This window comes from Marmota monax, unplaced genomic scaffold (assembly GCF_021218885.2).
Source record: "Marmota monax isolate L192 unplaced genomic scaffold, Marmota_monax_Labrador192_F-V1.1 WCK01_AAM20220418_F8-fsc00612, whole genome shotgun sequence".
Taxonomy (NCBI): domain Eukaryota; kingdom Metazoa; phylum Chordata; class Mammalia; order Rodentia; family Sciuridae; genus Marmota; species Marmota monax.
This window is the reverse complement of record NW_026693501.1, coordinates 1-72,089: the sequence shown is the minus strand read 5'-3', so window position 1 is coordinate 72,089 and position 72,089 is coordinate 1. Positions and strand designations below refer to the sequence as shown.

Here is a 72,089-nt window from a genome sequence, read left to right as displayed (position 1 = left end):
GGCATGAATTACACTCATGTGGTTGTGCAACCATCACTACCATCCATCTCCAGAAATTTCTCATCTTCACAAACTGAAAATGTACCCATTTTAAAATCTCCCCTTCCTGTTTCCCACCAATTGTAGCAACTACTATTCTATTATGAAATGTGATAATTAGTCATTAAACTATAAAAATTTATATATCCAAGGAGGTAGAATCTACAGATCTAGATATTTGGCTTTGTTGCCTTTTCTAAATAAGATTCCAAATGGATGTCAGAGGTCCTGAGATTAGACTGATCTGCTGCGAATCCTCCTCAGTGAGCTTTTAATGTCCCTGTTCCTCAGGCTGTAGATGAAGGGATTCAGCTTAGGGCTGACCACAGTGTACATCATTGAGGCCACTGTGTTGTTTTGGGGGGACTGTGACACAGCTGATCCAAGGTACACTACAATGCCTGTCCCATAAAATAAGCTGCTGAGAGCCACAGAAGATCAGAATGGCCCCTGGCATTTTGCCAATAGTATTGGTTGAGAGGCGAGCCATTAAGATGATGACTTTTGAGTTCTTGCGGAATTCCCGTTGAGTTCCAGTTGAGCACTCTCAGGGATTCCTGGAGAGTTCGCATTGGTTGGGGAAGTGCTGGAGGAGGGATTTCCGGTTGGTGGTTCCTGGAGGAGCCACGTGGATGGCGTTCGGGAGAGTTTCCGGGAGCATGTGTGGAGTGTGCTGGTGGAGTTCAGAAATAAATTTTGTTCCTGCTTCAGTGGCTCTTGATTTGTGCCCAGCCAGACTGCGGCATTTGGCAACCCATACGGGGAATGCTTAAAGCTCGGAGGTAAGTGAAATTGCTCGCCCCTAAGGGAAGGCGAGAGAATGGGTGACCATTTCAAAAAAAAATGTGTTCTTGTTTTGATTTGTTTTGTTTTTGTTTCAAGCTGCCTATCCCTAGAACTTTCTCAGGCAAACTGGGAAAAATGGTTGGATCAAGGTTTGAAGTTGTTCGCCCCTGAGGAAGAGATAGAAATAGACCACAAATGCACATGTCAAGAAAATAGGAAAATTGATACAATGATTTTTTGTTCCGTTTTTGTTTCATTCTGTTTCAGTTTTGTTTTGTGTTATCTTGTTGGGTTGCATTATTTTATAGTAGATTAGTAAAAAACAAACTGAAAGAGTGTTAAGTAAATTGTTAGAGGTTCAGACCATGGAGAAAGACACTTTAGATCAAGCAAAAAAGAAGATCTCTCGAGCTAGTCAGATGGAGGAAGAAAATTTAAAGAAAAAGGGGCTATTAGGGAAAAAGCTACAACAGGAGGCTGCTACTAACACTGTTCTATCACCAGAAGGCGTAATTCAACCAACAGCTCCACCTATGGAGACAGCTGAGTGGCCCTCAAACCCATAGTTGATAGATGGGATCCTGAGGCATGACCTCAAAGATTAGCATGCCCTGTACTTGAGCAGGCTGGAGGGCAGTGAATTCACCATGCTTTAGATTTCAAAACAGTGAAGCAGTTAAAGAAGGCTGTAACAACATATGGTCCCCAAGCACCCTTCACTATAAGCATGGTCGAATCCATTACCAATTTGGACTTGACGCCAGCAGACTGGGATAGCATGTGTAGATCTGTGCTAAATGGAGGACAATATTTGTTATGGAAGGTTGCCAATGAGGAATTTTGCATGGACATGGCTAGGCAAAATGCAGCATCTGGTTACCCTCAAAGAAATCTAGATATGTTGTTAGGAAAAGGACCTTATGAGGGTCAATGGCAACAACTGAATATGATCCCGCTATATATTCACAAATTGCTGCAGATGCAGTTAGGGCACGGAAAAATTTACAAGGACATGGAGATTTACAAGGCCAATTATATAAGATAATACCTGGAGCTAATGAACCTTGTGCTGAATTTGTAGATAGGCTTATTTGCCGCAGTCTGGCTGGGCACACAATCACGAGCCACCACACAGCTTGTAGATTCAAACAGCAACTCTTTATTCCCGAACTCACACCAGCCGTCTACAAACACGTTCTGGGGAAATCCACGTTCTCTGCCCAAATCCACATCCACTGGGCTTCTGTCTCCCAAAAAATACTGTCTGAATCCCGTGAGAACTCAAGGGGGACTCAGGCAGCAGGATACGCCCTATTCCCAGCAGGAATAATCTTAAACCTGGAACGCCCTAAACCTGATTATCCTAAACCAGGAACACCCTAATCCCGGATCCGCAATGGTCCTTGAGCAAGGTCACCTAACTGCAATGTCACTGCAAAATGTCCTATTTCCACGAGTCCTTCCACTAAGCAACATGGGGTACACTGGCAAGGAAATTGTCATACCTACTTGGCTAATGGCTCCCAGCACTTATTCAAACAGCTTCCAGAGTTTTTGGGGATACAGAACAAGCAATGCCATTAATAAAACACCTGGCTTATTAACAAGCAAAACGTTGGTGCAGAGAGATCATTAGACCATGGAAACATGGAGATTTAAACACATATATTAAATTATGTAGAGACATTAATGAACAAGGGCAAGTCTTGGCAGCTGCAGTAAAACAGGCTTTACATGCAAGGCCAAAAACATGTTACAATTGTGAACAAACAGGACATTTTAAAAGGAATTGCCCCATAGGAAGAGGGTTTAACAAAACTAGGTATCAAAGGGGTAGAATACCAGGTATTTGCCCACAATGCCATAGACGGAGACATTGGGCTAATGAATGCCATTCTCAAACCACCATAGAAGTTACTACATTATCAAAAAACAGACAAGGACCAGGTGTTTACCCTCAATATCATGGAGAAAGGCATCGGGCTCCATTGCCAAAAACATGGACAGGGGGGCCCAATGCTCCAGGGCCCAAAACCACAAATATACGGGGCACTGGAGGAACCCAGCAACACCATCATGGTGGTGCCCAGGACACATTATCCATCAGATCTCTCATCAGACGAACCAGAGGGAGTGCAGGGTTGGACATCTGTGCCTCCACCAGAGCAGTACTAACTTCAGAGATTGGACGTTCAAATAATTTCCACATGAGTAAAAGGACCTATTCCCCAAGGAACACTAGGCTTATTGTTAGGACACAGTTCTTCTACGCTAAAAGGACTTATGATAAGTCCTGGGGTAATTGATCCCGATTATGAAGGTGAAATAAAAATTATAGTTAGTTCTCCAAAGGGTATATCAGTAATTTCACCAGGAGATAGAATAGCACAATTATTAATAATAGCCAGCCTACATGATTAATTTTCCAGTAGTACTATAGAATGAGGTTCCAGGGGATTAGGCTCCCCAGGTGTAGGTTGGGCTATGCTGTCTTTAAATTTAGATTCTCACCCAATGCTAAAACTAAATATTCAAGGACATGAATTTAATGGGCTACTGGATACAGGTGCAGACCTTAGCATCATCTCTCGTCAAGAATGGCCAAAACATTGGCCATTACAACAAGCCACTCAAATGCTTCGAGGCCTAGGAGTGGCGACTAATCCCCATAGAAGTGCAATGGTATTAGATTGGAAGGATCCTGAAGGATGTGAAGGAACTATACAGCCATATGTATTGGATCATCTTCCCGTAAATTTATGGGGACGAGATGTCCTAGATCAATTAGGTTTGACATTAACAAATAACAACAATCCAAATGTGCCAACTATTAGGGCTAGACAAGGTTTTAGGAATGAAAAAAGATTAGGAGAACAAGAACAAGATATAGCAGCACCAATTCAAATAGATCAAGGAATAAATAGACATGGATTGGGTTTTCAGAAGGGGTCAGTGAGACAATAAAAATTACTTAGAAATCAGAAAGAACAGTATGGTTTCCTCAGTGGCCCCTGACTAAAGAAAAGATAAAAAGCAGCCCATGACCTGGTCAAACAACAATTAGCTAAGGGACATTTTCAACCTTCTGTATCTCCCCATAATACTCCCATTTTTGTCATTAAAAAGAAATCTGGAAAATGGAGATTATTGCAAGATTTAAGAGCCATTAATAATGAGATGGTTATTATGGGACCTGCTCAATCAGGGATTCCCCAATTGTCTGACCTGGTATGTTTTAGCTATAAATATTAAAGATTGTTTTTTTTTTTCAATTCCAATTCATCCTGAGGATAGTCCATGTTTTGCACTTACTATCCCTGAACTGAATCATGAAGGTCCTGATCTGAGATATGAATGGAAAATACTCCCTCAAGGGATGGCTAACAGCCCAACTATGTGTCAAATTTATGTTAACAAAGCAATCCAGCCACTTATAAATCAAAATCCTGAACTACAAATATTTCACTATATGGATGATGTATTGTTAGCACACAAAGATAAAAATACATTGCTAGAATGTTATGCCACACAAATTTATTAAAAAATTATAATCTAGAGATAGCAATAGATAAAGTACAATTAAATATTCCAATTAATTATTTAGGAGTTCTATTATCCTCAACCATGGTCCATCCACCAAAAATTCAAATACGAGTAGATCAACTCAAATCACTTAATGACTTTCAAAAGTTATTAGGAGACATAAATTGGATAAGGCCTTATCTAGGCATACCAACAGGAGAGTTGGGACCTTTATTTGATATCCTAAAAGGTCCATCAGATCCAAATTCACCCCGCATGTTAACACCTGAAGCAAGAAAGGCATTAAAAATTATTGAAACATATATGGAAAATATGCATTTGGATATAATTGATATAAGTTTGCCTTTATTATTTATCGTAATACCAACAAAAAATATTCCTACAGGAGTATTTTGGCAAGAAGGTCCATTATTGGGGTACATTTATCTTATTCTCCTAACACTATTCTCACTAGGTATCCTGAGGCTGTAGGACAATTGATACTCAAAGGAATAAAAGCAGCAAAGGGAGTTTTTGGAATTTCTCCGAATAAAATTATTACTCCATATACTATGGATCAAATTGATGAGTTAGCTAATGAGTTAAATACTTGGGCAATAGTCATGTGTAAATCTAATGTTTCATTTGATAATCACTTACCATCTAATCCTTTGTTGTCTTTTTGGTTTTCGCATCCTGTAGTTTTTTTTTCCAAAAATGACAAGAAAAACACCTATCATGAATGCTCCAAATATATTCACTGATGGGTCAAATAATGGTACAGCAGCAGTAGTTACCCCTGATCAAACTTTTACATTTTTAATACCAAAACAATCAGCTCAAAATGTAGAGCTTAATGCAGTATTATAAGCTTTTGTGATGTTTAAAGATTCTGTATTTAATTTATTTTCTGATAGTCAGTATATAGTTAATGCTATAGTATCCCTTGAAGATGCTGGTAGGATTTCTCCTTCATCTACTGTTTTCTCTTTGCTTTACACTATACAAAGTCTAATCTTGGACATAAAAGATCCATTCTTTATAGGAAATATTAGGGCACATACAGGATTGCCTAGAGCCCTTAGTTTGGGCAATGATTTAGCAGAAAAAACTACACATGACATACATATTTTCTCTACACTAGAAGAAGCTACAAATTTTCGTAAAAGCTTCCATGTCAATGCTAATACTTTACAGAAGCATTTTAAAATATCTAAGGAACAAGCTAGACAAATAATAAAACAATGTCAAAATTGTGTGACCTTTTTACCAAAAGTTAATCTTGGAGTCAATCCTAGAGGACTGTTACCTAAGCATATTTGGCAGATGGACATCACACACTTGCCAGAATTTGGAAAATTAATATATTTGCATGTTACAGTTGATATTTCTTCTGGATTTTTGATGGGCTCCCTTCATGCCGGAGAAAAAACTAAAGATATTATAGCTCATTGCTTACAAAATTTTGCCACTGTGGGCGTTCCGAAACAGTTAAAAACAGATAATGTCCCTGGCTATACCTCTACCTCTTTTAAACAATTTTGCTCATAATTTGGCATTACTCACATAACAGGAATTCCATACAATCCACAGGGACAAGGCATAGTTGAAAGAGCTCATCAAACTATTAAAATGTACTTATTAAAGCAAAAGGAGGGAATTGGGAAGGGGTATATATCCCCCAAAGATAAACTTAAAATAACCCTTTTTACTCTAAACTTTTTAAATTTGGATTCATCAGGGCTTAGTGCTGCGGAAAGACATATGTATCCAAAAAATGTACATAAGCCTAAGGTAATTTGGAAGGATATTCTAACAGGACAATGGAAAGGTACTGACCCAGTGATTGTGTAGAGTCAGGGTTCTGTTTGTGTGTTTCCACAGGGAGAACAGCAGCCGATTTGGATTCCAGAGAGACTAACCAAAACGATTAGCTTGGTGACAGTGATTCTCCCACACCTTTAGGCTAATGAATAATGAACACCATTAAGGCCTATTTCAAATGCAAAAAACCTTGTGGCTTGCTTGTGGGAATACCTTCAGACTCATTATGAAAGTTACAGGAAAAAGGATGGGATATCCAAATACGAGTCAAACCCAGGTGGTAACCAGGATGCTTTTTTCAATATCTATTTTATTATTGCCTTTTCCCACATCATGAAGTTTTATTTTATTTTTTGAGCTCATACAGACCTAGGTTAATGTTTTTCTGATCAGTTCTATTTTTTGACTGTGGAGTTTTTAAACATTGCAATGGAGATTTCACCTGTGTAAAGCTACAAGGCCTTTACTTTTGTCTTATATGTTGTATGTTATGTGTGCACACTTCTGTTTTGTGTTGTATGTCTGTATGTCCATATGTCCATATATATGAGTAGCGCTCATAATAAAATGGATCCAAATATTTTTTTTATTCACGTGATTTTAATGGTTTAATTTAAATTGGGTAAACAGCTCTTGAGGATTGTTTTAATATGTGAACAAAAAAGGAGGTTAACAGATCTGTTTGTTTACTTTCACCTTTCCTTTTTATTATATTTAATAATTCTGTTCAGGATAATGTAAATTGTTCAGAAAATTATTTTCTTAGGACCTGTTGGAATGTTACATAATTTCTTTTTAGCCATCATTGCCAGAATTCCTATCTTCCTCTCAGTGCCAGTGAAGACAAAGATAAAACCAAACTACAGCTTCTTCAATAGCTATCACAGTAAACTGTATAAACTGTATAAACTGATGCATCAATGAATAATAACTCAACAAGTAATGCTCATTCAAGGAGTTGATTTACTTTAGGAGGAAATGGACATATTGATGGATTCCTCTGCTTTGAACTGCTTGCAGAACTTGCTTGGACTATGTATCACTTATATGCACTGTGAACTATCTGTTGGTGCAGTGAATTGTGGTAGTGCTGGAATATCTTTGCTGATGGTGTCATCGGTGGTACAGTTTTTCCAAAGGAGCCGTCATTTGGCTTGGTGTTGTGGCATTCTGCCTTCTCCTCCCTTCTGCTACTGATGGTCTAAAATTTGGGGGTCAACAGATGTGAGGCAAAGAACCTCACCCCCCCACTGGCACCAAGGCCAAATTTTGGGGGCCAACAGAGGTGAGACAAAGAACCTCACCCCCCCCCACTGGTGCATAGGCCTATCCACAAGTATGGCTGTATGCTAGACCGGTAGTCAGTGACGGGTAAGATCCAATTGCAGTGGTACCAACCTAAGACAGGAGGCTGACGCCTTGAGGTCAGCTCATCCGTTGGCAGGTAAGGACCATATGTAGTATTAGACAACCTAACAGGCACAGTCCCTAAGCCACATTGCTTGTTGTTTAATTAAACAGAAGGGGGGAGATGCTGAGAACCACAACAGAGTCAGAATGGCCCCTAGCATTTTGCCAATAGTATTGGTTGAGAGGCGAGCCATTAAGATGATGACTTTTGAGTTGGCACGGAGTTCCCATTGAGTTCTGGTTGAGCTCTCGCAGGGATTCCTGAAGAGTTCGCATTGGTTGGAGAAGTGCCGGAGGAGGGATTTCCGGTTGGTGGTTCCTGGAGGAGCTGCATGGGTGGCATTCGGGAGAGTTCCCAGGAGCATGTGAGGAGTGTGCTGGTGGAGTTCAGAAATAAAGTTTGTTCCTGCTTCAGTGGTTCATGATTTATGCCCAGCCAGACTGTGGCAATAAGCAAACAACTGACAGATGAGATCCACAGGTGAGAAGGCTCTGTGCTTCCCCCCTGTTGATGGGATTCTCATAATAGAAGAAATAATTTTACAGTAAGAGAAGAAAACTCCAGAGACAGAAAGAAAACCAGACATGGCACCAACAAAATGCATGACTATGTTATTGGTGAAAGTGCCAGAACAGGCCAGATTACGAACTTGAGAAGGATCACAGAAGAAATTGGAAATTTCTACATCCTTGAAGTGGGTAGATCGCAAGGCAATCAAATTATGAAGTTGGGAGTCTAAAAGGCTAAATAAAAAAGTCACCAAATCTAAGAGGGCACAGAAGTGAGGGTTCATAATGACTGAATAGTGCAGGGGGTGATAGATGGCCACAAACCGATCATAGGCCATCACAGTCAGCAGCATACCTTCCATACATCCAAAATGATCAAAAAAGACATCTGAGTCAGGCAGCCCACATAGGAGATGACTCTGCTGTGAGTTAGGATGTTCATAATCATCTTTGGGAACATGGTGGAGACGAAACCAATGTCAGTCAAGAACAGGTTAGAGAGGAAGAAGTACATGGGGTTGTGGAGGTGGGAGTCAGAGCTGACAGCCAGGATAATGAGCAGGTTCCCAAGTACTGTGACCAAGTACATGGATAGGAACAGTCAAGGAGAATGGGCTGCAGTCCAAGATAATCCAAGAGGCCCATGAGATGAAATTTTGAGACACGTGTTGGATTTTGTAGTTCTATGTTGTTTGGACAGCTTTTTAAAATGAAAAGTTAGAGAAAATGAAATAAGTATGTCATCTAGTATTGTGTCTGTATTTTGGACAAAGCAATATACAATATACAGACCTTATACCTCTTATACAGACCTCACATTTGACCATACACATTTGACCATAAATCCCATATCCTGTTTTTTTTTTTTTTTTTTTTTTTTTGTGTGTGTGTGTGTGTGTGTGTGTGTGAGAGAGAGAGAGAGAGAGAGAGAGAGAGAGACCAGGGAATGAGCCCAGACGAGTTTAACCACTGAGTCACATCCCCAGCTGTTTTGGGGTTATTTTTATTTTTATTACAGACAGGGTCTCACTGAGTTGCTTAGGGCCTCACTAAGTTGCTGAGGCTGGGTTTGAACTCACAATTCTCCTGCTTCAGACTCCGAGTCACTGGGATTACAGGAGTATGCCACTCCACAAACACTTCATTTTTACATAAAATACAACCAACACTTTTTAGATTAAAAAAAAAAAAACAATGTTTACAGCAGCACAGTTCACAATAGCTAAGATATGGAGCCAATCTAGGTACCTTTCAACAGATGAATGGATAAAGAAATTACTCAGCCACAAGGAGAAGGACTTTATAACATTTGCCAGTAAATGGATAGATCTGGGAACTATCATGTAAGTGAAATAAGCCAATCCTAAAAACAACAAAGGTCGAATGATTTTGCTGATGTGTGGAAGCCAAACCACAATAAAGTCAGGGAGGAGAAGAGAAGTTTAATAGATTAGACAAAGGGGAATGAAAGTAAAGGAGGAGGGATAGGAATAGGAAATACAGTGCAATAAATCTAACATAATTTTCCTATGTATACATATGAAAATACCTAAATGAATCCCACCATCATGTATACCCACAAGGATGGGGTCCTAATTAGAATAAGCTATATTCCATCCATCTTTAAATAATTATATCATAATGGATTATACTGTCATAACTAAAAAGAACCAATAAAAATAAATAAATAAATAATAAAATGGAAAACAAAAATACCCTTCCTTCATTGAGAAAAAAAAATCATTCTAATTAAAGATAATTGAAAAACAGTCAAACATAGATTATTTTATTCTAAGACAATGATATGAATTTCCTGGATGCAGAATATTTATAAAAACTCTGTGAGAGCTAAGACCATGTTATTGGAATTCAAAAAATGTTGAAAGTTCATAATCACACTTTCATTTGCCAGTTATATTCATGGATTTCCATAATTCTTTCAGGTTAACATTTCATTCTTTCACAGAAAGAGGGTTTCATTCAAAAACGTAGATTATCTTTTTTAAATCATTTTATAACCCTAACCTTGGCTTTAGTGGACTTCAAATTTTGATGAATATGCACATAATCATGAAGCATCACTGATCACACACTAGAGTACAGTGCATCTGTCAATAATTCAACAATAACAAATTTAAAAAACACTTCTTAAATGTTTTGTTATCTGTATCAACACCATACAAATATAAGGAAACATCTTATACATAAGAACACTTTTGCTATTTTCTATTTTGGCAGGGTTTTTTGTTTTTAGGTTTTGCTCTTTATTTTTTGTTGTTGTTGTTGTTATTTGGTTTTGCTTTGTTTATTTGTATTCAATATTGTCCTGGTAATATCAGCTCTTTTTATCATAAATCCTATTATTTACAAATAAAGAATTTAACACCTCAAGATATGTCTCCATCAGGTTTGAAACTCAGCCTTCTTAACCTAGTTAAAAGAATTTCGTGCTAATACTTCCCATGAAGGCAAGATTCATTGACTAGTACCATGAGGGAGAGGCCTACAGGAGCTAGAATTAGTGTAGGAGAAAAACAGAACTTTGAGAATTCCTGGACCCCATCCCAGAACCAAAACATAAACTTAGTCCTCTAAGCTGAAACTTTGCATATTGGTATCATTCCAACTGACATGTTGCCCCAGTGATGAGGAAACAATGATCCTAACAGTTCCTCCTTTTTTTACCATCTCCCACAGAACTTATTGGGCAGTACTGCATTTCTGCTGGGGCATTACCAAAGAGTATGGATCCAGTGTTCCTCTCCTGCTTAGTGTGTGATGAAACCTCAGGCTCTGTACTCAGGACTTGAAAAAGGCTCAAATTTATGAAGATGCCAATGAAGACAGTACACAATGCTGTGGAGCCACTACACTGGAACTGGCAAAATAAAGGGCTAGAAGCACAGGCTAATTAGTTCAGTTGTGCAACCTTGGAGGCTCAATGCACAAAGTGCCTAATTAGCTAATAGGTCCATGATAATTCAATCTCTGAGGACTTGTTAATATTAAAGGAAACAGAAAAAGAGAAAAGTAAAAGTACTTGGTCTGACTTTCAAGTTGTTGTATCTTTATGTAAAACTCAGACTACTTTTTCTTCACTATAACAATCAAATATGGGATTTGGTATCTGTCAACTCATTGTATTAATCTGAAAATATATGGAGAATTAGGTTTCTTGTTCCAAGAATCTCACACTATTTTCATTCCTATATGTCTCTAAGGAGAACTTCATATTTCAATTCATTTTTTGCTTTTCTTGGTTAGGTACTTTACATACTGAAGATATATGGGTTTTTTACTAGTCCAACTGAATCTTGGTTCTTTTTTCTCTAATGAAATTACACTGATACATTATAAAACCACTGATGTTTACATAAGTTTTTGATAACATACTGTATTTAAATACTCCAGGAGCAGGGCTTGGGCTGTAGTTCAGTGGCAGAGTGCTTGTCTAGCATGTATTTGATCATTAGAACCACATAAAACAAATAAAGATACCTGTCCATCTAGAACTACAAAAAAAATTTAATAAAATTAAATAAATAAACAAATACTCCAGGAGCAGCAGGAGAAAATTATATTTTAATATTAATTTCTCTTTCTAACCAATATTAATTATTGTACATAATTAAAATTCCATGTAATATTTGGACTCAGGTATACATTATGTAATGTCAAATCATAGTGAACATATCTCTTCACACATCTGTCATTTCTTTATGGTGAAAACATTTAAAATTCTTTCCTGTAGCTTTAAAAAATTACAGTATATATTTTATTTGCTACTCTCAAACTAGAAAACTCTGTAATTAATCCTTCCCCATCACTCCCTCCTAATCTTCAAGGCCTCTGATAACTATCATGCTACTATCAACTTCTGAGACCACCTTTCTGAATGATATCAGGTGGTGCTTGTCTTCAGAGTCTGGCTTATTTATTGTCTTCCCCTTCCATCCATTTTGTCTCAAATGGTAGAATGGCATCCTTTTATGGCTGAATAGTATTCATCGTGTGTATGTCCAACATTTTCTGTATCCATTCATCCATTGATGGACAGTTAGGTTATTTCCATTCCTTGGCTAGTATGAATTGTGCTTCAGTAACCATGGGAATTCAGATGTCTCTTCAACAGATGTATTTCATTTCCTTTGGGTACATACACAGCAAATGGATTGCAGAATAATATGGTGGTTCTATTTTTAATTTTTTTAGGAAAACGTCTTGTGTTTTCCACAGTAGAAAACCTGATGATTTCTTTCTATTCCCAGAAGTAACTTCCCATCAATTCTTCCATGTTCTCATTGCTGAAAGGGAGTCACTAGGTTCATGCCATACATCATGGAAGTCACACAAGGGCATAAAAACAAGGAGGTAAGGTCATTGGGAGTATCTTAGCCCCTGCCCACCTCATCTTCTATCAGAATATTGGGCTTGATACAAAGAAAAGTTTAATGCATACCTAATGGATATGGGACAAAGTATGCTGTTTAGCTGTACATTGATAAATTATAAAAGGAATAATTAAATTATTTTGAGGGGATCCCAAATGGCAGATATATAGAGATAGATATGATAGGAAGAAGCTGAGTATATTCAGGTATTTAGAACACCTGGTCTGTACAAAATGTATTACTAAACCAAAGTCATTTCATATTAGATGGAGGGATAAAATACTAGGGTTATAGCCAAGGATGAATTTACAGCACATGAAAAATGAAAACCAAAGACAGTTTTATTTGCATAGCAAAATGCTTATTTTCACTTCCCCCTCCCATGATCAGTATCCTTGAAAAAAAAAGAAACACTAAAACTTTTTTCATTATATATCGGATGTTCACTTGAGAGTTTTCTGACCATATACTTTTATACACTTGGAGACTTTTTTTCTAGAAAGGAAAGAGTTGATAAATGAACCCTTTATTCTATGAGTTAATATTGGACATACTATTGGTAGAGGAAAATAGATCCCATTATTCATGTTTTTTTTCAGAAGAACCATAAAAATTTTATTTTAACTCATGTTTACAAAAAAATAGTGATTCATACATGAACTGGGTTTCCACTGGGCTTAATACATTAAAATGACATATTCCAACCCTACTCATGCATTACTTTCAAAGATACAGCACAACTGGAAATAGAGTTTTCATCACAGTGGACATTTCTAAAAAGCAAATGCCTATGGGTGCTCCTGAGCCCTCAAAACAATAATAATAGTAGTAAAAACAAAAGTAACCAACACCACAGTTCTCTAAGAATGGTTGTGTTCTACACATTGTGGAAAGATAATAAAAATAGCCTTCTAGAGTTTCAATATGCTTCATAACATGGATTTCGTCTCCCTTAGTTTGCTTGCTGCCTTCTTAGATCACTTGACTAGAAGCCTGTTTTCATTGCTTCTGTACTAATTGCTGTTGGTCTTTGTAGGCTACATGTTTTAAGCTTTTGTAAAGAACATTACAAGTTATTTGATGTAATTTAATTTTGTACTGAATGTTCTTCAAAGAATTTTATAAACAATACAACATTTTGAATGAGTCTTCAAATTCTGTTGTTGTTAAACAATATTGTTGCTTTTTCCAACTTTATCTATAAATGATCTAATTCCAGGTAAATTTAAGAGGGATCCAAGAACTGGCATTCTTCTAATAAAGCCAACAACACAGAAAAGAAGCCCCTGAACAAGTTAAAGAATCCATAAATTTCAAAGATCCTGCCTCTCAAAGGCCAACCAATAAGAACTACAAATGCACCACCAAGGAAAAATCCTGTAGCTTTCATTTTATATTTTTTGGAAGAAGAATCTGAATGTTCTTTCTAAACTGATTATAAAAGCCTAGCCAGTCACAAACAAAACATTTCCAATAGCCAGTAGTACTTTGTCAAAAAAGGAGAATCATTCCAAACAACAGGAAAAACTGCTAATCCCATTTCAATTTTCTGGGTGTCTGTTAAGGAGATCATGGTTGTAGTGGTAAGGGCAGTGGAGGAAGCAACTTGAAATGCCCAGTGTGGAAAGTTGAGTAGGGAGAAAAGAAGGCAGGGAGCATCCCAGGAGAGCTGTCACATCTTCTGGAAACATCCACTGTTCATAATTTTAAACCATACATTTCTCTCAAAAGTTGAGAAATTAGAGAACAAGGCATGGAGACACACACCTAAAATCCCAGCAAAAATGGAGGCTAAGGCAGAATCACAAGTTTAAGGGTAGCCTCAGCAATTTAGTGAGGCCCTAGCAATTTAGCCAGAACCTGTCTCCAAATAAAAAGGGCTGGGGATGTCGCTCAGTGATTAAGCATCTCTGGGTTCAATCCCTGGTACCAGAAAAAAAAGAGTTGAGAAATTAATCTATGGAAGGTCTCATGGTCCTGGGAAGAAGTACCATATTGAATATGAATGTAAAAATATCTTAAGTTTCTCCTCCGAAACAGTGGATAATTTACTTGATGTTATATAAGGTAAAAGTGTGCCTATCTCTGCCCTACTGTATAAGACTTTGGATATATGGATAAATGACATTCAGTTTATGCTTTAAACTGCTTATGTTTAAAGAAGAATTCTCAATGACATTTCTTAAATTCCCTCTATGAACAGAGAATAAATTTCATAGGTCTCTGAGCAAAAATTTGCATTTTAGAGCCATTCAGTATAGCCATTCCAATGTCCTTGCTGATCCTCAATTTGAGAAAGCAATGCTCCCAATAGTATCTCCAGCATCTCTGTGTGCCTCCCAACACTCACTCACTGAACTAGGCTTCCTTCCTAATGAGGTGGTCTTGCTAATAGTGCTACTGAAATTCATTCCCTCTTCACATCTAATGAGCAGTGAGAACTGAGGATCTTTCCTCAAGAATGACAGGAGTCATTCCCCAGGAACAGGAAGGGGCCTCCTAATACAGATGACTCTGGAAAGAGACAGAGGTGTGATTTCCACTGAACCTGAACCAGCATTCTGAAAAGCTGAAAGAACAGGTTGATATTTACTGTTGTATGGTCTTAAGCATGCTGTGTGATCAAGAGTGCTCTTGATGTTGTTCTGTAGGCACCACAAGATTATGGATCTACCCCTCTTCTTTCCAGCAAGTTTCAAAACCCATCAAATCACCATGTTCGCATTCAAAATTTCCTGTCACATGTGAAGAAGTAGCTCTGTATTTGGTATTTCAGCAGATACCACCATGTAGCTCCTTTCCATGTAGTATGGAAAAAATGACCCTAGTTTCTCTCCTACTAGAAGGATTCCTCCAATGATGTCTCAATACACTGCAATCATTCTGTACTCAAATTCAACAAATGTCCTCATAGATTCTTATTTTTGCTTATCAAGTAATTGCTCGTTTCACTCCAGAAACTTTTTTCTTATGTCTTTTTATGGGTGTTACCAGCAAAAGAAGTCTTTTTTAAATTTTAAATAATTTATTTATTTCTTCTATTCTAGAATCCAATCGAAGTTCACATGTTGCCTTTAGTTATCATGACTTGTTGAACTTCAGTCTGGGACAGTTCTTCAGCCTTTATCTTTTACAACCCTGACATTTTTTATGATTCAGAGTTTATTTTAAAAGGATGTCCATCAATCTGATCTGTGAAAATGTTTTATAGTATAATCTTTGTAGGGTCTTACACCTTTCAGAATTAAACACACACACACACACACACACACACACACACACACGACACATTTGACAAGAAATTAAATGAACCCAGAAGCAGTACATTTCAAGAAGCACTTATTAGCAAAAACATCAGCAGACAAGGCCTGTTTAGCAGATATGGACTGTCTTCTTAAATAATAATTTTCTCCTGATTATAAAAGCAGAAAACAAGCATTAAAGGCCTCTCACCTGTTAATCACCTGCACTTTCTCCCATCCTAGGAAGAAGGCCACCACCAGAATAAAAGCCCCACTACATCACAAAGTGCTCATTTGCAGGTGCCATTTCATGAAATAAACTTTTAGCCACAGAAACATCAATGAGACAATGAAATATTAAGTGCCAAACCTTAATTCCTCCACAGAGACACTAAATTAACAACATATATGGACAAAGTTGCCTTCGTGAGAACTCCAAGAACTAGTTAAGAGATATTAGCACATCATGGAAACACAAATTCAGGAAGAGGTGAATAAAAATGGACAAGAAATGTTGTATTTGCCCATCAAGGACCTACCCCCTCCCAGAAGCAGCATGGCACAATCAGGAGAAAATTCCCAAGTTCTGCCTTGAAAGAAGAAGGAGAAGGTGGAATATTCATGTAAAGTTGTATCTTTCTAGTAGGCTTATGCCTTGCCTGACTTAGAGCACTAAAGAGAAAGATACACAGAAAAATGTTAAGGCTCATACATTACCAGAGAGACTGCAGTACCACAAAGAGATGACAGGTGGGACAAGAGATAATGGGCTCTGAGAACAAAGGCAAACCTCTTTCATGGTGAAAATTACACAAAATTACAATTTTCTCTGAGAGAAAATTCATTCTCTGAAAAAGTTTGAGAATTTCTAGGCTTTTTTATTGGCAGGGCAGGGGGATGGGGAGAGCCTTTGGGGATTAAAGCCAGGTCCTCCCATATGCTGGGCAAATGCTCTATCACTGAGCTACATCCCCAGCCCTAAAATTTCTAAAGTCTTCCACTACATGAAATCAATCCATAAAAACTGTGAGAAGTAGCTATTTTCTCAAAAGCCAAATACTCAACAAAGAGAACAAGGCATGCAAAAAAAAAATATGGAAACATGGAACAACCAGAGAAATAAATTAAATATTCATAAACTTACTGTGAAATATTCTTTAAAGAAATTAGATCTATGATTTATCTGACAAAAATACAAAACATCCATCTGAAGGATAGTCAGTAAGCTAAAAGAGAACACAGACAACAAAATCGGGGAAGCAATGCATGAACAAAATGAGAATATTAGCAAACACCTATAAATTATTAAAAAGCAACAAAAATTTTGGAGTTGGAGAATCAATAAGTAAATTGAAATATTTGATAGTGTCATAATAGACTCAATCAAGCAGAGAGACATAATCAATGAACTTAGGAACTCATCATTTGAAATTATTGAATCAGTGAAGCAAAATAAAAAGGAACAAATAAAAGTGAAGAGATTCTATTAAGCTGAATTTTTTTGCATTAGGGGAATTTCAGAAAGGAAATAGGGTGGAAGAGATAGAGATTCAACTTTTTAAAATAATGATTGAAAATTTAAATTTCTCAAATTTGAAGAATAGACATACATATCCAAACACTAAATAAACTCTGATAAATCCAAAGACACCCATAATGAGATATATTGCACTCAAACCATCAAAATTCACAAAGATTGAACCATGGTAGCATCAAGGAAAAGCAATTCACCATGTACAAGGAAGATCCTAAAGGATTATCAGCAGATTTCTTAGTAAAATCCTTGGGCATTTTAAAAAGTCTCAACCTCAAGGCACACGCCGGTTCAATAAATCAGAATGTCTGGTGGTGAGACTCAGGCATCAATGTTTTTAAAGATCCCTTAGTGCTTCCCATAAAGGCAATCTGGAGGACCAGTAATACACATCCTAATAGATAACCTGCACAAATAAATTTTTGATAAATGCAAATTTTATATGATAAAGACACAGAAGCTACTGAAAATATATTAATTAAAAGAAATTTTAAGTATATAAAAAGAGAGTTGCTCATCTTTCTGAGATTCTTGGATAATTAATAATAAAGTACAGAAGTTTGCATAAGTATAATAGAATTCAGAAATGCATGAGTAAGCTTTACAAAGAATACAGAAACTCCCACAGTTTTACTAAAGACAGTTTTTTTTTTTTTTTAAAAAAAGGCAATATTTAGATATGAAATAGGAGGAGAAATGAAAACCACAAGAGCTTAAAAATGACGTGATGAAGAAGATGAGTTTTGCAGGCCTAGATGTTTCCTTTTTTGCCTTTGCAAACCAGCACTGCAAATATATGACACAGGTCCTGAGACTAGACTATTTTTCTGAAGAGCCTCCACATAGCCCTCTTGATGTCCTTGTTTCTAAGGCAGTATATGAAAGGGTTAAGCACAGGGGTGACTACAGTGTATGCTACCAAGGCCACTGCACCCTTCCTGGGAAAAAGTGAGACAGCTGAACTGAGATACACCCCAAGGCCTGTCCCATAAAATAAGCAAACAACTGACAGGTGAGACCCACAGGTAGAGAAGGCTTTATATTTCCCACCTGATGATGGAACTCTCAGAATAGAGGAAACTATTTTATAGTAAGAGAAGAAGATCCCTGAGATAGGAAGAAAAACAGAGATGGCACCAACAAAAAACATGACTATGTTATTGGTAAATGTATCAGAACAGGCAAGGTTGAGGAGCTGAGAAGGGTCACAGAAGAAATGAGAAATCTCCACATTCTTGAAGTATGTAAGTTGTAACACCATTGAATTATGCAGCTAGGAGACCAAAAGGCTGATGAGAACTGACAACAAAACCAAGGAGCCAAAAGCAAGGGTGCATTAAGACCTGGTTGTGTAGTGGATGGAAAATGGCTAAAAACCTGTCATAGGCCATTACAGTTAGAAGCAGACTATCCAAACATCCAAAAAGCATAAAAAAGACATCTGTGTCAGGCAGCCTGCATAGGAGATGACTCTGCTATGTGTTTGGATGCCCACAATCATCTTTGGGACTGTGGTAGAGGTGAAATTGATGTCAGCCAAGGACAGGTTGGTGAGGAATAAGTACATGGGGGTGTTGAGGTGGGAGTCAGAGTTGACAGCCAGGATGATGAGCAGGTTCCCAAGCACTGTTACAAGGTACATGAACAGGAACAGTCCAAAGAGGAGGGGCTGAAGTTCTGGATCCTCTGAGATGCCCATGAGATGGAATTCTGAAACACATGTTATATTTTGTGATTCTATATTGCAGGGATACCTTTTGAGAAGGAAAAAAGGGTTAAAAAAAGTAAAAAAGCAAACCAGCACACAGCACTGTCTATTATTTTGGATTAAAGCAATTCACTGGTAAAGTCCTTTTGTTTGAGTGCCATATACCCTCAGCAATATTTCTTAGTTGTGACACACCCAAACATCTTAGAACTCTGTCATCGTTTATTTTTGTGGTATTCATCTTTTTCTATACACATCAATCTTAAAGACACTCAACTGAAGTATATTTTAAAAGCAAAAGCATTAGAGATAAATATGTAATTATGGTAAAATATTCTTTTAAGAAAGAAACAAAGATAATTATCCTTTCACCTTTAAGAAAAAGACCATTCTAATTAAAAGAAAGTAAAAACTATTTTATTCAAATACAGTGCAAGAAATTCTCTTGTTATATAATATTTATAAGCTTTATAAGTGCTAATACCAAAGTATCTGGATTCTAACTCAAAACCAAATATTCATAATCATAAAGCATTTTATGTGCCAGTTATTGTCATGGATTTTCATCCTTTTTTGCCCTTCTGACTTTGCTTCTTTATGGAATTAAGTGCTCACTCAAAACTGTAGAATGTATGTTTTTAATTCTTCTCTAATATAACATCTAACCTTGGCCTGATATACTTCAAATTTTGACAAACATGTTTTGGTTAAATATACTAAATCATACAGCATCACCAATCTCATAGATGTCATCAATGTATAATAATACCCAAATCATTAAATACATAATAATTAGCATTTAAGAAATATTTTCTAATAATTCTCATTTTATTCAGTATTAACTTATTAATCCTATGCAATCTCAAGGAAACATCTGGTATTTCATACTTCTTTGTGTTCTCTCACTCTCTCTCTTTTAATTTTGTGATGGCTTGGTTAAAATACTTAAAGGGATTCCTTTTATTTCATTGACAAAATATAGTCATGTGTTTGGGGGTTATAGAGTAATATTAACATATGGGTACAAAGTAATTGGATCAAGTTTAAATGAATTTCTAATCTTAAGCATTTGGAAATGTTGTGTCCTCATGAAATCCAACCTCCTTGCTGATTGTTGAGGAATTTAGGGCCATGGGTGACCCAAACCCAGGCCTGACACATAGGCTTCTTACGCCTAATTAACAGATGTTCACTTCAATCTTTCCTGATACAGAAATTTCAGTTCTCTTTCACCAGATCCCTGAGGGCAACTGTAGTCCTCATTTCTCTGAAGTAGGTAAGTTGTAACACCGTTGAATTATGCAGCTGGGAGATCAAAAGGCTGATGAGAACTGACAACAAAACCAATGAGCCACAAAGGCATATCACAGTATGATTTAATTTAAGAGAAAATATAAAAGGGAAAAAAGAACAGACAGGTGAATGTAACACCTGGAGAGTTTCCACACTGTAAAATGAAAATCATAGCTGAACTTACCTTACAGTGGTGTGTTTAAGAAATTGGGTGAAATGAAACAAAGTGCTTAGACCAGTGGTCCTCAATACTAATTGATCATTATACTTATCTATGGGTATTTAAAATATACTGATGTTCTGCCATAGCTTAGAATGAATTAAATAATTATCTCTGTATATAGGGTTCTTAGTGGTCCAGGACCAAGAATCAATGTCTCAGAATACTGCCGCACACTAGAAAATGTTCTATTAATACTATATATGTTATTATCATCATTAACACTTACTAACTATATTAAAAATATAAACAATTCAATATTTGCTTCAGAACTTCTATTTATAGAAATCTGAAATATTACCAATAAAATCTGAGTTTTCTTATATCTATGCATAATCCCATTCTTCTATACATCTGTCTCCCAAATGCAAACACTGTCAGGAATTTGGTAAGTATATTTTGTCCATGATTTTCTAACATTAGTATTGATTTGTTTATGTGTAATTCTCTTGAAAATCTAGGTAACCAATATACTACTCTATATTACATCTAACATTTTAATAAAATACTGAATTAAAGTCTTTCTGTGAAGTACATATATTTAGATATAACATTTCAATGCATTACATTGCCTGAAGATTGAATTTCATTTTATTTTTTTTTAATTTCTCATGACAACAATCCTATGAAAATTCTCACACTTCTCTTATCACACAAGTGAGAATTTGTATATGATGTGTGCCTGCAGGATAGCTGTTTTGAGTTGTAAAAAAGATGTATATTCAGGTGCTAGCAAACAATTTCTTTTATTAAGATATCAAATGAAGCAAATCTCAGTGGCACACACCTGTAATCCCTGTAACTCAGAAGGCTGAGGTAGGAGGATCACAAATTCAAAGCCAGCCTCAACAAGTGAGGCCCTAAGGAACTTAGTGAGACCCTGTCTCTAAATAAAAAAATAAAAGCATCCCTGGGTTCAATCCCCAGTACAAAACAATACAACAACAACAAGAAAGATATCAAATAAGAAATATTCTTGAAGTCTGTCTAATATAATCACTCCATGAGAGTTCCATGTGAAAATTCTCATCTTATATAGGAAATAATATTTCCATGTCTCAGATGTCCAAACTTGATTGTAAAATTGCATTATTATTCATTTTAAAAATTACATACTTATGTCAGAAATGCCTCTATAAACCACAGTTCATGCTGCCACTTCTCAGATGAACTCACTGAATTGCAAGAGAAAGAATCAGTGCTTCTGCCTTGGGTTGTTCATCTGTGCTTGAGGAGGTTTTACAAGAAAAACTCTAATTTGGTTCCCATGAGGAAACAAAGTCCTGAAAGTACAGTCAATAGACCATGGTCTGAGTCCAATTTCTTTTTCTAACACTCACACTTTAGTACATATAAAGAACTCTCCCCTTCTCTGTACTAGCTTTCCTTCTCTGTAAATGAGGAGAATAATACTAAACTCTAGAGATGTACAGTGCCTAAACTTAATAAATATTTGTTCATTATTTTGTAAACAGAATTTGAATCATCATTGGAATTTATTCCAGGCTTATTCAGAAAGTACAATCCTATACAGTTTTCATTGCCCTTTTGTTGTTTATATGGTTCAGAAGACAAGTCTCTCAGGTCTCAGGCACTGGAGCCCAAGAGAATTGAAATAGAAAGTTCTATTCCTTTCAAGTAAAAGAACAATAATGTTTTATACCTGGGAGTGATCATTGTAGATGAAATTAAATAAACTATATAGAGTCAGGCACTTGGGAAAGTTTAATAAAGAATCATGGCATCATCATTATAGTCATCTTTGTTCTTATCTTCATCCTGACCTTCATGATAATAGACATAATAGACAGTTTAGAGAGATCCATTTCTTGTGTTAATGAGAGAGATACCCACCAGAGCTAGAACTAGTGTAAAAAGAGAACAGAACTCCATTCAGTCTTGGATCCTGACCAGAACCAAGACTATAAACTAGAATAGTGGTCACAGAGGGTGGGAAGGGTAGAGAGAGGTGGGAAAGAGGGAGATGGGATAACAGGTACTAAAATACAGTTAGTTAGGAGGAATAAATTTTAGTGTTCTATAGCACAGAAGGATAGGCAAAGTTTACAACAATTTATTATATATTTTATAAAGAACTAGAAGAGAGGCATTTGAATGTTCCCAACACAAAGAAATAAGAAATGTTTAAGGAGATATAAATGCTAATTATCCTGGTTTGATCATTACATATTAAATACATGTATCAAATTATCACACTGTGCTCCATAAACATATATAAAATTATTATGTCAATTAATTTTTAATTTAATTTTTTATTTCATAGGCCTATGATTCAAAACTTGTATTTGGGGGGGGCTCCTATCTGGATACTCCAACTTCTTGTGTAGGTAATGAGGAACTGATGCTCTCTGAGTCCCTTCTGCATCCAGTTTCTTCCACCACACTCACCAGTCAGAGCTGTCATGCTGGGGCATGAACAAGGAGTGATGATCCATTGCCTCTCCCCTGCCTGGTGAGTGGTGAGGAATCAGGCTATATCCTCAGAATTGGCAGGAGGACAGACTTATGCATGGACCTCCAATGTAGACAATGACTCTGGAAAGAGGAGACACACAGAACCAACTGGACTGGGACCAAGAAGCTGCAGGACATAGGCCGACTGTTTATAGTTGTATGGGTGGGTCTGAGAGCTCTATAGGCAGAGCTCATAATTAGCCAAATTGGTTCATGTAATGCTAATCTCTGAAGATTCGTTAATATTAATGGAACAGAAGCATAGGGAAAGCTGGCTACTCCCCTCTTATAACTCTGAAGCTTCATAAATCTCAAACTCACTTTTTAAGTTTAAACAAAATCAAGAGTTTAATCTCATTAAAAGCATGCAAATTACCAAGAAATTTTGAGAAAATTATCTGTATTGAGAGTCAGATATCATAATTATCTCAAGTTAATACTTTTGCCTCTAGAATGAACTGACAGAGGTGTCTCAAATCTCCAACAATAATCACATTATTAGACTTCAAGTGTCCAAATCCCCCTTGCAAACACACCCCATAAAGCAGGAAATTCCATGGGACTACTCCTAGTAGCTGAGGACAAAGACCAGACTCTCTTGGATAAGGCTAAATTTTCACTACACACATCACAACTTGGGCTTCAAACAAGACTCTCTTGGAGCAAAATGAGCATAGTTGTTGGAACATCTACCTTCAGCATACCTTTTATGTAACAAATAAACCCTATCAGTCTGAGTGTGCCTATCATTTGGAGAAGCCAGTATTGGGTTGAGATAGATTGTTTTAAAAAATAACCAATCTGCGCTGGGTGTGGTGGCATACACCTATAACCCCAGTGACTCAGGAGGCTAAAGCAAACACTGCAAGTTTGTGAGGGCCCTCGGCAATTTAATGAGACCCGGACTCAAAATAAAATTAAAAATGGCTAGTGATGTAGCTTAATGGTAAAGTACCTTGAGTTCAAGCCCTAGTAACAAAAAAAAAGAAAACTAATCTGTCTAGTAAATACTTTATATGCATTTCATTTATTTGCACTAATGTACTTATCCCTCCCACTTAATTTAATGCTATTTGTACCTGCAATAAACTTGTAGAAAACTAACTTAGCTGAAAGTTAACTAAATTCAGTTCTAAGCATTCTAAATCCTGGCACTAAGGTTGTAATGGATTTCCTTCACTAAACAATCCATTTATTCATTCCTATACCCTCATCTCTTTCTTTCTGTTTTTCCCCCTTCCTCACTCCCTGCCCTGGCCCACTTTTAGTTTTGTTCATACTTTTTCACCTTTGGAAGGGACATTAGTTTTGGTTAATATTCTGGTCCAGATTGCCAGCAATAAAACTAGTCTAGCAAGTTCCTACCATTATGTCCACTCCCATTTATATGGGGGAAAGTTACATAGGTACAAAATTTGAGAGCTATCATGACTACTAGGCAATAAGGGAGAGTCACCGTGAACCCTAACTTTGTCAGATGGGTGAACACAGGGTTCACCTACTCAAGCCCTAGGAATTATGACACAGAGGCCTAAAGCTCTGCCTAAAAGTTTTTGCCTTGGAATCACCCCTTCTTCTGGTGCCCAAGGTTTCACCTCTGGTCCTGCCAGGGCTACTGCATTGAATAAGAAAAAGAAAGTTGAAATAATCTGGAGAAGAATTATAGGTTTGTGCCAGCATTCTCTCCTTCAGTTCTCCTCTTCCCCAGATCCACAAGAAAAGCATGTGAATCTATCTAGTTGGGAACAAATCTCAGTGTGGAATGTGAGCTCACACTTGCAAAGGCCGTTCATGCCTTTATCTCTGCCTATTTTAGACAACTCAAGTTATTTCAATTGCCCATCCTACTTTTCTATTAGACCTACTGTAGTTTGGGTAAGTGTCCCCCAAAGGCCCATAAAGTCCCCAGACCACCACCATTGGGAGGCGGTGGAATCTTTAAGCAGTGGGGTCTAATTGGAGGTCTTCAGAACATGGGGTGCATGCTCACAGGGGATAGTTTGACCCCAGACTCTTCTTCTGTTTCCCAATCATGAGGTGAATGGCTTTCCTTGACCACATACCCCTGCCATAATATGCTACTTCCTACAGTCCCAAAAGCAACAGAACCAACTGATAATGGACTGAAAACTCCAACACTGTGAGCCAAAACCAAATTTTGCTCTTTATAAGTAGCTTGTCATTTGTTATAGTGATGGAAAATAACACAAAACTGTTAGTCTGAGGACAAAAGTGTGTTTCTTGGTATGAGGAATGAGACACAGGGGTCCAAATTGGTGCCTTGTCATCTGTTCTAGTTCTTTTATGATACTCTGAACATTCCCTTTTACCATCTAGTAAGCAAAGCCCAGACCAGAGTTAAGTTTCTATTCCTGTCAGGAAAACTTATGTTCTACAGTTGGACATAAATCCAACTCACCAGCCATGTGCAGGGCCGCCCTCCTAAGGATTCTGTCCCCTAACCATATGCCGCCTCTTTCTCTCTTGTTGGCACATAGAATGTTCATATGGGCACTCTGTATCTCAGAGGTGCAAGAAAAATATGTCTACCTTCAGGTCATGTATACACTGCTGTTGCCCCATTTTGGTCAGGTTTTTCACTACTGTGACTAAAAGACCCTATCAGAAAAATTGTAAAAGAGTAAAAGATTGAGGGCTCACAATTTCAGAGGTCTCACTTTATAAACAGAAGGCTCACCTTCACAAGGCTCAAGGTGTGGCAGGACATCATGGAGGAAGAGTGTGGCAGAGGGAAAAAGCTCACATGGCAATCAGGAAAGAGAGACAGTCCACTCTTAAGATCCAAATTATATATGCCATAGCCATGCCCCCACTGAACCACTTCCTCCAGCCACACCGCACCTGCCTCTAGTTACTACTCACTTTAACCCATCAGGAATCAATTCACTGATTAGGTTAAACCTTTGACCTAAACATTTCTCCTCTAAATCTTCTTCCATTGTCCCACACATGAGTTTTGGAGGACACCACATCTAAATCATAACTTTCTGCTCCTGGTCCGCAAAAGCTCACTGTCATCTGACAATGCAAAACAGATTTAGTCCACTCCCAAGAGTCACCATAGTCTCAACTGTTCCAAGATTCCTCAAAGTTCAAGTCCAAAGTATTCTGAAGCTCAAGGCAATCTTGCATTGTAAGCTCCTGTAAAATTAAAAGCAATTTACAAGTATCCAATATATAAAGGTATACAGTAAACATAAAAAATAGGGGTATAGAAAGAAGGAAGGGGACCAAAGCAAGACAAAAATCCAGCTGGACAAACAAGTCCTGTGGTTCTGTGTTCATCCTCTGGAGTACATGTCATGATATCCTCTCCAAAGGGCTTGTCTAGCTCCACCTCTGTGGCCTTGATGGCTGCAGTACAAGTAGCCTTTCTGTTTTCTTGCCTCTGCTCAATTCCTACAGCTTTGCTACATTTTTGACATTTCTTAATCTCAGGGATCTCCACTGCAGCTTCAGCTTCCTCCTCAAATCTCCACACCTTGCCTTCTCAGGGAGCGCCTTCAGGGAATCTGACCCTGCTACACTTTGCCTGGCTTCCAAGGCCTTCCTCTGAAATCTTGGCAGAAGCCTCCATGACCCCCTAAATCTAGCATCCTGCATTCCTGAGGAACTAGCATCATGGGGTTGACACCAAGGTCTGCCAACATCTTGAGCAGAAGCCAAGCCTCTAGGGACCTGGCTTATTATTCCAGCAGCCTCTGAGTGTCTGGGTGGCTGAACACATTGAAAAATTTTCCTAGGCCCTCTTATGCCAAGATTCCCCACTGGTCCCTTCTCAAGAGAATTTTCACTTTTACTCCCTTGAGCCTGAGATGGGTGTCGTTTTGCCAGGTCCTGAGATGCCCTCAAGCCATCTTTCTTATTGTTTCTGGGCAAAATCTTTAGCATTTCCTTAGTGTCAGTGATGTCTTTAACAACTACAACTTCCTTAGCCCCAGTTTTACTCCTCCTTTCAAGTCCAAGTTTTTTAAATATTTCTGTTCTGCTTTATGCTCCTGAATATCACCATAAACTTGGCTAAAAGCCACCAGCAATACCCATGCCACTTCCTGTATGCTATGTTGCCTAGACATTTGTTCTCCCAGATTAAGAAATCCATCACTTTTAAAATCAGCATCACAGAGAGTCTCAGGACACAGACAAAATGCAGATAACTTCTTAGCCAGAACATAACAAGAATGACATCTAGTCTAACTATCAATAGAATCCTCCTTTTCCTCTAAGCCCTCTTGAGCCCTGTCTTCACTGTCCTATTGGCATTCTAGTCTTCTGAGCTCCCACCAGAATCAGCCATTAACCTTTGGCTTACAACAGCCTAAATCATTTCCAGCTTACACTGCTAAACATTTCAAAATTCCTCCCACCTATTAAAAATGTTCCAAAAACTTATCTACCACATGGTCAGATTAGTCACAGCAAAGACCCCACACTGCTGTGACTAAAAGACCCCACCAGAACAATTGTAAAGGAGGAAAAGTTTATTTGACGGCCCACAGTTTCAGAGACCTCAATTCATAGACAGTAGACACCATTTATCAGGGCTCAAGGTGAGGCAGGACATCATAGAGGAAGAGTGTGGCAGAGGGAAGTAGCTCACATGGTGATCATAAAACAGAGAGAAAGACTTCACTCTCCAGATGCAAAATATATACCCCATAGCCACATCCCTAGTGAACCACTTCCTCCAGGCACACCCCACCTGCCTCCAGTTACCACTCATTTAATCCCATAAATATGGATTCATTGAAAAGGTTAAGTCTTTGACTCAATCATTTCTACTCTAAACCTTCTTGCATTTTCTCACATGAGCCAATGCCACTCACCTCGTGACTCAGATGGACACCTCAAGGGAGCACACTAGAATATCCACTCATTGGTTCCAATCATCTTACACTCCTAGAAAAGGACTTCTGAACAGCACCAACATGTCCTCTATCACTACCTCCCTTAAATCTCCATAGTGATTTATTTCCCAGGGTCATGCCCCACATAAACATACCTGTAATTGGTCAGTTTGGACCACATAGCTAGGCCATTGGCCAATACTCATGAGGTAGTAAAAATACAAGTAGATAGGCAAACACCATGCAATTCAGCTCACTGAGATGATTTGTCTCTATCTTCCTCTCAGAGTGGCAGCCTACCATCTGTTCAGCTTGTAACTGCCATCCATAAACCAAGTAGTTAATCAGTTTAGAGCTATACATAGAGCACTGCCCAAATGAGAATGGGAGTAGACATTTCCTTGGATGGTTGCAAAGGCTACCTGCTTGTAAGTACTTGCTTGCATTTATCCAGTAATACATTCCTGTATAAATCATTTCCATTTCATTATGGAACTTATCTAGGTACCGACCTCATTTGTGCATTTCTCTGACATTACCTAAGACATTATAGATATTTCAGGTTTCAATATTATTGTAAGCACTTTACCCTTAGGGGTAGTGTGTTAATCTTTTCAGGGTGTTATAAAGAATACCATAAACCAGGTAGATTATAACCAATAGAAACTTATTTTTCACAGCTCTGGAGACCAAGAGGTCTAATATCAAAGAATCTGATGAAGGTCGTTTTCACAGATAGTGCGTTCTTACTGTGCCCTTACATGGGAGAAAAGGCAAAGCAACTCCCTTGGAGCCTCTTTTATAAGAGCATCATGAGGGCAACACTCTCATACTCTAATCACTTCCCAATGGTACCCTTTCTAATCCCATCACACTGGTGATAAGGTTTCATCATATTAATTTGTAGGAGGATAAACCTTCAAATCATAGCAGACTGTTTCAATTAATAACTACAATCAAGAGAGTAATTATCTCTCAAATGGAAGTTATCAGGACTAAAATTCCAGTGGTCACTACAAGGTGGTGATCACAAGTTTTTTATTTAATTTGTAGTCTGTGATCCACACAGCACTTTCATACAGATTTGTGCATACCAGTGTCCCGATTTCTTACATGACACTTTTTTTTTTTCTTTTGCAGTACTGGGTATTGAACCTAGGCATGTTATACCACTAAGCTACATCCCAATCGCTTTTTCATTTTTTATTGAGACAGGAACTCACGAAGTTTTCTAGGCAGACCTCAAGTTTGTAACCCTCCTGCCTTAGCCTCCTGGGTAGCTGGGATTACAGATATGCACTATTATGCCCAAAATAGTAATCTCTTTTTGTCTACCCAGATATTATATGCCTGAACATGGATTTTAGCTTTATGAGGGCAAGGATTTTTTTTTTTTCACTGCTATATTCTTAGCACCTAGAACAACCTGGTACACTATAGATATCTAATAAATATTGCCAAATGAATGAATTTAACAAGAACTAACAATGATTGTTGGTAAAAAAAAAAATGAACTATTTAATGTTTTATCCAAGAGTCTCTGAGTTGATACTTGAATGGTTGTATAAAACTATAGGAATGCAAACATCAAGTTGAGATGTAGTGACGTAAAATGTAAAAGGAGGAGAGGTGGGGAATACAACTGAGGGTAACAGAGTGATCACCATAAAAGTTTCAGACAAAGTACTCCCAGGGATATTTTGATTAAAGACAGAGAAACAGAGTGGGTGAGGGGTGAAAGCCTATATAATTTAGAGGCAGAATTTCTTGACGCAGAATTTCTTTTGCTGGTACTTTTGCCAGCTCAAGAGCCTAGGACCAGTATTCTTGTCACTGAACATAAAATTGTCGCGACCCCTTGCCCGCAAGGAAGACGCAACTCAGGAATCTTCTTTCAGCAGTTTATTCAGGCCCTTGATATTTCTTCTTCTCTCTCTCGGATGCCCCTCCCAGCCTTAATAAAGCATCCCAAGCCCCAATGCAAAGCTGCCGCGTGGAGCTTTCTCACAGGGTGGTGAAAAATCATGTGCCAACTTTCCCAGATAAGAAGTTGTTTGTCACAGACCACAGTGGAGCCAGCGTCATCTTGTAATGGCGACCATAGTCTGCAGAAATGGCAGAAGCGGCTCACCACATAAAATGTTCTGCCAAGAAGTTTCTTCAGGGCCCTCTTAATGTCTGTGTTCCTCAAGCTATAGATAAAGGGGTTCAACATGGGGGTGACCCCAGTATACATCACAGAGGCCATCATGCCCTTCCAGGAAGATGATGATGCTTCAGAACTGAGGTATACACCAAGACCTGTCACATAGAATAAAGAAACCACAGATAGATGAGACCCACAGGTAGAAAAAGTTTTATATTTTCCATATGTTGATGGAATTCTAAGGATGGAAGAGACAATCTGGGTATAAGAGAAAAGTATCCCTGAAAAGGGAACAAATCCAGAAGGCCAGTCACCATGAAGAGTATTATGTGATTGATCAGTGTGTCTGAACAAGCTAGCATGAGGGCCTGAGCATGTTCACAGTAAAAGTGTCGAATTTCCCAATTGGTACAGAAGGATAGACGCAGCATCAACAGACTCTGGATCAGAGAATATGACAAGCTGATTAACCAGTATGTAAGAACCAGGAGGCCACACAGATAGGAGTTCATGATGACTGGATAGTGTAGGGGATGACAGGTGGCTACAAACCAGTCATAAGCCATCACAGTGAGAAGGAAGGTATCCATGCCTCCAAAAACCATAAAAAAATACATCTGGGTGATGCAGCCTGCATAGGTGATGGATCTGCTCTGTGTCTGAATGTTCACCAGCATCTTTGGGATGGTTGTAGAGATGAAACCAATGTCAGCAAAAGAGAGATTGAAGAGAAAGGAATACATGGGCTTTTATAAAAGCACTTCTCCCTGAAATGTTTCTGCTGAGAACCATGGATACAGGTGAAGTGGGGAAGAAGGCCAGGTCTGTCGGGAGAAACAGGGGTGTTACTAAGCACGTGACAGTGACAGCAGAATTCAGAAAGGCTTGTTCTAGGCTAAGGAAGAATGAAGACTTTGGAGTTCTTGGTCAGACAACAAAAAATGACTGGAAAAGACCAAGACTTTACTGCAAAGCATCCATTTGTAAAACCCAGACAGGTAACTCTAACACTGGACCATGTTATCCACAGCAATTCTGTGCTGTCAGGGTGCCCTGATGACCAACACAGAGTAACCCTCCCCATAACCTCCTCAGCTATCCACCTAAATACTATAAAATCAAAGTAAAACTTCACTATACAAAGACAACTTTAAGCAACTAATCTAGGCATTCTACTTTCCAAGCAAATATTCTTGAGAGCTCCCTCTCCATGAATAACATCTCTTTTCCCTCAACACATACTGGGCTATGTAGGCTTGGCAGCATGGACCCACTGCAGGGCCAACTTCCTCGAATTGTGTTCTCTGATGAAGACAGAAGATATGTCCACTGAAAGAGCAGGGAGACAGAACCACGCATATGGTATGGGTCTAGTTGACTTCTTCTGGAGAAGGCATGAGTGTCTTAGCCTGGCACTTAAAGGACTTGGTGACTATAAGCTGATGATTTTCAAGTTGCACTCCAGAGGCTGTATCCCCACTGAAGTTTATTAAACAAATTGATCAATGGTATGTTCCTTCCTTGATCAGTTTGGCTCCATAAGGGCAGGAATACACAGGAAGAAGTCTCTAACTCCTCAATTCCTTATTCCAGGGAGACTAACTGTAGGTCTATCAGGATTCCTCTCTCCTGTGTTCCTCTCCTCTGGGAAGAGTCACTAGTCTTGTTAGATTCCCTCTTGGTGACAAATGTCACCATTTTCCACTTACAGTTTCCTAATCAGGAAGATGGCTGAGTAGCAAAGGGTCTCAGGATTCTCTAGGGTAGGGATTCTCAAAATTTGGCCTACACCAGGATGACCATGAGGACTTGTTTAAATTCAGAGTAATGAGACCCACTCACCCACAGTTTCTCTCTCAGTAGGTCTGACTTTAAGTCTGATAATTTGCATTTTGCTCAAGTTTCAATTTTTTTAAGGGAGAGAGAGAGAGAGAGAATTTTTTAATATTTATTTTTTAGTTTTCGGTAGACACAGCATCTTTATTTTACTTTTATGTGGTGCTGAGGATAGAACCCAGCGCCCTGTGCATGCCAGGTGAGCACGCTATCACTTAAGCCACATCCCCATCCCCCAGGACAGTCTTTTGAGAAACACTGTCCTAGGATTTATGTTTCTCAAAAGCATCACCTTGGGCTTTGCTAATATACAGCCTCCTACTCTATCCAAGACTTACCTTGTCAATATCTTCAGGGAAAGATCTCAGAATCTACTTTTTAAATATTTCAAGTGGTTTTTAAACATTGTATTAATTTTTATTGTGGTAAAATATAAATAGCAAAACATGCCATTGTCACGATTTTTCAGTGCATGGTTCAGTGGCACCATGTGTATTCACAATGCTGTGCAGCAGCACTGCTGTCCATTTCTCAGGCTTTTGATCATCCCAAACATAACTTTTTTTCCATTAAACAGTAACTCACCATATCCTCCACCTCTAGCCCCTGGAAACCACTATGGCTCTTTCTATGACTATGAATTCCCTCTTCTAGGTTTCTCCATCTAAAAGATGAATACTTGGAGGTAGTCTTTTTATTGCCTAATGATGTTCATCATGTGGCACATAATCAGGAAAAGAACAAATTTTAAAAGGAAGAATTGAGTCTTTGTTTTAACATAGAGTGTAATATTTTAGTTTTCATATACAATATTATCTAACCTCAGTATTGGAAGCAATATCAAATCAATGGTATGTTCCTTCCTTGATCAATTTGGCTCCTTGGATCTACCTATCATGATTTCAATTTGATATACATTTTGAGGGATCTATCCATAATTATTTCAATTTGATATTATAATTTTTGCTACTGATCCAGCATTCTAAATTTTCTCATTATTCAATCTCTCCCTTTCCAGCCAACCTCTAAATACATGCCACTTGGTCACTTGTTCTCCAAAAATTACTCTCTGCCATTTACCCACACATACACACACCATCCTTTCTTGTATATCCATTGTAATTGGGTATGGATTTGAGTTTTCCTCATGGCAGTTAATGACAAACTAATCTCTCTGTCCTCAGTACAGAAATCTCCCAGTCAAGAGGGCTGTATATCACCTCTAATTATCAGAGAAATGCAAATCAAAAGCAATACACCATAATTTTCATATATTCCATTTGATCAACTATATAAAATACTCAGAGGTGAAGAGCACATTTATTGAAGACTTCAGGAACTGCAAATATGAACAAATATAATGCAAGTATATTCTAGAGTTACATGAGTCTTTGTAACTAAGCAGAAGTGAGAATTAACTGGGACATTTGTTGAGTTCAGACACAGAATAGCTATGACTGAAACTGAAAGATGGGGGACTCTAGAGGTAGTGGAAGACAAACTAGATAGATTCTTCTGACTGCATGCAGAAAAATGAAACTGGACCCTTATCTCACACCATATACAAAAACCTCCTCAAAATGAATTAAACATTTAATCCTAAGACTTGAAACTGTAAAGCTACTAGAAGAAAAAAACCTTGACACTGGTCTAGGAAAATGGTTTTGCTTGATTTTTTCATTAGGGACTGAACTAGGGGCATTTAACTCCTAAGCTACATTCCAGCCCTTTTTGTTTTTTATTTCAAGATAGGGTCTTGCTAAGTTGCTGAGTCTGGATTTGAAATCACAATTCACCTGCCTCAATCTCCCAAATTGCTGGGATTACAGCTGTGTGCACTGTGCCCTGTAGAAAATGTTTCTAGGGTATACAGGCAAATGAGATTACATCTAACTAAAAACAATTTTGCACAGCAAAGAAAACAATCAGTGAAGATACAACCTACAGAATAGGAAAATAATTTCCAAACCATTTATCTGACAAGAAGTTAAGATACAAAATACATATGGAACACAAGTCAATAGCAAAAATAAATAAATAATTCAATTAAAAATAGAAAAAGGGCCTAAAAAGACATTTCTCAAAGAAGACATGAAATGGCAAACAGGTATATGAAAAATATTCAACATCTCTAATTGTCAACTAAATGCAAATCAAAACCATGTAAGTCACATCTTTTATAATGGTTATTAACAAAAAGTCAAAATATAACAAATGTTGGTATGGGTATGGAGAAAAGGAAACCTATGTACTTTGTGGTATATCCACTGTGGAATGCCATATGGAAGTTCCTAAAAATAAACACACACACACACACACACACACACACAATTATGTGATTCAGCATTCCTTTTGAGTGTATATGCCAAGGAATAAAATATTTGCACTTTTACACTAACTTCAGCATTATTAAAATAGCCAAAATATAAAGCAACGTGTCTGTTGACACATGAATGGATATAGAAAATGAGATACACACACACAGTACCCAAGGTTTGGAAACAATCCAAGTATTCATAGAAAGATGTATCAATAAACAAAAGATATGTATACATACAAGGGAATATTATTTAGCCTTGAAATTCTGGAAATTCTGACACATACTACAACATGGATGAAACTTGAAGACATTATGATGAGTGAAATTATCCAGTCACAAAAGGACTGTATGACTCCACTCATGTGATATCCCTAGAGCAGTCAAACTCACAGAGACAAGAAATGAGTGGTCATTGTCATGGGACTGTTGTAAGTGGAAATGGGTAGTTATTGTTGAATATGTAGAGAATTTCATATGGGGAAGATAAAAAAAAGTTCTGGAGATAGTGGAGATGGCTGCAAAACGTTGTGAAGGAATTTAATGCCACTAAATTATGTACTTTAAATGGCTAAAGTAGTTATTTCTTATGTTGTAGACCATAATTATAAAATAATAAGGCAACATTACCTTTGCAAATTCCAAGACTTTTGGCAATCACTTACTTTTGTTTCAGAGTAGATCAGACACAAAGTGTCTTATTGCAGTTTGTTAGAGCCAGTGAATCAGAACTCTAATTTAGCCATTTTTTATAAGAGTATCTCTTATCACTGGCTGGTATGACTTCTTCTCTGTAAACAACATTCCCTTCTCTGATATCAGTACTGAGGAGTGAAGTTGGTAGACAGCTTAATAGCAAAAAGAAAAAGAAAAATAAAGTATTCATTGGTCAAGATCAAATAACTTGGCTGGGGTTGTAGCTCAATTGGTAGGGCGCTTGCCTTTCATGAATGAGGCCCTGGGTTTAATCCTCAGCACAACATAAAAATGAATTAATAAAAATAAAGACATTGTGTCCATCTACAACTAAAAAAATATTTAAAAAAAAATATTAAATAACTACCTCAGAAACTATACACAACATCTCTAAAAGCAAGATGAATTCCCCTATAGTGGACACAGACCAAACATCAAAGACAGTTCTTGCCAACAAAAGAGATAAACAAGCAGTGTTTAAAAGGGAAGTTCTAAAGGTACTGTTATTAATGAAAGGAAAAAGCTTCCCTTTGCTGAGATAAGTATAAAATGGTGAATGGGGGCAAGATAATATTTTATTAATCAGCAGAGATGATCAGCTATTTTGTTGGAGGACAGTATAGGTAATTAAATAATATAAATAGTAATATGTAAATAAACATTATTTGCCTACATTAGAAATATTGGGTAAAATCACATTTTATGTTGCTAAGGTGAGCTTTTTTGATATTTATTTTTTTTAGTTTTAGGTGGACACAATATCTTTATTTTACATTTATGTGGTTCTGAGGATCTAACCCAGTGCCTCGTGCATGCTAGGAAAGCACTCTACCACTGAGCCACAACCCCCGCCCGCTAAGATGAGCTTTTTTAACAACCTCTCCTCTTGTGGTCTCAGATCACTTTAAGATCTTCAGCTCATAACCCACTTGAATCAAATTGTGAAATATGATATATCAAGAACTATGTAATGTTTTGAACAGCCAACAATAAAAAATTTAAAATAAAAAAAAAAAAGAATTGTAAAGAAAAAAAAAAAAAAAAGATCTTCAGTATTTCTGTAATCCTAGCAGTTTAGGAGGCTGAGGTAGGAGGATTACAATTTCAAAGCCAGCCTCAGTAACTCAATGAGAGTCTGTCTCTAAATAAAATATAAAAAAGGGCTGGGAGCCAGGTGCAGTATCATACACTGTAATCCCAGCATCTCTGGAGCCTGAGGCAGGAGGATCACAAGTTCAAAGCCAGCATCAGCAATGGTGAAGCACTAAACAACTCAGTGAGACCCTGTCTCTAAATAAAATAGAAAATAGGGCTGGAGATGTGGCTCAGTGGTTGAGGGCCCCAAGTTCAATCCCCAGTACCAAAAAAAAAAAAAAAATTAGAGGGGGTATGCGGTTAGAACTGATAGCAGAATGTGATGGACATCACTAACCAAAGTACATGTATGAAGACATGAATTGGTGTGAATATACTTTGTATACAACCAGAGATGTGAAAAAATTTTTGCTCTATATGTGTAATATGAATTGTAATACATTCTGCTGTCATATATAAATTTAAAAATTAATTTTAAAAAGAAAATTAATAATAAAATAAAAATAAAAAGTCCTGGGGATGTGCCTTGTAGCTACACACCCCTGAGTGCTAAAAGAAAAATAATTCCCAGTACCAAAAAAAAAAAAAAAAAGATCTTCAGTATATGCTCACTAGTAAAAGACTCAAACACACTAATCATCTTTGAACTAGTCATGGGGTTAGATCAATAGTTCTCAACCTTGGTGGCACATTAAAAAAAACCTGGACCACATAAAAATCTTCATGCTAAGGCCACACTTCAGTCCAATTAATCAGAATTTGCAGTGAGATACAATAATCAATATTTTTAAATCTCCCCAAGTGACTCCAACATGAAGACAAATGTATTTGTGCATTTTCTGTAGCTATAACAAAACACCTGATACAGGCACAGTGCCACCCACCTGTAATCCCAGTGACTCCAGAGGCTGAGGCAAGAGAATCACAAATTTAAGGCCAACCTCAGCAACTTAGTGAGACCTTGTCTCAAAACAAAAAATAAAAAATAACTAGGGATGTAGCTCAGTAGTAAAGCACTGCTGGGTTTAATACCCAGCATAAAAAAATTAATACCTGAAGCTAGGTAATTTATAAAGAAGAGGTTTATGTAGTTCAGTTATGAAGGCAGAAAGTCCAAATAGCATGACATCAGCTCTGTTGAGAGTTTCCCTTGACTATGTCACATCATAGCAGGTGGCATCATGAGGAAAGCACACAGAAAGGGAAAGATGACATGGTAAGCAGGACTCCAGAGAGCAGGGAGGGGCTAGCCTTGCTACTTTATAATATACCTCTCTCATGAGAACTAACTCATTCCTTGAGACCAGCATTAATCACTTTCAAGGACACTCCCCAATAACATATTTAATTTCTGGTACCCCACCACTCAAAGATTCCACCACCTCCTATATCACCACTCTGAGGACCAAGATACCAACACATGGAGCTTTGAGTCACTGTAACCAAACCAGAGCACCCAGACTGAGGACCAGTTACATTCATCCTTACACATAACATACCTAAATATATCTAAAAGACATGAAAGTAGTATAGAAAAGAGACATGAATTCTTGAAAGGGATGAAGATTAAAATTACTTTTCAAAAACATTGGTGCATTTCTCCAAGATGCTCGGGCCATAGATGAAAAATAAAGAAGGTTATATAGATGTTGTAAAATTCAGTTATACAGTGACTCTAATGCAGACAACATCCCATAATACTCCATCAATCCCATTACAGATGTACAAAAGAAGCAATGTTCATATAGGAGATATTGAGAAAACTGAAAGACATGAGAGCTACAAAAACTACAGAATCAGATGGGCAGAGTTGGGAATTCCATAAGTTTGGTTTCACTGGCTTATCCAATATGTACACTGTACTTTTGAGGAACCTCCTCATGGTCCTCTTGATGTCCCTGTTCCTCAGGCTGTATATGAAGGGATTGAGCATGGGAATGACTGTGGTGTACATCACTGAAGTCAAATAAATAAATATATTTATAGAAAAAAAATGAGTGAAGAAACTAGCCAAAGACTGGAAAATGTTATCTGATATAATATATATGCATTTTTATGAATATATATATATATATGTGTGTGTGTGTGTGTGTGTGTGTGTGTGTGTGTGTGTGTGTGAATATAGATAGATAGATAAGTGAATGTGTATGTATCAAGATACAAAGTTACATATACATACAATTAGACAATTAACCAGAAGGAAAGCATTCAATTTTTTTAAAAAAGAGAGAGGACAATAAATGAGTGAATTGCTTCAAAAAGTGCCTTCATAAAGAGGACCAAATAACCAATAAGCACACAAAAAGTACTCTAAACCATTACATATCAGAAAAATGCATAATATCACTACACACTCTATTGAATGGCTAAAGTTTCTAAGCGTGGGCCAGGTGTGTGGAACTGATAAAACTTACATGCTCTTGGGGAATATCTGCTGAAACCAACATTTTTTAAAAACTAAAGTATCTACCAAAACTATACATGAAGTTTTCCCTTTCATTCTGTAATTGCATTACCCCACATGCAGCATATACCAAGAGAAGTAAGTGTGTAAGTATACCAAAGACCAACTAAAGGACAAACCAGGCATTATGCTGAGTTAAAGAAGCCAAACAAATAACTGTACATATTATAGTTTAACATTTATATAAAAGCAAGAACCATCAAACCAAATCAAGTATAATAAGAGTCAAAATTGGGTTTCCTCTGTGGTGTGATTATTGACAAAGGGATAAATGAACTTCCTGGAATCCTAGAAATGTGTCCACCAGGATGTATACATCCACGTGAAATTTCATCAAGCTGTACACAGACTGACACTTCATGCACATTAGTGTATGTATACCTTGACAAAAGAGTAAAAAAGTAATAAAGGGGAATGGTGTAGTTACACTTTTAGTAATAAAGTATAACTTTTTTAAAAAAAAAGTACCCACTAAAAAGAAATGACCAGATATGAAGGCACCGACCTAAAATCCCAGCCATTCGGGAGACTAAGGCAGGAGGATCACCAAGTTCAAAGCCAGCCTCAACGTAATGAGGCCCTAAGCAACTTAGCAAGACTCTGTCTCAAAAACAAAAAGGACTGGGATTTGGCTCAGTAGTTAAGTGCCCATGGGTTCAATTCCTGGTACCAAGAAAAAAAAATCTAAATACAAAGAATGAATTCTAAGTGATGATGATATATCAACATAGTTCATTAATTATTTTAAAAAATTACCATTCTGGTGAGGCTATCCATGTTTGGGAGTAGAAAAATCTCTCTACCTTCCACTCAATTTTGCTATTAACTGAAACTTTATCTAAAAATTGCTTGACTATCTTCTCAAAAAAAAATATCCACCCAGAACCTTAGAATATTGCCTTATATGGAAACAAGGTCTTTGTCAATATAGTAAAGTTAAGATGAGGTTATTCTGGATTAAGATGGACCCTAAATCCAATGACTGATGTCCCTATATGGACAGAGATTAGAAACAGGTACACAGGAAGGTAATGGTGGAGGCAGAGACTAGAGTAGATACATCTATAAACAAAAAGGTCTGCCAGCAACCACATGAAGCTAGAAAGTGACAGGGAGGGACTTTTTCCTTAGAGTCTTTAGAAAGAATATAGCTCCACTGATACCTTGTTTCACACTCCCAGATGCCAGAAATATTAAAGAAGAAATTTCTATACTTTTTACCCACCAGTTTGTGGTATTTGTTCACAGAGGGCTTAAGAAACTAACATTATCTACCCCATAGACTCATCTCTAAATCATCCAAAAAGCACAAATTCTCTAATAGGTACTTTCTAACAGCCTCTTACTAAGATGCCCCTCGACACCCCATGGGTATGTTCTCCCATGACTGCAAAATAAACCCTGCTTGTTTAACTTACAGGTGTGCTCCTGGTGGTCTCTGGGTAAAGGGCATTCATAGCAATAGACTCTTCAAAGGTCTCAAATCACAAACTCTCCCTGTGCCCCAGAGAAGCCCCTCAATCCCCATACATTCAACACTTAATAAGCCTCAAGGCTTCTTTCAACCACAAAAAAAAAAAAAAGAAAAAAAAGTTTAATATGCCCGTGTTCATTTTCATGAAGAAGCCTCTAGATTGTAAGCACCCTGTGATCAGTGACCACATTTGTCTTCTTTACCAAGTACTCCCACTCCTCGGCACAGATCCTGGAACAAGGTCAACTAGTAGAAAAAATTGTTTTCTAAACCCTACATGAACAACATTGCCAGTCTTACCTAGTGAGACCAGGTTCTGGAAGGTTTCCAGCATCACATCTCTGTAGAGGCTCCTCTGAACAAGATCCAGCAAAGCCTACTCCTGCTGGGTAAAGTCCACTGCCACTTCCTCAAAGGTCACAAATTCTGTTCAGAAAGGTACAATTCCTCCAGTGTGTGTGAGATGATGGGTGAGGCTGACGGCACTGGGGACCTGAGAATCAATTCAGGGGAGGCTCAGAAGATTCTGTGTTCTCCCCGAATCTATGTCAGGACTCAGTCAGCAGATCTCTTTCCCTTTCTACCCACATAAACTGTCTGGTTGATCAAATTCTTTCTGATAGACTTATCAATTCTAAAAGAATAAATTTATCTCTTCACAGTATAATAATAATGAGGTCACACACAATTACTCTTATACAATCACCTAATTTAGCACAGAATACTTCTGTTACAAGATGTCAGGGGGATCTGCACACATCAAGCAGTCCAGCAGACACCCACTGGGTATCTGATAATTCAATAAAACTATTTTACCATCTAGCTGGAGATACTGTCATTCCACAGGTTGAGGGCTCAGTCCCACAATACTTTCCCAAGTCCTGAAGCCATTCACAGGTAGTAGGTTGTCACATACACCTCTGACCAACTGGCTACCTCCTCCTTGAGGGAGGGAATTTGCTGGGAACACTCAAAGAATGCAAAGAAATACTTCCCTGTGTTTACTAGTTTCTTATAAAGAATATTACAAAGTACATAGATGGATGGACAGATAAAGAGATGGATAGGACACAGTATGGTGGGAAAGGGGCAGAGCTTCCATACCCAAGAACCTCAACATGTTCAGCTATCCTGAAGCTCCCCAAACCCACTCTTCTGGGGTTCTCATAGAGGCTTTACTTGTAGCCACTGGTTATCAACTTAACCCTATGTCTCCCTTCCTAGAGTTTGATGTGTGCGAGTGTGAAATTTCCAATCCTTTAATCATGCCTCCATCTTTCTGGACCAGCCATGAGCCTTAGGTTATCTACAGCCTACCAGCCACTAGTCATCTTGAGGGCATAAAAAGCTATTTTTATCACCCCAGACATTCCACAGGTCTTAGAAACTCTGTACCAGGACCCTGGACTAAGACCAAATATAGACTACACAATATCACACTTGGTAACCAATTCCAGTTCCATATTGCTCCCAGAACATGTGGCAGAAATTAGAGAAATATTCTAAATGAAATAATTTCCACAATGATACAATCAGTTCCTGGTAACAGAAACAATTTCACCTGCTACCTTAGTTACATCATAGCAAATCTGCACAACATGAAACCCAAGATTAAATGAGTTTTTGTTTGTTCCTTCTCCACCTTGCTGGGGATTGAATCCAGAAGCACTCTACTCCTGAGCTAAATCCCCAGCCCTTTTCATATTTTAATTTGAGACAGGGTCTTCCTAAATTGCCTATGCCCTTAAACTCAGAACCTCCTTCCTCAGTCTTCCAAGTAGTTGGCATTACAGGCACATGATGAGGTTTTAATGAATAAAAACACACTGAGGGAAAAGGAATTTTTCTGTTTTTCCCCCCTCACAAACCTGAGAGGCCTATGAGCCTACACAGCACAAGTAGCAAATTTTCTTTATTCGAGGCCAGGATTTGGCAAAATAGGCATGAACTAATCAGTCCTCTATTTGTGTACATCAGTTTGACTGGAACACAACAAAACATTTCTTTATAAGCTTTCCCTTAGTGCTTTTGTACTAAAATGAGAATTTCCTTGCAATAGAAATTCTCTGGCCTTCAAAACCTAAAATATTTCCTATATGATCCAATAAAGAAACAGATGGCCAACCTGTGTTCTAAAACAGCTAGGCAATACCCATCACAAGACACATTGTGATAGCAAGAACCAGAATTTGTTGTTCCTCACTGCCTAGATCATATGAACCTTTGAATATCTGATTAATGAAAACTGTTAATGGATGGATGAATGAAATCTAATCTGTGAAGCCAAGTATGTAAATCTGGAACCTCTTTTATGTGAGACGTTTGTAATCACGTTCATATTCAATTGAACGCCATATATTCCTTTTAAATAAATACATAAAACAGCTAGAAAGCCAGACACAGTGGTACACACCTATAACCCCAGTTACTTGGGAGGCTGAGGCAGGAGGATTACTATTACAAAACTGCTAAGCCAGAGTATGACAAGTCTACTTGTCTTCAAAGCCTAAATGCCTGAGTACATTTCTGGACACATGCCTTACAATTTAGTTGTTATTAGAATTCTTTTTCCCTATTATGAGAATTTAACCTAGAACACTGTTGGGCACTATAGTGTCAGAGAAAAGACTTTATTCAAATGTGCTATCTCTAAGCTCCTCTTCCAAAACATTGGCCTTGGGCAAGGACATTTTCCTTAATACCCACACCAACTACTCCTTAATATCATTTTACTTAGGTAATATTTGTGCTCACCCTACCACATGCAGACATGGGTGTTAGTTATGGAAAATGAAAAACCCCAAGATAGTGCAGCCTGGGAAAAGGGAGTGAAAAAGAAAGCCATACATTGATAGCCTTCATCTCTTGTAAGATAAATCCTTTTCAGACGCTGGCCACAAGTGGGGAGAAAGTGTTTCATCAAACCTAAAATGATAATCTCTGGGAAGCTTTTAATCTCTTTCAAGATGAATCCTCTCCAGGTGCTGGCCACAGACCCCTCAACCCCAAAACTCAAAATTCCTGAGTGCCCAAACTGACATGCTCACTAAATCACCTGTCAGTATGACCTATTTAAGCCCAACTACTTTGGCCAGTGGCTCATTTCCACCAGGACAGTGAGTCCACTGAAGGTATAATACCATTCCTGAATAAATAAAGCTGATGAGAGCTGGGAAGGCGCTCAGTGGTCAAGTGCTTGCCTCACCATGTGTGAGGCACTAGGTTCAATCCTCAGCACCACATAAAAATAAATAAGACACTGTGTTCATCTACAACTAAAAAACATATATTAAATTGAAAAAAAAATACTGAAATGATCATGAAGTTTGCATCTGGCCTAGTCTTTTTGTGCTAACAATGGGAAATAAAGCACCAAATAGAAAATTCCTGAAGTGCCAAGCACAGTGCTGCACACCTCTAAACCCAGCTACTAGGAAGGCTGAAGCAGGAAGATCACAAATTGCAGGCCAGCCTGGCCACCGAGAACCCAGTCTCAAAATTTAAAAATAAGTTAAAAAAAAAATGCTGGGGATCTAGCGCAGGGGTAGAACATCCCTGAGCATGGGTGAGGCCCTTGGCTCGGTCTCCAGCACCACAAAACAAACAAGGACATTTAAGCACTGGTTAGTAATATTCACAGCATTAACAGTAAAAAGATTGTCTGGTTCATCCCCTTGGTCATGACACAGTGACAAATCTATTTCAACATACGAGCCTGGGCGACTACAATTTAGCCCGCTAGAAAGAAAGGGACTGCGCGGAGACCCTCTCCAGGCTCCTGTCCGTAACCTGACGCCAGCCCGGCTTCCGCTCTCTGCAGAGAGGCCGCGGGTGGAGACCAGAAACGCTTCAGGACTCTCCAGCACCCACCTAGGGGAAACGCGCCAGCCACCGCCACAGGAGCAGCCCTGAGTCCCCGCTGGGGTCACCAGGGAGCCAGGGGCGGGAGGAGCCCACCTGGGTCTAGGGCCACCCAGCTGAGGGAAGCCCGGGCTACAAGTCGGGGATGCGCCCCAGGACGGCTGGGATACCGACTGAGGGAACCCCTTGTAAAGGAGAAGTGCCTGTGAGGAACCACCTGACCGAGAGACCCCAAGGCACCGGTGTAGAGGCTTACTTCCGCTTCCGGTTCCTGCATGGGGGAGGCGAGCACACCAAGCAAGGGGCGGGGCCTCCGGGGCTGGGATTTGGGGTGGTACATCCCAGCAGGATTGAGGCCCACTTGGGTGCTCTCGGAAAATGATGGGTTTTGCAGGGGCTGAGGGTAAGGAAAGAATAATCAGGTCTGTGGAAAAGCAGAGCATGATGGCGACTATCCTCTGGCGGTGACACCAAGTTGAAGAGCTATGCGCACTCTCAGCTACCTTCGCAAGAGCTGAGGAAATCAATGCACCCCTGGTAGGCTGAGGCCAGAAGGTCAAAAACAGTCTGGGCAACTTAGTAACACCCTGTCTTAAGATAAAAACTTCCAACCTGGAGCACACCTGTAATCCCAGCAGCTCAGGAGGCTTAGGCAGGAGGATCACGAGTTCAAAGCCAGCCTCAGCAAGGGCAAGGCCCTAAGCAACTCAGCCAGACCCTGTCTCTAAGTAAAATTCAAAAATAGGCCTGGGGATGTGGCTCATTGGTCGAGTGCCCCTGAGTTAAGTCCTCAGTACCTAAATAAATAATTTCCAAAAAGGGCTGGGGATTTAGCTCACTAGTGGAGCATTTGCCTAGCCTGGGTTCCTTCCCAAGTAGGAAGGCAGGGGTTGTTAAGGAAACCCATAGTGCCTGCTGTTACTAGAACAAAAACAAACAAACAAAAAAAGATGTTTGAAGAGGATACAAAAAGAGTTGCCATCCTCCTCCATCTCTAAGCAGCTCAGCATGTAGAGACACTTTCCACCTAGGCATGGGAGAAAGAAATAAGTCTAGGCCTTAGATTTCAAACCCTTTACCAGGCCTGGGTAAAACCAGCTGCCATGCTGGCAGGTGGCACAGCATGTAAACCCTGTAATACCAGCAATTTGAAAGGCTGAGGCAGGAGGCTTGAGAGTTCAAAGCATCCTCATCAACTCAGCCAAGACTCTGTCTCTAAATAAAATAAAACGGATGGGGACTGGGGTTGTAGTTCAGTGGTAGATCAGTTGCCTTGCATGCGCGAGGCACTGGGTTTGAATCTCAGCACCACATAAAAATAGATATTGTGTCCATCTACAACTAAAAAAAAAAAAAAAAAATTAAAAAGGCTGGAGATTGGCTCAGTGGTTAAGTGTTCCTGAGTTTAATCCCCAGTACAAAAAAAAAAAACAAAAAAAAAAACAAAAACAAAACCACCACCTATGGCCATGCACAGTCCCACAACCTCCAATACTAGCTGAGTGAGCTTGCTGCTGGAACTGTGTTTGCCAGGGCACAGAACTTCTCCATCACCCTTCCCCCAAGAGTGGGCAGCTGAGGGAGGAGCAGGACTACTTCCACAGGAGAGCAGGTCATGAAAGCTAGTAGGGGTCTTTGTCTTGGTGCCAGGCCTGCAACTGTGAGACTGAGCAGATTAGAGACCAAGGCCCCTGTGTAGGCCCAAGCTCACAGATGGAGCCTCTAGACATGAACCAGCATCCCCAAAATTTTATCTGTCCTTTGGATGTGAGATTCGAATGTGACCCAGCTTAGTGTCAGTCTTGGGGTCCATTTCTACCACCAGTCACCCAGTCTCAGGCAGCACAGCTATTGAGAGGCCAGTACTTACAGATGAGGCTCTAGAACTTCTTCAGCACCAGAGACCTATGGAATGAACTAATTTTTCCACCTTCATTACCACCAGCTTCAATTTTGGAAGTGTGAGAACTGCGCATGATCCAGTTAAATACCAGCCTGGGTGGACAAGGGGCTGCCTTTGTTATTGGAGATAGGATCTTCTGGCTTGGAAATAGGAATGAGACCATGTCCTATATTGTGGGCACTCAGAGGCAAGCCTTTAATTAGGGCTTCACCAAAGGTGGACAGCACTGATTGAGGAATTAGGCTGTTTCACCAAGGCAAGATGTGGAAACTTTTATTGGTTTTCTGGGGTGAGGCAAAGTCCAATAATTTCCAATAACCAGGGGCATGATTCCAAAAGATTTTTTTTTCTTGCAAAAAACTAGAATACTGGGCCAACAGGAGGTTAAAGAAGAATAAAATAAAGAAAAAGCGGTGGGGGGGGGGGAAGAGGGGCAAGCCAGGCACAGGGGCACACACCTGTAATTCCAGCAAATTGGGAGCCTGAGAAAGAATTGTAAGTTCAAAGTTTAAGGCCAGCCTGATCAGCCAAGACCCATCTCAAAATAAAAAGGGCTGGATATGTGCCTCAGTGGTAGAGTTTCCCTGGGTTCAATCCCCAGTACCAAAAACAAGAACCAAGAAAAAAAAATCATATATATATTTTGATAAATCATAAAACAAACACCAATATAAATACAGACATGATTTTTTAAAGTAGCATGTTGAACCTAGCAAAATGAAAAGGCTAATAGACCAAAATGTACAAATTTAATTTATTCCAGTAATACATGTTGTTTTACCATCCGAAAATCAAAGAATGTATAGTTCATTTTGTTAACAGAATTAAGGATTTTTTTAAAGACCCTGATACATGCAGAAAAGGCACTGGATATAATCCAATATCAATTTGTGATTTTTAAAAACATTTGACAATCCAGGAACAAAACAGAATTCCCTTAATTTGATAAAAGTTATCTATGAAAATTTACAAGTAGCATTATATTTAATGGTGAGATGTTGACTACTCTTTCATACAGGAACAAGGAAAAGATATTCATTTTTCATGACCTCTATTCATTAAATAAGACAACAAAAATAAATAGAAGTTTTAGAAACCAGGTGAGAATTATTTGAGTGAGTTAAATTTATCTCACTAGCTATAAAGCTGATGTAAGAAAAAGATATTGTAAAGGTATGTACTAATTCAAAAATTAAAAATAAAAAAATTTACCAAGCAAAACACACCACGTATCTAGAAATAAATTAAACAAAGGCATTCAAGACCTCTACAATTAAACTACAAAATGCCTTCAGAAAAGTTAAAGACAACCTAGGTAAATGGATTGTTGCATCATGTTCATCAATTGAAAGATGCAATTCTGTAAAGATGTCAATTTTCCTTAGGTTATTCTATAAAATAGACCCTGAATATTTTTATAAAAATTAATAAATTCTAAAATTAGAATTTATTACTAGATTTCCAAAAATACTACAAAGCAATACAAATTAAGATAGTATGGTGCTGCTGCAAGAAAAGACAAACAAACCAAAAGACATAGATTGCCTACCTAAGCAGAGGGAAAACATGATCTAGTGGATAAATCTGTACACATACACCTGAATCCCACCTCACACCCTATCAAACAAACAAACAAACAAAAATACTTGAAATGGATCACCAACCTAAATACAAGAAGTCAAACAATGAAGGGTCTAGAAGAAAACATAAAATATATTCATTATCTTGGTCTAGGCAAATACTTCATAAAGAACACTCAGATCTCTACTTATTTTTATGTTCTGTAAAGACTGAGAGCAATTTTTAGCAATTAAAAGACATATGGCATCTGACATTCTAAAACGATTTCTAGGAACAAACACTAGGTAAGTTCCTAGACTTTGTATTTCCCGAAGTCAGCATAAGGTACAATATTGACCCTATGTTGAGCCCCCACCTGCTCACAGCTGCCTCTCTCTCCTCTCCATGTGCATCATAACTGCCAGGGCTCTATGATTTAGGGGTACAAATTCTAACCTCAGTTTCTCAATGAGAAACTGGGAGCTGGTCCTAAACAAATCAGAGTATTAACATTCCCCTGGCCATGGTGGACAAATAAGCCATTAATCAGATTCCATTTTTTTTTTCATTTTTTTATTATTAGTTGTTCAAAACATTACATAGCTCTTGACATATCATATTTCATATATTTGATTCAAGTGGGTTATAAACTCCCATTTTTACCCCATATACAGATTGCAGAATCACATCGGTTACACATCCACGTTTTTACATACTGCCATACTAGTGTCTGTTGTATTCTGTTGCTTTTCCTATCCTCTACTATCCCCCCCTCCCCTCCTCAGATTCCATTTTGATAATTATATTTGAACTGTTCAAAAAAGATGTCACTCTTCTCCCTGAAGCATTATCTTGGGAAGAAAGCAGCACAGAACTTCTGAAGCCTACTGTGAAGAAAACATCCCAGCTGGAAGAAAAGACAATGCAAAAGGATGCACAGCCAAGACATGGAGACAGACAAATGCACATCTTTTAGCCTCAGGATCCAGATTGAAGCTTAGTTATAGCCAAGGACTTTTTAGCAGCAAGGAAACACTTCAAAAGAAAAAAGAAAATAAAAATGGGTGAAACGCTTCAAAAGGTAGCCTAATAAAGATATCCAAATAACCAATAAGCACACCAAAAAGTACTCAATATCAGGAAAATGCATATTTCAACAACAACAAAAAACAGATATCACCACACACTCTGCTGAAGAGCTAAAGTTAGAAAGCGTGGGCCCACTATGCAGAATAGCCAACACTCACATGCACTGTTGGGGACTTACTGGTGGAACCAACATTTTTGAAAATCTAAAGTATCTACCAAAACTACAATTCAAGTCTACCCTATCATTCAGTAATTGCATTCCCCACATATAGCTTATACCAAGAGAAATAAGAGCAACCAACTGACAAACCAGACATTATGTTGAGTAAAAGAAGCCAAACATGTAACAGTACATGTTGTAGTTTTAACATTTATTTGAAAAGTGAGAAAAAGCACACCAAATCAAGCATAATAAGAGTCAAAATCCAATTTCCTCTGTGGAGTGATTATTGAGAAAACTTCCTGGAATCCTGGAAATGTGTCCACCAGGATGTGTACATCTATGTGAAATTACATCAAGCTGTACACAGCTTGCACATTATTGTATGTATACCTTGATAAACAGTAAAAAGTGATTAAGGGAAATGGTATAGTTATGCTTTTAAGAGATAAAATATAATTTTCTAAAATATTTTTAGTTGTTAATAGACCTTTATTTTATTCATTTATTTATATGCCATGCTGAGAATCAAACACAGTGCCTCATACATGCTAGGCAAATGCTCTACCACTGAGCCACAACACCACTCCTTAAAATACAATGTTTTAAAAAAGGGGAGGAGGTAGCAAAATGTACCTGAAACAGCTCATAGCATTCCTCTTCTCACATAAAGGTAGTAAAATCTTCCCTGTCTGAAGGTATCAAATATAAAGCCTCCTCTACCAAAATAGGATGACGCCTATCTGAGGCTTGCCTCAATTACAGTCAGGATAACTTCATTAATCACAGCTCTACTCACTTTTGGGACCATGGTAGGCTTGTAGAGACACCAATCCCATAAGCAGAGTGAAGGATGGGACTGGACTGTGAGCATGATGACAATCCTTCCGCAAACTGGTCAACTCTAACAGGGCAGTGAAAGTGCCAGAGGACGTGCAATGAGAAGGAAAAATGCCAAAATTGCAACACCAGAGCTTGCCAGAGAAATCTAAGTTGTGTTTGGCCAGGATACAGCAGTTAATGGAGACATTAGAGGAGGTGCAGACCCTGAGGAGACTGATGTCAAGCACTTAACATTCAGTTTTGAGCAAGTATGGATCAGTGCGTTCAATACTCAGAAAAATGAGCTGAAAACTGGGGCCAACAAGGTCCCTACTCATCTGTCTACCTATATTGTGGTTCTAATAAGCAGGCAATTGTAGCTCCTTCCCTAAAGCCTTTCAAACTTATTGCAAAGTTATTTTAGAAAACTATCACCTAGGATTAGAAGTGATTAAGGGAAATGTAGTCCTCAGCTATATCCAAATTAATATAACACACTTTATTAACTTAAAACATTAGATCAAAATTCCAGCCATGAGGGCTGGGGTTGTAGCTCAGTAGTCAAGTGCTTACCTAGCGTGCATGAGACACTGGGTTCGATTATCAGCACCACATATAAATAAATAAAATAAAGACCCATCAACAACTTGAAAAAATTAAATTAACAAAGATTCCAGTCATGAACAAACATAAAGAATAAAACACAAAACAGCAATCAGAGGAGACTATAATCTTTCAAGGCCTTTGTACTAATTAATTTCTACTAAAACTTTTTATTACACATGAAAAGCTTTTGATAGTAAACACTGGTATTCCCCAAAACAGTTGGTACTCTTAGTTTAAAGGGAAGGGGGGAATTATTGGGTAGGCAACTTTCAGTATCCAGACGAAGAAGACGACGACGAAGGCAAAGATGAAGAAGAAGAAGAAGAAGGCGAAGGCAAAGACAAAGACAAAGAAGAAGAAGGTTCCCATGCTGTGAGTTTAAACTAAAACAACAATTAAAAAAAAAAAAAAATGCACTTGAGCCAGACTCAATGATATATGCCTGCACTCCCAAACTTAGGAGGCTAAGGCAGAAGTCCAGGAGTTACAGGCCTGGACAACATAGCCAGACCCTGTCTCAGAGGAGAAGCATACACACACGTACACACACAACCTCCCAAGAGTCCAAAAGATTTTGTAATGGAAATAACATTTACATCTCAGCTAAAGAAACTCATCTCATACTCAAAAGTATGTCATAAAAGCTGACAAGGGAAACATATAACCTTAAATCTTCCTATTAGAAAACATTGGAAATCAATGACCCTCTAGAAGTCCACTTTAATGAGGCACTGATCTTCTCTTCTAGCTCAAATTTTGAATTTTCTTCTACAAGTGTTGAGAGCCACAGCCAAGTCAAGTAGGCGCCTGGCACTTTGGCAGGAGTGGTTTGACAAGTAACACCAGCGAGCTATTAAGATGATGAGGATTCCTTAATGACTGACTGCTGTATCTAGATGATGTTAATTGAGTTAAGCTGTGTCTAATTATTAAGATGATGAGGATTCCTTAATGACTGATTGCTGTAATTAGATGTTAATTGAGATAAGCTGTGTGTATTTAGTTGGGTATATACACCTGTGCTGTTCTGAATAAAGAGGCTCCCGCTGTTTCAAACGTCACAAGTTGCTTGTGCCCCCCCCCCCCCGCTACTTTGCACAGCCCAGCCAGACTGCAGCACAAGTTATGTTCAAAATCAAATGGCTTTACCATATAGCTTACAAACACAGGGTTTCTCTAAGTTGTCCTCAACTCTTCAAAAGAATGAGTGATAATCTCCTACTTTCTCACATTTATAGAGTCTCTACAGTATGAAACTTCACAAAATGAGACTTCACAAATTTCATTAGTTCAGAAAAAGTCTTGCAGAGATTCCCTTACTCCTTACATTTATATATTGTCCCCTGTGTGAATTTTCACGTCTTTGAAAGTAGGCTGGACAAATAAAGGCTTTCCCACATTCCTTACATTCATATGTTTCTCTCCAGTATGGCTTCTCACATGTCTCCCAAAGGATGAGGGAGAACTGAAAGCTCTTCCACACTCCAGACATTCAAAGGGTTTTTCTCCTGTGTGCATTCTTGCATGTATAGTAAGGTATGAAGGATGTCGAAATGCCTTCCCACATTCCTTACATTCATAGGGTTTTCCCTCAGTGTGGGTTCTCATGTGGATATTAAGAGCTGAGAAACAAATAAAGGCTTTCCCACATTTTTTACATTTATAAGGTTTCTCTCCAGTGTGAGTTCTTCTATGTACTGTAAGATAGGAAGAACTTATGAAGGCTTTCCCACATTCCTTACATTCATAAGGTTTCTCTCCAGTGTGAGTTCTTCTATGTACTGTAAGATAGGAAGAACTAATGAAGGCTTTCCCACATTCCTCACACATATAAGGCTTTTCTCCACTGTGAGTTCTTAGGTGTTCAGTGAGGGATGAGGAACGACTAAAGGCCTTCCCACACTCCTTACATTCATATTGCACCTTACCATTGTGATCTCTCACATGTGCTTTAAAAGATGAGGGACAACTGAAGGCCTTCCCACATTCCTTACATTTATATGGTTCCTCTCTGGTGTGTGTCCTCAAATGTACATTGAGATTTGAGGATTCACTGAAGGCCTTCCCACACTCTTTACATTCATAAGGTTTCTCTCCTGTGTGAATTCTTATATGTCTTATAAGATGAGAGGAACAGCTAAAGGCCTTCCCACATTCCTTACATTCATATGGCTTATATCCACTATGAATTCTTTTGTGTTTGGAGAGTGATGAGGAACAACTAAAGGCCTTCCCACATTCCTCACATTCATAGGGCTTATCTCCACTGTGAATTCTTTTGTGTTCTGTGAGGTGGAAAGAACTACTGAAGGTTTTCCCACATTCCTTACATTCATACTTTGCCTTTTCACTATGAATTTTCATATGTGCTCTGAACAGGGAGGAACAACTGAAGGCCTTTATACATTCCTTACATTCATATGGTTTTTCTTCAGTAGGAGTTTTCATATGCTTCTTAAAACCACCAAGAAAATGGAAGGCTTTCCCACATTCCTTACACTGATAGGGTTTGTTTCCAGCATGAGATCTGCTGTGATTCTTAAGTGATGAATGAAACAGGAAGGACTTTCCACACTCATAGCATTCAAAGGATTTGACTTCAGTAGTTCTCTGGAGCATAAGATTTGAAATTTGTCCACATTGATTTTCTTCATTGTATTCACAGATGTTTTCTACCACATGACTTTTAAAAATAAAAGACAGATTATTAGTAAAAAAAATTTACCATTTTCAGTAAATACGTATGCTTTCTGCCCCATCAATTTATAAGCTAAAAGTTCTCAAGAAGGCTCTTCCACAGCCAACATTGTCACTGAGCTTTTGACTTGTATGATTTTTCTGATAAATCTGTCAAACCAATCTATGTGTCAAACCTTCAATATCTCAGTATCATTTGTAGGAAAAACTATCTAGACAAAATTCTTTGTGAAAGTACAATTTTTTTTTATTTTGAATTTGAATCTTTATTTCTTTTTTTAAATTTATTTTTTATTTGCATGTATTCCATTAGTTATACATGATACTGGAATGCATTTTCATACATCATACATTAATGGAGTATAATTTCTCATTCTTCTGGTTATATAGGATGTTGAGTTACACTGGTCATGTAATCATATATGCACATGGGATAATAATGTCCAATTAATACTACTATTATTCCCACACCCCCTCCCTTCCCCTCACTCCCCTCTGTCTAATCCAAAGTACCTCTATTCTTCTCAATTCCCCCCTATTGTAAATTAGCATCCACCTATCAGAGAAAACACTTTGCCTTTTGTTCTTTGCACCAGCTTCATCCATTTACTGGCAAATGCCATGATTTCATTCTTATGAAAGCATAATTTTTGACCTAGGTTTATGTAGAAAATATGTTTCTTTTTAAGAAATATTTTTTAGTTATAAAAGCATGCAATATCTTTATTTCGTTTATTCATTTTTTTGTGATGCTGAGGATCGAACCCAGTCCTCACAAGTGGGAGGCAAGCACTCTGTCTGCCACTGAGCCACAATCCCAGCCCCAAAATATATTTCTTAAATCTCAAAATTGTTTCCTGATGCACTACCTTCTCTTATATGAAGGGCACTCACCTTAAACCTTTCTCATGGCTTTTGTTCCAATCATCCACACCATGGAAGTCCTGGTTATCATGTGAAATAGATGAGCAGGAACCATTTCTTTTGAATCTCACTATTTTCTGGTCATTGGATATTTTTTCTCCATTGTTATCTTGAAGAGCAACTAATTCCTTAGTATTAAGTAGAGACTCAAAACCTGAAACAAAAAAATAAAACAAAATAAAGTTACCTATGAGCAAAAAACTTTGAGCAGTGCAGCTGTTTCAGGACTTCATTATTAATAGGCACAAGGGTGAAAAGTAAAACAGTTCACTAAAAAATATTTCCATGAAACCATAGTATGGTAACATTACCATAGTACACATGCTTGTAATCCCAGCTACTTGGGAGGCTGAGGTAGGAGGATCACAAGTTCAAGCACAGCCTCAACAACTTAGACCCAGTCTCAAAATTAAAAAGGGTATGGGATATAGCTCAGTAGTAAAGCACTCCTGAGTTCCCCAGTGCTGAAAAATAAAAAAAATAGTTCTATGAAGAATGAAAGTGATGGTAACATGACCAGTAGAAATTATTGAGACCAGAGACATAAAAAATTGGGCTTCATATGAATCAAAATGCATTCTGCTATCATGTATAACAATGTAGAACAAATAAATAAATAATTAAAAAAAAAGAAAGTTTATGTTAAAATTTTTCTGTTAACTTGATATTTCATATTAGTATAGAAAATATATTAAAAATTTTGATTAATAATTTTTTAACAATTAGTAGGAGAGGAAAACAGAAAGGATCAAATACACATACCAAAAACAAACTTTAAAAAAGCAAATATGGAGATCTTTGCCAAGAACAAGGAAAGTATGAGAGGACAGATAAACAGTCAAAATAGTCCTCTGAGACATCTGTGGATAATGAGCCTCCTCAGACAAAACAAACTTTTGCTTTATTTCTATTTTATTTTTTTCTCCTCCCAGGCCAGTTTCTCCCAGGGATTCTTGCCTTCCTGGTGCTGCTCCGTACAGATGCCCTGGATAAGTTCTGTCTTTACTGTCTGCAGTTCCTCCTCTTGTTCCCACTGGGAGATCAGGTTGGGTGTGAGTAGTGGGTACCCTGCACATGAGGAAAGGAATATCATGAGGGAAAGCAATGAAGAATCACAAATATCTTTCCATAAGATTGGGTCAAACTTTGGTCTTCTGATACTCTAAATATAGAGAAGGATGAGTTTAACTGAAACAAAATGTCAAATCCATTGAAGAAAAAAAAAAGGCAAAGGAAGGAGGGAGAGGAAAGAAGAAAGAGAAGAAAAATAGAGAAGATAAAAGAAAAAGCGGAGATGTGGGGGAAAGGCAGCCTCTAATGTGAAGAACTGATCTGAATCAGACATGGTGACACAAGCCTATAATCCCAGGGTGGGATTGGGAGGCTGGAGGATCATGAAGTCAAGGCCAACCTCAGCAATTTAGCAAGATCCTGTTTCACAGCAAAGAAAAACAAAATTTTAAAGGATTGGGGATGTAGCTCTTGGTAAAGTGCCCTAGGTGTTCAATTCCCAGCACAGAAAGACAAAGAAAAAACATTGATCTGGGCTGGGATTGTAGTTCAGTGGTAGAGCACCTGCCTAGCATGTGCAAGGTGCTGAGATTGATCCTCAGCACCACATAAAAATAAATAAAATAAAGGTCTAAAAAATTATTAAAAAAAAAAAAAAATGGAAGATTGACCTAAATTCACAGTGGAACCTCAATATTATTATAAGCTGATCTGACACAGCCAGAATATTTTTTATTTACTTTTAATATTCTTTTAGTTATTGTTGGACACAGTACCTTTATTTTACCAGGTTGAACATGGTTTCACCAAAAGTCATGTCCAATTATATCAATGAAACAGAGTAGAGAGCACAGATACAGATCTATGTAAGTTGGTCCTCTATATCTGTGAATTCAACAACCATGGATAGAACATACAATAGGAAAAAATTACATCTGTATTAAACATGTATTTTTTGTGCTTATGTCCAAATCAATACAGTACAAAAGTAATTATGAATAAGATAGGATAGATAGTAAAACAGAAAGACAATTAAGAAAATGCACTCCCCCATACCAAAAAAAAAAAAAAAAAAAAGAGAGAGAGAGAGAGACAAAGACTTTAAATGAAGAGGCTATTTCACAAAACTAACCTATAGAAAACATTCCAAATATTACAGCCAACTTCTTTGTCCCAGGTGGCAGGAAAAAGGAGGTAGAGCCGACCTGAGTGAAGACTAAAGACTCAAGGCCTAACTAATCAGAATGTCATAGACCAAACCAAGAGCCTTGGCACTTTTCCAATACTTGTTTAGCATAGGTGTTGACCAATAGTATTGGCACTTTTTCGAGACATGATTAGCATAGATACTGACCAACACCCTTAGTATCTTTCCAAGACCTGATTAGCACAGATATTGATGAATGCCTCATCCAGTAGCTATTTAAGTCCCTAGACTAGTACACTTAAGTGGAAACCTACTCTCAGGTTCCCCTCTCAGCCCCTGAGAGTTCTGCTTCTTTTCTTTTCAGTTATAGAAATACTACACCTTCACTCTTGCCTTCTGTTGTCTATGGATTTGTCTTCAAATTTGTGAATACGAACCTGGAAAAAAAAATGGCAGCCAGCTGCTGAGCTCTGCCATTGAGAGCTACAACACACTGCTCAGTAATACTGAAGAAGAGTCACTCTGACCCATGGAGCTGACCAGACAGGCATTTCCCTGCTGTGATTAGTTGCAATACTAAAATGGGCTCTCTTAGCCACAGAGGCATGTAACTTATGCGGACCTACAGACCAGCAGAGTGGAGAATCTGGTTTCATTTCAAACTCCAGTTTCAATTACATAGCACTTACATTTTGTCAGGCACTAAACATAATCAAGAGATGATGTAAAGTATATGAGAGCTTAGGCTGTATACCAGGGAATTTTAATTAAGAGATTTTGACCATCCACAGATGTAGGTCTCTGGGAAGATACTAGTATCAAATCCCTACAGACCAACCAAGAACTATGTAGTCAACTGACCTTTGACAAAGAATTGACAGCAACACAATAGAGAAAAGATAGCCTTTTCCACAAATGCTGTTAGAACACTGGACATACCCACATAAAACAATGAATCTATGCCCTTCACAAACATTAATTTAAAATGGATCATAGATCTAAATGTAAAACGTAAAACTAGATAAATTGTACAAGACAGAAGGAGAAAATCTACATGACTTTGGATTTGGCTATGACTTTTTTGATACTATATCAAAGGTATGATTGATGAGAAAGAGATTGATACAATACACCCCATTAAAATTAAAATTCCTGCTCTGTGAAACATAATATCTAGAGAAAGAAAAGATAAGCTATGCCTAAAAGAAGACATTTGCAAGAACTTTCTCTGGTAAGAGGATGTTTCACAGAGATATATCTGATAAGAAACTATTTTCCAGTTCTTTACACAAAGAATACTTTTAAAAAAAAATTATTTCTTAGTTGCACACAATACCTTTTTATGTTTATTTATTTTTAATGTGGTTCTGGAGATCGAATCAGGGCCTCACACGTGTGAAGCGAGCGTTCTACCACTGAGCAACAACCCCAGCCCAGAATGCTTTTCTTTTTTTTTTTTTTTTTTTTACATATTTTTATTAGTGTATTATGACATACATAATATTGCAATTCATTTTGACACAACCATACATGCATGGAATTAATGTGCTCCATTTCAATTCCCAGTACTTCTTTCCTTTCCCTCCTCCCTTCCCCTCTCCCCTTCTTCTCCTCTACTGGTCTTCCATCTATTTACCTATTGTTTTAATTCCTGCTTTATAGATACACACAATAGTGAAAGTCACTGTGGTATATTCCTATATGTGCACAGCACGATTTGGCCAGGTGCACTTTGTAGTCCCCTCTTTCCCTCTTCCTGCTTCCTTCCCATCTGCCCCCTACCTATCCTACCCTTTTGATTTTCATGGGCTCCCTCTGCCTGTTTCCCTCTTATTTTGCTGAAGCTTCCACACATAAGAGAAAACATTGGACGCTTGGCTTTCTGAATATGGGTTATTTCACTTAATATGATATTTTCCATTTCCATCCATTTACCAGCAAATGCCATAATTTCATTCTTCTTTATGATAGAATAAAAACCCATGTGTCAAATGCTGCTGCCTCTGATTCTAGTGCTGCCAGCCTGAGGTCACCTGGAGGTCTTCTTTCTGGGCTGCTGCAGAAGCCAATGCTGTGCCCAGAGGTCTCTTTTCTGGAAACTGCCTGGTTACCCCTGATTCGATTCTGATGCTACCTCCATGGTTGCTGCCACTGAACCGGAAGTCTCCTGTTACTCAACCGCCACCTGCACCACTACCGCCATTGCTGTTGCCTCTGATTTCCCTACTGCTAGACTGAGATCACCTGGAGGTGTTCTTTCTGGGTGCTGCTGACACAGAAAAAACTGTGGATGCAACTGAAGCCCACACTGCTGCTGACCCCTGGAGATCACCTGGTGACGTTGCCCCCACAGCTGCAGTTGTAACTGCCAATGCAGCCGCCACTGCTGCTGCTACCACAGCCTAGAGGACTGCTGCAGGGGAGATTCCAGGTTTGGTTGCATGTGGCTGCACCCATTTTGGGATACCAGCCAGGGCCTGGGACCTGGGTGCCAGCAGGTTTACCACCACAAGGCCCTCTGTCTGGGGACTCCAATCAGGACCTGCAGGTCCAGTGTTGGGGTACCTGTGGGTGTGGAGGACCCTGGGGTCTTCCTGCTGAGAGTGCTAGTGGCCTGGGTATTGCTGCTGCATCTCTTGCTGTTGCTCATTTGCACGAGTGTATTCCTAGTGGTCTCTCTGCAAGTAGGAGCAGCATTGAGATCTTGGGACTACAAATGGCAGAGCCTGAGGTATTTGAAATCCAGGTTTGTAGGCTAGAGACTAGGTTTGCAAGGGCTGATCTGGGTTTGTTGATCCCGAGAGACGTCAGAGTCAGAGCTGAGAAACTGTTGAACACTGACAGAGACAGTTCTACTTTCCAGCAAGATTTATTTTATTTTTTGATTCACTAATCTCTCTACCATATTTGGAACAGGATGCTTTTTATGCTATATCCTTTCCAACTTCTCTCTAATCAACAGCCAATCTCTGTTGGCTCCTCTTCCACTCTTCTTGTGAATTTTTACTTCTAGCTTCTCTCTTCCTCCCTCACAAATATTACATACTACACTACTCTGTTCTCTCATCCACCCTTTGAAATTGTAAACCATTTTAACAAAATTTCTGTTTATACTATAGATAGTTATTAAATTCATCATTTTGGTTTAATGCCAGAAAGCAGTAGTTGCCTTAGTGGGAGCTATTAGGTTTAAGGCTACATATTATATGCTGAGTAATATTGATATTGGTCTCACCATTAAAGGTGAGGCTCTGGAAACCTTCAGACACCTAGACACTATAAGTCTACAGGGTAGATTTTATGCTGCCTTAGATCCATACTTCTAGATGGGAAAACACACTAACAACATGAAAAAAACAAGGAAATAAAGAGCCCCAAACAAACCAAGATGCTTCAACAACAGAAGCTGCTGATAACACAGTAGAAAAAATGTCCAAGAAGGAGTTCAGATTGCATATAGTTAAACTGATATGTGAAATAAAGGGCAGTATGAGGAGTGAAATCAAAGAACATACAGGAAGTGAAGGACTATTTCGATAAAGAGTTAGAGATCATTAAAAAAAAAAACAGAAATCCTTAAAATGAAGGAATCAGTAAACCAAATTATAAATTCAATAAAAAGCATCACCAACAGAGTAGATCACTTGGAAGACAGAACCTCAGACAATGAAGAAAAAATATATAATCTTAAAAGTAGAGTTGCCCATGAAGAGAAGATGGTAAGAAACCATGAACAGAACATCCAAGAATTATGGGATAACATGAAAAGACCAGATTTAAGAGTTATTGGATAGACGAAGGAGCAGAGATACAAACCAAAGGAATGCATAATTTTTAAATGGTATAATAATAAACAATTGCCCAATCTAAAGAATAGAATGGAAAAATCAAATACAAGAGGCTTGTAGGACCCCCAAATGTACAAAATTACAGCAGACCCACACCAAGACACATTATGCTAGAATGACTAACACAGAGAATAAAGATAAAATCTTAAAGGCATGAGAGAAAAAAATCAAATTACATATAGAGGTAAACCAATTCAGATCTCAACTGATTTTTCAGCCCAGAACCTCAAAGCTAGGAGGTCCTGGAATAATATATTTCAAGCTCTGAAAGAAAATGGATGCCAACCAATAATTTTATATCCAACAAAATTAAGTTTCAGATTTGAATATGAAATTAACACATTCCATAATAAACAAAAATTAAAAGAATTCACAATTGGTAAGTCTATATTACAGCGCATTCTCAACAAAATATTCCATGAGGATGAAGTGGGGAAAAAAAAAAAAGTGAAAACCAGCAAAGGGAGGATCTACACTAAAAATTACTCAACCAAATGAGAATCTAAGACAAATCAAAAACCAGAAAAAAATCAAAATGATAGGGAATACAAAATCAGATCACAATAATAACCTCGAATGTTAATGGCCTAAACTCATCTATCAAAAGACATAGACTGGCAGATTTTATTAAAAAGCAAGACCCAACAATATGCTGTCTTCAAGAGACTCGCCTCATGAGCAAAGACATCCACAGGCTGAAGGTAAAAGGATGGGGAAAACCTTATCACTCAAATGGATTGTATAAACAAGCAGAGGTTTCCATTCTCATCTCAGATAAGTAGACTTCAAACCAAAGTTAATCAGAAGAGATTATATATACTTCCCTTAAGAGGACATTTCATACCTCTTAAGGAAAGTATATATAAGAAGGATATAACAATTACAAATATTCATGCCCCAAACAATGGAGCATCTATGTACATCAAACAAATGCTTCTCAATTTCAAGAGTCAAATAGACCACAATACAGTAATACTGGGTGACCTTAACATACCTCTCTCACTGTGGGACAGATCTTCCAAAACAAAAACTAAATAAGGAAACTATAGAACTAAATAATACAATCAATAATTTAGACTTAACAGACATATATAGAATATTTCATCCATCAAGGAGCTAATATACTTTCTTCTCAGCAGCATATGGCTCCTTCTCTAAAACAGACTATAGCTTATGCCACAAAGCAAATATTAGTAAATACCAAAAAAAAAAAAAAAACAGAGATAATATCTTGCACTCTATGAGACCACATGGAATGAAATTAGAAATCAACAATAAGATAAAAATAGAAGTAACAAATGGAGACGAAATAATACACAATTGAATGATGATGTATAGTAGAAGAAATCAAGAATGAAATAAAAAATTCTTAGAGGTAAATGAGAACACTGATAATCATATCAAAATCTCTGCAACACTATGAAGACAGTACTCAGAGGAAAGTTTATTGCATGGAGTGCATGCATTAAAAGAATGAAAAGTCAACAAATAAATCACCTAACACTACATCTCAAAGCCCTAGGAAAAGAAAAACGAAGCAACACCAAAAGCAGTAGAAGACAGGAAATAATTAAAATCAGAGCTGAAATTAATGAAATTGAAACAATTGGAAAAACTGAGAAAACATAAAGTTGGTTCTTTGAAAAAAATAAATAAAATAGGTAAACCCCTGGCCATGCTAAGAGAAAACTCCAAATTACTAATATACAAGATGAAGAAGGAAATATCACAATGGACACATCTGAAATACAGAAGATAATTACAAACTATTTTGAAAATGTATACTCTAATAAAATAGAAGATATTAAAGATATCAACAAACTTCTAACGATATGTGACCTACCCAAACTGAATGATGAGTCCATACATGCTTTAAATAGATCAATTTTCAAGTAATAAAATAGAAAACACCATCAAAAGCCTACTAACCAAGAAAAGCCCAGACCAGATGGACTCTCAGCTGAGTTCAACAAGACTTTCAAACAAGAATAAATACTAATACTCTTCAAAGTATTCCATGAAATAGATAAGGAGGGAACCCTTCCAAACTCATTCTATGAACCCAATATCACCCTGATACCAAAACCAGACAAAGACACATCAAGGAAAGAAAACTTCAGACCAATATCCCTGATGAACATAGATGCAAAAGTTCTCAATAAAATTCTGGCAAATCACATACAAAAACATATTCAAAAGATAGTGCACCACGATCAAGTGGGATTCATCCGAGAGATGCAAGGTTTGTTCCATATACAGAAATCAATAAATGTAATTCATTATATTAATATACTTAAAAACAAGAATCATATGATCATCTCAATAGATGCAGAAAAAGCATTTGACAAAATACAGCACACTTTCATGCTCAAAACACTAGAAAAACTAGAGATAGTACGAACATATGTCAACATTGTAAAAGCTATATATGCTAAACCCAAGGCCAGCATCATTCTAAATGGAGAAAAACTGAAAGCATTCCCACTAAAAACTGGAGCAAGACAAGGATGTCCTCTTTCACCACTTCTATTCAATATCATCCTTGAAACTCTAGCCAGACCAATTAGATAAAAGAAAGAAATTAAAGAAATACAAATAGATAAAGAAGAACTATCACTATTTGTTGATGGCATGATTCTATATCTAGAAGATCAAAGAAATTTACTAGAAAAAAATCTAGAATAAGTGAATTCAGCAAAGCAGCAGGATATAAAATCAACACCCATAAGTCACACATATTCCTATACATCATCAATGAATACACTGAAAGAGAAATTAGGAAAACTAACCTATTCACAATAGCCCCCCCCCCAAAAAAAAAAAAAAAAAAAAACTGGGAATCAATCTAACAAAAGACATCTACCATGAAAACCATAGAACACTAAAGAAAGAAATTGAAGAAAATTTCAGCAGATGAAAAGATCTTCCATGCTCCTAGACAGGCAGAATTAATATTGTCAAAATGGCCTTACTACCAAAAGCATTATTCAGATTCAATGTAATTCCTATTAAAATCCCAATGACATTCTTCATAAAAATAGAAAAAACAATCATGAAATTTATTTGGAAAAATAAGAGACCCAGAATAGCTAAAGCAATCACTAGCAAGAAAAGTGAAGCAGGTGGCATCACAATACCAGATCTTAAACTATACTACACAGCTATAGTAACAAAAAACAGCAGGGTATTGGCACCAAAATAGACTTGTATCAACCAATGATACAGAATAGAGGACACAGAGACAAACCCACATAAATACAGTTATCTCCTACTAGACAAGAATGCCAAAAACAATCACTGGAGAAAAGATAGCCTATTCAACAAATGGTACGGCAAAAACTGGAAATCCATATGTAGCAAAATGAAATTAAACCTCTATCTCTCACCCTGTGCAAAAAATCAACTCAAAGTACATAAAAAACTTAGGCACTAGAACAGAGACCCTATGCCTAATAGAAGAAAAAAGTAGGCCCCAATATTCACCAGATTGGATTAGAATCTAACTTCCTTAACAAGACTCCTAAAATGCAAGAAGCAAAGTCAAAATAATCAATAAATGGGATCGATTCAAATTTAAAAGCTTCTTCTCTCAAAGGAAACAATTAATAACATGAAGAGAGAGCCTAGAGATTGGGAGAAAATCTTTACCACATGCAACTCCAATAAAGCATTAATCTCTACAATATATAAAGAACTCAAAAAACTTGACACCAAAAAAATAAATAACCCAATCAATAAATGGGCTAAGGAACTGAATAGACACTTCACAGAAGAAGAAATACAATCAATCAACAATTTGCATTTCCTCTTCTTTTTTTTTTAACAAATAATCTTTTTTTTTAATATATTTATTTTATTTCTTTATTTTTATGTGATGCTGAGGATCGAAACCAGGGCCTCGCACGTGCTAGGTGAGCTCTCTACTGCTGAACCACAATCCCAGCCCACAGTTCTTCTTTTAAAAAATCTGTTTAGTCCCTTTTGCCCATTTCTTGACTGGGTTATTTGGTTTTTGTTTGCTTTGGGTTTTTTGTTTGTTTGTTTGTTTTGTTCTGCTGTTGAATATTTTTGTTCCTTGTATATTCTGGATGTTAATCCCCTGTCAGAGGAGTAGGTGGAAAAGATTTTCTCTCATCCTGAAGGCTATCTCTTTGCACTTAATCATTTCTTTTGCTGCATTATACAAAGAAATCTTAAAGATCAATAATAAGAGAACAAAAAAAATACCATAAAAATATAGCCAAAGACCTAAACAAACACTTAAACAAATACAGACAAATGGCAAGTAAAAAAGTAAAAGTATGCTCCACATCCTAAAATCACCCAGGAAAAACAAAACAGTGACACACCTCTACACGCCTTTTTGAACAGTCAAAATCCAGAAAATTGACAATGCCAAATATTGGCAAAAATGTAGAGAAACTGGAACTCTTATTCATTCTTGATGGGAATGCAAAATGGTACAGCTACTTATGAAGACAATCTGGTGGTTTCTCATAAAATTAAAAATACGCTTACCATAGGGCTGGGGCTAGCGCTCACCTAGCACATGTGAGGCGCTGGGTTCAATACTCAGCACCACATAAAAATAAATAAAGATATTGTGTCCATCTAAAAAATAAATATTAAAAAAAAAACCTCTTCTTACCATATGATCCAGCAATTAAATTGTGTCCCTTGGTATTCATCCAAGGAGTCAAAACTGCACACAAAAGGCTACACATGTTTATGAGAGCATAATTCATACTTGTCAAAACCTGAAAGCATCCAAGATGCCCTTTAGTAAACGGGATGATAAATAAACTATGGCACATCTATACTACATAATGTTATTCAACAGTAAAAGAAAAATCATAAAAAGACATGAACGAAACTTAAATGCACATTACCGAGTGAAATAGGCCATCTGAACAAGCTACACACGATATAAATTCCAACTTTATGACATTCCACAAAAGATAAAAAATATACAGATGATATGAAGACCAATGGCTGCCAAAGGGTTGAGAGAGAGTAAGGGATTAAAAAGTGAGAGCACAGAAAATTTTTAGGGGAATAAAACTACTCTATATATTACTATGATGGTACACGTCATTGTACATTTGCCCAAAGCCATACAATGTACAACACCACAAATGAACCTTAATATAGGCTATGGACTCTAGTGAATGATGAAGATGTGTCAATGTACATTCATCATTTGTAAACTAAACATGGACCATTCTGGTGGAAGATGTTCATAGTGAAAAAGGCTGTCTGTGTTGTGAGGATAGTAGTTGTTAGAAATCTCTCTACCTTCCATTTAATTTTGCGTTGAAACTGAAAATGCTCTAAAAATTAAAGCCTGTTACTCTGGGGCATGGTGGTGCACACCTATAACTCCAGCTATTCAGGAGGCTGAGGCAGAAGATCCCAAATTTGAAGCCAACTTGGGCAACTTAGCAAGGCCTTTTCTCAAAATAAAAAAGAGCTGGGGATTTAGCTGAATGGTAGAGAGCCCCTAGGTTAAATTTTCAGTACCACATAAATACACACATACATACATAAATATGTGCATATGTACAAATGTACATACACAAACATTTTTTTAAAGCCTATTTTGAAAATGTTCACCCATACTCAGAATGTTGCCTTATATGGAAACAAGGTCTTTGTCAATATAGTAAAATTAAGATGAGGTTATTCTGGATTAATATGGACCCTAAATCCAATGACTGATGTCCCTATATGGACAGAGATTAGAAACAGGTACACAGGGAAGGTAATGGTGGAGGCAGAGACTGGAGTGATACATCTATAAACAAAAAGGACTGCCAGCAACCACCAGAAGCTAGAAAGAGACAGGGAGGGACTTTTTCCTTAGAGCCTTTAGAAAGAATATAGCTGTGCTGACACCTGGTTTCACACTCCCAGATGCCAGAAATATGAAAGAATAAAAATTTCTATCTTTTTACCCAACAGTTTATGGTACTTGTTCATAGAGAGCCTAAGAAACCAATATAATCTACCCCATAGACTCATCTCTAAATCATCCAAAAAGCACAAATTCTCTAATAGGTACTTTCTAACAGCCTCTTACTAAGATGCCCCTCGACTCCCCATGGGTATGTTCTCCCATGACTGCAAAATAAACCCCGCTTGTTTAACTTCCAGGTGTGCTCCTGGTAGTCTCTGGGTAAAGGGCATTCACAGCAGTAGAATCTTCAAAGGTCTCAAATCACAAACTCTCCCTGTGCCCCAGAGAAGCCCCTCAATCCCCACACATTCAATACTTAATAAGCCTCAAGACTTTCAACCACAAAACAAAAAGAAAAAACAAGTTTAATATGCCCATGTTCATTTTCATGAAGAAGCCTCCAGATCGTAAGCACCCTGTGGTCAGTGACCACGTTTGTCTTATTTACCAAGTACTCCCACTCCTCAGCACAGATCCTGGAACAAGGTCAACTAGTAGATAAAACTGTTTTCGAAACCACTACATGAACCAATATTGCCAGTCTTACCTAGTGAGACCAGGTTCTGGAAGGTTTCCAGCATCACATCTCTGTAGAGGCTCCTCTGAGCAAGATCCAGCAAAGCCCACTCCTGCTGGGTAAAGTCCACAGCCACATCCTCAAAGGTCACCGAGTCCTAAAAGATGCCACAAATTCAGTTCAGAAAGGTACAATTCCTCCAGTGTGTGTGAGATGATGGGTGAGGCTGACAGCACTGGGGACCTGAGAATCAATTCAGGGGAGGTTCAGAAGATTCTGTGGACTCCCCAAGTCTATGGCAGGACTCCGTCAGCAGATCTCTTTCCCATTCTACACACACATACTTAATGACTGAACAAATCCTGTCTAAAAGCCAAAATACTTCTAAAATACTACATTAGTCTCTTTGCAGTTGATGGTAATGAAATAAGAAAAGAAAAAATCAAAGTTATTTTCCTTTGAACCTGCACAGAACACTGGATATTAGATATGTGGGTAATTTTCCACACACATCAAGCAGTTCTCCAACAGACACTAGCTAGGTTTCCTGTTATTCAATAACATTCTTACACTATCTACATGGACAGCTTCATCCCACAGGTTGAGGGCTCAGTCCCACAAAACTTCCCCATACTTCAAACAACATAACAACTAGTACATTGTCATTTATACTTCTGACCAAATGGCTACATCTCAGGGTCCACACTGTACCCTCCCTCAGTTGGGTAATATGCTGGGATGGCTTACAGAATCTCAGCAAACACTTCCTTGTGCTTATGGTTTGTTATAAATACAAAGAGCTATCCAGATAAAGAAATATATATGGCATAGCAGGGTAGGAAAAGCTGCAGAACTTCCATGCCTATTGGGGTGCCTCGTACCAGGAACCTCTATATATTCAGCTATACAGAAGATTCTTTTTGGGTTCTCACAGAGGCTTTACTAGAAAGCATGACTGATTTAAATTAGCAATTTAAATAATCAATTTAACCTTCAGTACCTCTCAACTTCAAGGTTAGGGGATAGGGCTGAAGAGTCAAGCATACCTTAGTTCTTCTGGACCAGCACTCATCCTGAGGCTATCTGTCCTGGTCACTAGTCATCATACAAAGCTACTCTTATCATTCCAGACATCTGAAGGCTTCTAGGAACTCTATGCCAGGATATGAGACCAAGACCACATATTGGACAATATCATATTATTCCTTATTCAGAAATTCTTCCTTATTCAAGAATAACTTCACCTGCTACTTTATTCCTATTAAGGCATTGAGCACAACATCAAACTCAGGTTTAAATCTTGATGAGGTTTTAATGAATGAAAACACAGAGAGTGAATGGGAACTTTTCCTTTTTTCCCCCCTCACAATCCTGAGAGGCCCAAGAGCCTGCACATCTTTCAAGTCAGGCCCACAGCTGGCTCTGTTTTATCGTATTGTGGCCTGGGCTCACCAAACTATGGCACATGCACTTACTCTAGCCTATCACCTACTTAAGTAAGTAAAGTTTTATTGCAATACAATAAAACATTTTTTTATGTTCCTCTATGAATATTTTTGTATAAAAATGACAATTTCCTTGTAATAGAAATTCTATGACCTTAAAAACCTAATACTTACCATGTGATCAAAAAAAAAAAAAAAAGAAGAAGCAGATTGCTAACCTGTGCTCTAAAATAGCAGCAGGATATCAAATGAAATAGAAATATTCTTTTAGAGCATTAGACCTTTTACTTACCTGCATCATACTTTTCTGTAACCCAACACTTATTCTTTCTTCCTCCATGTCACCTTCATAAAGAAAAGTAAGACACTGAGAAGTTATAGGTAAGACAGAAGCTGACATGGGAATCCAACCCTCCAGAGAATTCCCACACTCATGAGCCTGGATATTGTAGCACATCAATTACCAGTGACAACTCAAAACACATACCATGACTCCCAAGTAAATACAAACTGAACTTGTGTGAAACTGGAACAATCCTTTCTCCCCTAGAGATACAAAACAACACTCTTATCCTTGTCAATGATACAAAAGAGGCTAATAGTAACATTTCATTAGTAAATTAACTCACATTTTAAGAATATCTGGCTGTCCATTTCCCCAAAACAAAAAGCATAAAATGTATCAAGTGGTGCCTTCAACCCTAAGAATATATATTCCCTGACTCATATCTAAGAAACCACTAATTTATTTAAACACTAGGCTTCTTGGGGCTCCTTGACCAACATTTTTACTTGTTTACCATTTTACAGCATAATAGGCATTACTACAAAGCCCTGAACACTGCTGTCATCCCAACCCCACCCAATGGGCTCCAAAAAACCTAATTTCTGAGAAACAGAATCAAGCTATTTGTTATGGTTTGAATCTGGGATGTCTTTCAAAGCCTCGTGTGTTGAAGGCTTGGTCTCCAGTGCTGTAGTGTTCAGAGTTTGGGCTTGGGGGAAGCGATTGGATTATAAGGGGTCTGATTTCATTGGTGGATTAATCCATTTTATAGATTAAGAGTCTGAATGGACTACTGGGAGGTAACAGGAACTATAAGAGGTAGAATCTAGAAGAGATGAGAAAGAGGAAAATGAAGTAGTAGTAGAGGTGGTGGAGGTGGTGGTGGTGGTGGATGGTGATAGTAGTGGTAGAAGAGGAGGAGGAGGAGGAGGAAGAAGAAAATTTCATTGTATCCAGTCATTAAAAGAATCATATTTAAAACATGCACAAGGAAACAGAAGTTGCAAATTGTTTTACAGAAAGTTTCACAAAATTAGTAGGAAATTCATAATTCCAGTGTACAGAGGGAATGTAATTTCCTACTTCCAACACCAGAAGCGTACATCTAAAAAATATGCCAGATCACATACAAAGTACAAATAATACAAAAGTATTGGTAACAGTTGAGAAATGAACAATAAGTATAAATCATAATTTAAGTTCATTTCATCCTAGGAATGACGGATGCTTAAAAACTGAATCACTAAAAAAATAAAAAAGAAAAAAAGAATAAAACTGAATCACTGGGACTCAGTGGTACGGTGCCTTACTAGCGCTGAGTCCTTGGATTCAATCCCAGCACCACAAGAATAAAATAAACAAAAATTGAATCACTGATTAATGAAATTCACAGTATTCATAGAAAGGTTATTTGACATATTCCCTTAGACACAAAGAAATGACTAATCTATTTCAGTGTACATTGCTAATAATAATTTAGGCCATTAGAAAGGAAAAGATTTTATAGGTTACAAAATGCAAACATTCTATTTAACAGTGAAATACTGATTATTTTTCTCTGAAATCAGGAACAAGGCAAGAATGAAAATTATATGCTAATCTCCATTCAGCTGGGAGTCCTGGCAAGTACAGTAATTAGAAACAAAAAAAAAAAAAAAAGGAAAACACAAAGATTTAGGAGAAAAAAAAAATTCAAACCGGCACATTTTCTGTGCAAAATTTGAAGAATCTAAAAACAAATGACCGAGGTTTTTTTTTTTTTTTTTTTTCTCCCTGCATTTTGCAGTACTAGGGATTGAAGCCAGGGGCACTCTACCACTGAAGTACACCCCCAGTCCTTCTAATTTTTTGTGTAGAGATAGGGCCTGCCTAAATTGCTCAGGCTGCCCTTGAACTTGGGATCAAGTTCTACCTCAGACCCAAGTAGCTGGGATTACAGGCGTACACCACCGCGCCAGGCTAAAATGTATCACTTTATTAAGGATGAAATGCACTTGCCCAGGAGGCGGGTTAACAGTATTTTAAAATCAGCTCCCTCTTGTGTATCTGAATGCAAAGTGTCAAAAATGCCCCAGGCCCCGGGGAAACTCTCAGACCCGCGCTAGACAGTGCGCGAGGCCCAGGGGCAGCGGGGCTGTGCTCACCCCACGCCGGGTGTGTGCAGACCAGCAGACCCGCACGAGGCTCCGGACCCGGGACCCCGACACAGGCGAGGCCTCTGCTCTCCGCAGGGACAGGCCGCGGGGCTCTCCAGTTGGGGCCTGCAGGAGACGCGCCCGCAGCTGGCGCAGCGCGGAGTCCCCGATGCGGTCACCGGGACGAGCGCGGGGCCGGCGAAGCCGATGGGGCTCTGGGCCGAGCGCCTGAAGGGGGCCCCGGGGACGGCGGACGAGCGGAAGCCAGCCTTCCGCCTCCCGCGACCCATACATGGATGGCGCCGGGTGGGACTGATATGATGCAGCGGCGGAGGACAGGAAGCCAGCCTTCCGCCTCCCGCGGCCCATACCTGGATGGCGCGGGGCGGGACTGATAAAATGCGGCGGCGGAGGAGAGGAAGCCAGCCTTCCGCCTCCCTCGGCCAATACCTGGATGGCGCGGGCCCCGACTGATAGGATGCGGACTGAGGCAAGAATATATCTCAGATGCGGACTGCAGCATAAAGTGTCATGGCGGCCACAGGCACACAATGAGCTACCTCGCGCATGCGCAGACGCGCTCTTCTACCGCCCGCTACCCCCCTCCTCATTCTGAGAAACGCTCTGCGTCAGGGGCGGGGCTTCGGGAGCTGGGCGTGGCGCGGAGCGCCCGCTCAGTCCATCAGCGCACTGAACGTGCTAATTTTCCCTGGGTTTGTAGGTAAAAAGAGAACCAGAACCGTGGACGAGGCTGGGGAGGGACCAGGCTGGGCCGGCCTAGTGGACTCAGGTGAGACCAGATCAAGGGGCGTGACTTTTAATATTCCAGAGGTTGGGTCTAAGATGGGATCTGGTTGCCAAGGGAGACCCCTGGAAATTCCTAGAGGCGGGGCTAAGGTTAGAGCCTGTCACACAGGTTCCCTGAAGCCCAGGAGTAGGATGCTCATCAAATGCATTAATACCCTTGCTAGAGCCGTGTCCACAGGCCATCATACTCTGAATCTACCAACCTGTGCGATAAACTCTTTTCCATTGATTCAGTCCTTTAGGTTTACTTTTCCCTTCATTGTTTTATTGACTATTCCTCTGCAACAGGAAAGCTATTGAAAAGTATTTAATTAGGTCCTTCTATCTGGAAACCTTCCTGAACTTTAATATCTGTAAGTTCGTTATTTTGGACTTAAATATAAATAATATGTCCTGTGCATTTTTGTTATTATAATATTCATAAGTCATTTATTTTTCTTCTTGTTTGTGCAGGGCCTCCTAACTATAAGTCAGATAAGAAATAGGGTATTCATTTCTTGGTTAATAATAATCACCAAGTTTCCCATGTTAGCTGTAGTTTGTAGCTTTTATCAAGTCCTGTTTTGAATCTGCTTTGTGAAGACATTTTATCAGTAGTTTTGATAAATATTATACAATGTATATGAAACTATTAAGTTCATAATAGTTTACTCCAACTTGATTTATGATGTCATGTCTGTAAGAAACAGACTCTCCTGTCCAAACCTAAAGAATAGATTAAGAAACAAAAGGTATAGCCAAAAGAAGCAAGGAATGTGAATTTCCTGTCCCCCAAGGCCAGGTAGGGCTGAAGGCAGATTGCTTTTTAGCAAAGAAAGCATGTGCAGAATCAGTACAGTGAAGTCATTTTATAGAATTATTCTCTTAACCTTGTGTTCCCACCATCTTCATCTATTTGTCCCCTCATACCTTACATCTAAATCTGTCTGTCCCCTTGATATAGGACAGATGTGGCTGGACACCAGAAATCAGGTTTATTTTAGCTGCAGCAGTCCAGAGGAGGCTAATGCCTAAAAAGCTTTGGAGCCTGAATCTGAAAATTCTTTTAGATTTATACTCAGTGGGGTGGTTACATGTCACTGGGTGGGTACATAACAGTTACTGTTTATCCCACATTTTTAGGCTAGACAGAGGTTTCACAAATCTTGTCTGCAAACCTGGCATTTATAAGAAAGAGGAAGCTACAAACCACAGAAATTTTTGCTGATATCCTACTGACATCCTTTGTAAAATTTTTCTGATAAGAAAAGAAGCTTAATTATGCCAACGGTCTTTTGGATGGGGGTAACTGGTCTGCTTCACCCTTACAAAGCAGTAAAGATTTTTTTTTTTCAATGCTAGGGATCAGACCAATGTGTTGCACATGTTAGGCAAGTGTTCTACCACTAAGCTATACCCCTAGCCCTAGAACAAATTTTATTTAGGACAACTGCAGGAGGGGAGTAGAGACCTCAGTATAGAACTG

The 72,089-nt window shown here is 38.2% G+C and overlaps 1 protein-coding gene and 3 pseudogenes across 1 annotated transcript; all 4 read right to left on the bottom strand.

Moving 5' to 3' along the window:
* Positions 1–13,648: 13,648 nt before the first annotated feature.
* On the bottom strand, positions 13,649–14,055 carry LOC124102163 (vesicle transport protein GOT1B-like; annotated as a pseudogene).
* Positions 14,056–18,072: 4,017 nt separating this feature from the next.
* Positions 18,073–18,649, bottom strand: LOC124102167 (olfactory receptor 7E178-like; annotated as a pseudogene).
* Positions 18,650–29,682: 11,033 nt separating this feature from the next.
* Positions 29,683–30,953, bottom strand: LOC124102166 (putative gustatory receptor clone PTE01; annotated as a pseudogene).
* A 15,401-nt stretch (positions 30,954–46,354) lies between these two features.
* On the bottom strand, positions 46,355–70,378 carry LOC124102158 (zinc finger protein 699-like). The gene is given in 7 exon segments (XM_058583646.1): positions 46,355–51,267; positions 51,270–52,534; positions 53,443–53,626; positions 54,430–54,540; positions 65,982–66,108; positions 67,689–67,741; positions 70,189–70,378. Coding segments are annotated over 6 exon segments (1,866 nt in total). The 5' UTR covers positions 67,737–67,741; positions 70,189–70,378; the 3' UTR covers positions 46,355–51,136.
* Positions 70,379–72,089: the final 1,711 nt, after the last annotated feature.